This window comes from Centruroides sculpturatus, unplaced genomic scaffold, assembly GCF_000671375.1.
Source record: "Centruroides sculpturatus isolate CEXI.00-Female unplaced genomic scaffold, Cexi_2.0 scaffold534, whole genome shotgun sequence".
NCBI lineage: Eukaryota > Metazoa > Arthropoda > Arachnida > Scorpiones > Buthidae > Centruroides > Centruroides sculpturatus.
Window position 1 is genome coordinate 406,907 of NW_019384895.1, and position 72,089 is coordinate 478,995.

At 24.5% G+C, this 72,089-nt stretch overlaps 1 protein-coding gene across 1 annotated transcript; it reads right to left on the minus strand.

The window, feature by feature from the left end:
- Nucleotides 1–4,898: 4,898 nt before the first annotated feature.
- On the minus strand, nt 4,899–60,272 carry LOC111631373 (putative nickel insertion protein). The gene is made up of 2 exons (XM_023375603.1): nt 59,355–60,272; nt 4,899–6,050 (listed from the first exon to the last, which is right to left on the minus strand). The coding sequence occupies exons 1-2, from the start codon at nt 60,055–60,057 to the stop codon at nt 5,941–5,943; spliced, it is 813 nt and encodes a 270-aa protein (XP_023231371.1). The 5' UTR covers nt 60,058–60,272; the 3' UTR covers nt 4,899–5,940.
- Between the last annotated feature and the right edge of the window lie 11,817 nt (nt 60,273–72,089).

Below are 72,089 nucleotides of genomic sequence, written 5' to 3' on the forward strand. Positions count from 1 at the left end.
TGTATCGATTACTTTCCATTTTCTTGAAAACTTTTTATTGGAAGTTAAAAAAAATTCTTTTATTCTTTCAAAATCCATTAGGATGGAAGAGATAATGTAGTTTTTTTTTCCTATTTATAATGAATGCTGAAAAAGAATATAACCATAAATTCTTGTCTTATATTTTTACATTTAAGATCAAATTATTAGAAAGTATATTTATAGGACCAAAGTTACTTTTGTAAATAAAATTTTGTTAGTAAATAACATTGTTAATGTATCTTTTATAAATTATAAAAATATAAAACTTCATAAAGAAAATGTAAGATAAGAACCATGTTTGAAGTATTCTAGAAATGTTACTTATGAAATTAATATTAAATACATAATGGTTTTAATGCTAAAAATTGTTACATCTTTTTATTATTTTTATTTCATTATGTATTCCACTCTTCTCATAGAAATTTTAGCAATTATTATCGTTATTGCTGTTAATGAATTTTTTGTTAACATTAGGTTATTAATATTACTTAATCTAAGTTTGTTAATGACAATTTTGCGTTAATTAAATATTACATAATTTAATTTAACAACACGATATTTCAATTTTTTTCTACAATAATTTCTTTCATTTTTTATATTGATAAAAAATTAAAAAATAATTATTTTCAGAGAAATTTTACGCTGTAAGTAGTAATTCCTCCCTTAATTCCATTACTTTCCAGCTATAAATACTAGAAATTTTAACGTAGTAAAATATTAATTTTTATTATATAAAGTTTCGAAGAATCGAAAATGAATAATAAAAATATCTTTTTTAAAAACGTAATACATTTTGTTAAAGAATGATGGAAAATTTTCACGAAAAAAAGAAAACTTTTATGGATGTTCTGCTTTTTCAAGACGAATTGCGGTTAAGTGGAAATTTTGGGTGATGAATCATCTCTCTAAAACAAACCTTCTGTAGCATCTAGCAAGAATACATCTACACAAGACTATAGGAAAGAAGAAAAATCCTGGAGTATCTCTTCTCTTTGTTGTTGTACTTCTCTATGTGTTTGTTCCGCTCGATCCAGTTTAGCAGGATTTCCGCCAAGAGGATTCTTTCCACTACAATATAAAAGACCACTAACTACTTCAGCTTCACTACGGCACGAGAAACCTCTTCCATTATTGATACTCTTTAATTCCTTAACTACATACAGCACGTTAATAGCAACATCATAAATCTGCTTAATTTATCAGTGGAGTTCTTCGTCTATTACCGAAATAAATAGTTTCTTTTTTATTACTAGCATTTTCCTAATTATTTTTATTGTTTTAAACAGGAAAGTTACTTCACTAAAATCGTTATGGCTGAGTGAATATTTATATTTATTTAATTCAAAATTAATGACAAAAACATATTCAACTCTTAAAGTATTACCAAGCCGTAGATGGAACTTGTTTCTTGTACTGTATAATGAAAATATGTTTCTTATATACAATATATAAATGACAAAAAATACTGTTTTTATTGCTGGGTTTCAATAAATGAAACATTTAATCATTCTATTCAATTATGAATACATATTTCTGTAAACAACGTCAGAATAACGTTTATTATTAGCATTATTATAATGCTCTGTAAATTACATTTACAGAACAATTTTTTTTCTTTTTTTTATTCAGACAAAGAAGAAAATATTTTAAAACTTTTTTATATTCTAATAAATTTAATTTTTAGTAAATTCAACTCGTCACCAAAGTATATTTTTAAGCAAAGAATAAATAATTTTGGAATGTAGTAAATTCATACAATAGTAAATTTCATTCAGGAAAAATTAATAATCTATCACATATATATTTATTATTGTTATTGTTATTATTATTATTATTATTAGAAAAGGAGAAGTTTTTAAAGATTAGTCTATTAGTTTTTTTGATAAATGTTTATAATTATATTTACATAATTTTTAAAAAAATCTAAACTCTTCAGCATCATTAACATTTAAAAAAAAAGAAAAAAATTTACAACATTTAATTATTTCTACTTACTATTTTAGAAACGATATTTCAATAGGAATTTCAACAATTTCTTCCAACAATCTAACTTTTAACGGGAGAAAAATAATATAAAATGTTGCTAAAATTAAAGAATCTTGTTTTTTATATTACAAAACAAATCGAATCGATTACCTTACGAAAGGTGAAATTAGTAAAATAACACCTCAGGATATTTAAATACGAGTAAAAATTATAAGTCGTCCGTGAACAATATTTTTTTTTGCAGCAATTATTAATTATTGAATCATACCAGATTAGATAGGGAATTTTTATATTAATACACGTCATTGCTTCCTTTCTATGTTTATACAAGTGAATTTAATTATTCCAGTGTCAGGTTAAGTTTCTTCTCGGAATTAAAAATTCTTTTCTACATGAATAATTTCATGATAAGATTTTGAAAAATCTAACAATAAATATATATATTCTTTTTAAAAAAGACTGCAGAGTCAGAATTAACTACAAAAGATGCATGCATTCAAAAGAGATCACATATAAACTGTATTGGTTTTAGTGCTTATATTAAATGTCATCACTGACATTTTTAGTAAATATCACATAGATAATTTAAAATCGGTAATGATTTCTCTTACATTAATTATTAATAATTTATATACCGTATATCTGAAATGTACAAAGCTCCAATTATAATGAGCATTGGCTCCAATTAATATCACTTTATCGAATAAAATAACACAGATATATCAGAAAGATTTAAAGATTAATTTTTAAATTCTAAAATTTTAAACAGATTCTTCTTTCTTTCTTTTTTTTTATAATTTTAAAAAGGTTTGTCACGATTAAATTTAACAAAATTCTTTTATATTTAAGGGGATTAACTGTTCTTTTGATATTCACTTAAAATATCGTTTAAAAAGGTAAACGGTGTGACAAATGAACAATTATTTTAAAGGATTGTCTAATTGAGATATGCTTATTTTTATATATATATATTTAAACTAATATAAAATTTTAAGAATGTAACAAGATTCGAATCTAAATTTTTGTTTAGATTTCGTTTAAAAATTGATATCTAAACATGATTTAAATTTGGAAAGTAATTGTTCATTTGTCTTATATTTTTTCCTCTCCTGAATTATACTAAAGATAAATATCTCTAAAGAACAAACAGTCGGTGAAGTGTATTATTTAATAGCGTTATTGCTATCTGATCACTCCTGAATTATTAATAAGAAGCATTATTCGATGTCCAAATTATCCGTTGAAAATCAACCTGGTTTGACAGTTGTAGCAGTAGTTTCGTTATTAGATCTACCTTCTGGTGATATTGTAATTGATGATGTCAGAGCTCCGATTATTTTATCAGTCTCCTTGCGTACTGAAAATATATAAAAATGATAATCATTAATAATATTTTTTTAATAAATAAATACGAGAAGTTTATTTATTAAAAATAATATGTATAAAATCAATATTAAAAANAGTTTCGAGTTGTGTATTAAATAAAATCAATATTAAAAAGATTTAATTTCAATGATAAATTTCAGACAAGCAAATCATATAACTTACGAGTGCAAATTTAATTAAAAACAGCAAATAGTTTATAGAATGAAAAGCTGTAAAATGTAAAAAAAAGGGTTGGATTACATATAAATAACTTATTTGAAATGCAAAATAATTCATGCACTGATGGAACTGTGAGAAAATACAACTGGCATCATTCTTAATCATACAAAATGGAAAAAAATCAACGAGGTAATGAACACTTTACTCCTTTGAGAGTTTATTTAAGATAACTGGCAATTTAGAAATGTTTCTTTCCAGCTTCATATTTTAGATCATTTCTTTCTCTGTAATAAACAAAATTAAGGCAGGAAATATAACTCAATGTAAATTGATATCTTGCGTAAGAAATTCCATCCAAATGTGTGCAGCATCAACTTGTAAATATATATTAATGTTTCCCAATCTTTTATGAATCATGAAACACAATAAATACTGAATTTTTAATGGGATGTTAGGTATTATTTTTTCATCATGATTGCCAGCTTATATTTTAGATTGTGGTTACAAAAAAAAAAAAAACAAAATGTTGTTCAAATCTTTTATGCAATAACACATGTTTCTTCTATGCATTTTTTATTCGCTTTCATATAGGCCAGAAGTTACCTTATGAGGTAAGGTGGCATCTATCATGATGGAGTGCATTCAAATCGAATCAAAACTGTCGTGATTTTTCATGAAGTTTGGATCTGGGATCTCCATTGTTTTACCCACTTTCTGGCCTTCTGTGCTAACGAGCAGACTTTGAAACCTGTCCTCTAACTTTTGTTTGTTGAAATCACACGTTACGAAACCCAAACCAAATATGTCTTACTTATTATTAACTTACTAATTTGATGCATTGATGGCAGATAAAAAGATTAAAATATACAATATATACGAGATAATATTACCAGATTTCTTAAAACATTTGTTTACTAAATAAATTATCAGAGTTTAATAAATGAAATACACTAAGCTCATTATTGTTAATAAATTTATATTTTAAATAAATTCATTTTCTTTTTGTTAAAAATTGAAGTAAAATTCTAATTTCAGCAATATGCAGGATTTCAGAAATTAACATTTATGTGAATTTCTGAAATCTAGTATTTGCATTATATTTAATTAATGATTACACTGTAGGCTTTTTGTGAAATACTGTCTTACAATACCATTTCTTATTTTATTACATATTGAAATCTGTTAATAAACCATTATTCCTCAAATAATCGATCAATAAAGCTTATTGCTAAATACAGTTTGTTTTTTAATCATATTATAGATGAAAATTTATTTTAAAAACTCATAAGTTTTCGGTTTAATACATTACAGCATTGTCATGTAATAATACCTTTCTACAATACGAGTAAAAATTATAAGTCCGTGAACAATATTTTTTTTTGCAGCAATTATTAATTATTGAATCATACCAGATTAGATAGGGAATTTTTATATTAATACACGTCATTGCTTCCTTTCTATGTTTATACAAGTGAATTTAATTATTCCAGTGTCAGGTTAAGTTTCTTCTCGGAATTAAAAATTCTTTTCTACATGAATAATTTCATGATAAGATTTTGAAAAATCTAACAATAAATATATATATTCTTTTTAAAAAAGACTGCAGAGTCAGAATTAACTACAAAAGATGCATGCATTCAAAAGAGATCACATATAAACTGTATTGGTTTTAGTGCTTATATTAAATGTCATCACTGACATTTTTAGTAAATATCACATAGATAATTTAAAATCGGTAATGATTTCTCTTACATTAATTATTAATAATTTATATACCGTATATCTGAAATGTACAAAGCTCCAATTATAATGAGCATTGGCTCCAATTAATATCACTTTATCGAATAAAATAACACAGATATATCAGAAAGATTTAAAGATTAATTTTTAAATTCTAAAATTTTAAACAGATTCTTCTTTCTTTCTTTTTTTTTATAATTTTAAAAAGGTTTGTCACGATTAAATTTAACAAAATTCTTTTATATTTAAGGGGATTAACTGTTCTTTTGATATTCACTTAAAATATCGTTTAAAAAGGTAAACGGTGTGACAAATGAACAATTATTTTAAAGGATTGTCTAATTGAGATATGCTTATTTTTATATATATATATTTAAACTAATATAAAATTTTAAGAATGTAACAAGATTCGAATCTAAATTTTTGTTTAGATTTCGTTTAAAAATTGATATCTAAACATGATTTAAATTTGGAAAGTAATTGTTCATTTGTCTTATATTTTTTCCTCTCCTGAATTATACTAAAGATAAATATCTCTAAAGAACAAACAGTCGGTGAAGTGTATTATTTAATAGCGTTATTGCTATCTGATCACTCCTGAATTATTAATAAGAAGCATTATTCGATGTCCAAATTATCCGTTGAAAATCAACCTGGTTTGACAGTTGTAGCAGTAGTTTCGTTATTAGATCTACCTTCTGGTGATATTGTAATTGATGATGTCAGAGCTCCGATTATTTTATCAGTCTCCTTGCGTACTGAAAATATATAAAAATGATAATCATTAATAATATTTTTTTAATAAATAAATACGAGAAGTTTATTTATTAAAAATAATATGTATAAAATCAATATTAAAAAGATTTAATTTCAATGATAAATTTCAGACAAGCAAATCATATAACTTACGAGTGCAAATTTAATTAAAAACAGCAAATAGTTTATAGAATGAAAAGCTGTAAAATATAAAAAAAAGGGTTGGATTACATATAAATAACTTATTTGAAATGCAAAATAATTCATGCACTGATGGAACTGTGAGAAAATACAACTGGCATCATTCTTAATCATACAAAATGGAAAAAAATCAACGAGGTAATGAACACTTTACTCCTTTGAGAGTTTATTTAAGATAACTGGCAATTTAGAAATGTTTCTTTCCAGCTTCATATTTTAGATCATTTCTTTCTCTGTAATAAACAAAATTAAGGCAGGAAATATAACTCAATGTAAATTGATATCTTGCGTAAGAAATTCCATCCAAATGTGTGCAGCATCAACTTGTAAATATATATTAATGTTTCCCAATCTTTTATGAATCATGAAACACAATAAATACTGAATTTTTAATGGGATGTTAGGTATTATTTTTTCATCATGATTGCCAGCTTATATTTTAGATTGTGGTTATAAAAAAAAAAACAAAATGTTGTTCAAATCTTTTATGCAATAACACATGTTTCTTCTATGCATTTTTTATTCGCTTTCATATAGGCCAGAAGTTACCTTATGAGGTAAGGTGGCATCTATCATGATGGAGTGCATTCAAATCGAATCAAAACTGTCGTGATTTTTCATGAAGTTTGGATCTGGGATCTCCATTGTTTTACCCACTTTCTGGCCTTCTGTGCTAACGAGCAGACTTTGAAACCTGTCCTCTAACTTTTGTTTGTTGAAATCACACGTTACGAAACCCAAACCAAATATGTCTTACTTATTATTAACTTACTAATTTGATGCATTGATGGCAGATAAAAAGATTAAAATATACAATATATACGAGATAATATTACCAGATTTCTTAAAACATTTGTTTACTAAATAAATTATCAGAGTTTAATAAATGAAATACACTAAGCTCATTATTGTTAATAAATTTATATTTTAAATAAATTCATTTTCTTTTTGTTAAAAATTGAAGTAAAATTCTAATTTCAGCAATATGCAGGATTTCAGAAATTAACATTTATGTGAATTTCTGAAATCTAGTATTTGCATTATATTTAATTAATGATTACACTGTAGGCTTTTTGTGAAATACTGTCTTACAATACCATTTCTTATTTTATTACATATTGAAATCTGTTAATAAACCATTATTCCTCAAATAATCGATCAATAAAGCTTATTGCTAAATACAGTTTGTTTTTTAATCATATTATAGATGAAAATTTATTTTAAAAACTCATAAGTTTTCGGTTTAATACATTACAGCATTGTCATGTAATAATACCTTTCTACATAACAATCTTTATCTAATTAGTAACAGTAGACCATATACATACTTTAGTACAATACTGTACTTGTGCTTTATTTAATTAGTTAATAAATAAGTTTTATTTATTTATTTTGAATTTCTGAAGTGAATTAAATTTACATTCAATAAAAATAAGGAATTGGCATTATCTAACAAATAACAGCGACAAAGNGTAATTAAGTGGAGAAAATTGGATTCAGAAGAAATGAATTCTGCCAGCAAAACAACATAAATTTTTATTATCTTCAGTAATTCCAATGTATTGGGAATACGTCTACATGCAACAGTATTCGATTTACTAATATTTCTATGGTCTAAATCGCTATATTCTATGTATTATTTTTAAAATTTTCATAAAATTTTACTTTAAAAATGAGAAAAATTACTTAATTATTTAAAATAAAAGCGTGAGCGATCAACCATTCTAATTAACTCATTTGGAAAGTATTAAATATAACCTAAAAACTTTTACTTGGATTTTTCTGAAAAGAGATGAATACTTTGATCGATAGCGTGATGGAAAATAAATTTATCACAATCTACTACATCAATATATAATGCGGATTTCACCGATGTAAAGAGAATTGGATAGTGTAAAACGATGTAAAATGCTAAACAACGAATGGAAACAGTAAATCTGAAATGACATTTTTATTGAAAATCAGTTCTATTCTATTAAAGTAAAGAAAAATGTCTAATGGAAAGCCTCTAATTGATTTAAAGTATTCAACATTGTTGTCAATGTCCGGTTGAAAGAATACATTTTCTATAAACTACGAAAAAGCGTAACGTCAAATGCATTACAATTGTAAAAGTGAATTCTTTTTCTTTTTTCTTAAATAGATCTTCTACAAAAGATAGTCGCATCGATCTGGAAAAATGGAAAAAATAGGAACTATTGCTTAAATTTTTTTCTATTGAAAATCGATTTGTATTGAGTTTTTGATATCATGTTATCAAGCGTTCAATAAAATTTAGTTTCGGAGTCATAAAGTCATCTTCTTCTGGAATTTTTCTTATTCTACAAGAAGATAGCTTCTTTGGAAATGCTTTTAAGCTCTGTAAAGATTGAGAAGATTTGTAAAATAGAAAAAAATGTTATTATTATATCGAAAGCTTTGGAATTGCGATTAAATCGAAGTCAATTTCAATATATTTTTAAAGAAATTTAAACAAAACAAAATGTAGAATAATTTTGAACAATCGATGAAATAGTCAATTAATCATTCTATATTTTCTCAAATTTTCAAATGGTTGGCTATTTTAATTATAATATATTATTTATTATTAATATTTTTAAAACGTGGAGTGACGAATTGATCGTTACTCTCCTATTTTTCTTTTTTTTAAAGCAATTACTTTAAAATAATCTATATAAATTATTCTTAGAACAATATACTTCTATGCGTTTTCAAAACATAAAATATAAATGTTTTAAGTCCAGTTTGTTTTAAATTTTAAAAATAAAATGCAAGCTACAAAAATAGATACGTTCACAAAATATATTTTTTACAATTTACAATTTTTAACACATTCGCGTCAACTGAATGCAGCGATCAATATTACCACATTATCAGAACTGTAACGTTCAAATCTCGATTGTTAAATATTTAAAAACATAAACATGCAAACAACCTAACAAATTAATTTAAACATTTTATGCATTTATAATTATATATACGAAAAAAAAATTAGAGACAGAAAACAAAAGGATTTTAAAAATAGTATGTCAAATAGATGAAGATGTGTAAATAACTGTTTTTAAAAAAAATATTAACACTAAAATCCATTTTGAATAATCAATTGTAGCATTGTCTTGAGATCTTTTATATCATTCGGAGTGAATTTTCCCCCTGAGACTTTCTAGAGAACATTTACTTCAATTTCTTTATCTTACCGCATTTTTTCCTTTAAGTTAGCAATTAATTTCAAATTTAGTAAAATGCACACATAGATAAAATGCAATAAAATATAATATTCGAGATAATTTATATTTTCCGAATGTAAAATATGAAAAAAAATAATTTTATCTTCTTTATACCATTTTAATTTCATTGCCAAAAATTTATTCCAATCCATATTGTGATCGCTTACACTAAATCATAATTTAAAATTTTCATTTTCATAATTATAATAGGTTGTCAAATGTGCAAAAGAAGACTCCATTACTAAAAATTGCAAGCTATTGTCAAGCGTATTGACTCTGTTTGCATCATCTTTACTACATAATCGCATCATTATCTATTCTATCGAATAATTTACTTTTTCCTTTTCATATTTTTATTAAAATATTAATTTAAAATTTTTTTTTGAATATTATACTTAGAGCAAAATTCATATAAAAGAATTTCAAGAAGGTAAATTGAATGTCTAGCAAGAATTATGGCGTGCTAAAATTCAAAATTACGAGAAAGTACGTGTAGTTTTAGGTATATATTTGCGTAATAAACTGAGAGAAGTTATTATTCCGAAGGCGATATACTAGAATTTGATATAATATTCTTTAAAATTATCGTCTCTAAGGTGTATTTTCAAAACTAAAGTTTTGAAAAAGCTTATATTATGACGAATAAGAAGGCAAAGTACCAAATTTTTAAAAAGCCATTTTCAATGAAAAATTCGAAATTGAGCTTCTACAGAAAATAAAAAATATTTTATTACAGAAAATAAAGACTCTTTTATTGTGTATGTGTATGTGTATATATATATATATATATCCTCGAATACTTACTATTAGAAATAATTATCTAAGAAGAAAGAATCAGAATAGATGCAAGAGAAATTCTAAATTACTTTTGTCCATACGAAAACAAACTATTGAGAATATGTTAATTCCGTATATTGAACGAATCTAATGAAATCAATGATTTGTAAGACAAATTCTATTAAATTTAATTGAGTTGAAATGTTATATGCAAATGAACTATCCTTGATGTTTGTTTGCTTCGAAGATATTTTAAGAAATTGAGGATACCGGAGAACAATCAATGCTGGGAGCAATTGGTAAAATGATTTAGATAAGGATTTTGCTTTTATGTCATTAATTTATAATGCATTATTAAATTTCTGATAGATTTACACATGAATTCATATTAATTATTTATTTAACTAGTTGTAAATTATATTTAANTTCGTCATTCATATCGCTTTCAAGCTTTATAATTTCAAATAAAATTCTGTTTATTTAATAATTTCAATTATATTTGTGTCTTTTCTTTTTAGTAATTGTTTAAATGCATAAAACATGAAAATGTACCAAATATTTATTTAAATGAGAAAACTGAATACAGTACTTTACAAAGATAAAACATATTGATTTTTGTGCGATGAAATTGAAAAATAAAATATTTAAAAATAGCAAAGAGTCTTTTTGACTTCTTTTCTCAACATTTTTTCCAATGTTTAATAGTCTACATCACAAAATATTAATTCTAAGTCATTGGAATATGACTCCATTCTACTATACTGTACGTCTTGTATCAATCATCCCAGGAGAAGATACCTATAACTAGAGTTATATCATTTTTCTCGACAAGTTGTCATAGAAAGCTAAAAATATAACAAAAACCAAGAAAAAATAGCAGAAATTTTTCATTTTTCTTGTAATAGATGAGAATATTTGTTCATGGTTATAAAGTATTTATTTCATGAAAATAACAATACTATAGAATACAATGTATAAAAATTTTTCCTATTTAAAAAGTAGGCCTATTAAGGAGTCTGCTATGAGTTTTTTTTTATTTTATTTTTTATGATATTTATTCTGTTTATGACTACAATAAAATTTTATGTCTCGAAAAGAGAGCGTGATTATCTATAAAGCATTTTGAATTGTCAATCCTTAATTTTATGTCATTTTTGACAACAGTTTAAGAAAATGAATTACTAACTTGAAAAAAATTTTAGTAGCGTTATTTGTTCTTAATCTCGAGTTCTTTTAAAAAAATTTATTTGTAAACTTTTTTAAACTCCTTATTAAAATAAAAAATAAAATATTACTATATATAAAAATTTTGGTAAGTACAGTATATATTTTTGACTGATAATTTATATTTTTAATGGCATCTCTTATAAAAATCTAGTTCAAAAGTATTTATATTGTGGAAAAATTCTATGGAAACTTAAGAAATTTAGCTATCCACTCTATAAATTAAAATAATATTTATAAAATATATAAATTAATTTAAATACATTAATCAAAATAAAAACACTGTATGTAACTACATAACGTAGCCTGCCAATAATGATAAATAGATTCCTTAAAGTAAGGCTTGCCCAAGTGTTTTGGAGCCTAAGAAACAACCTGGTGTGTCTATAGTTCGGGTCGGTCCTGCTTAAAGTATTATTACATGTATCATCGTACTATATAACCAGGGCCGGATGCAATAGGTGTGAGGCCCGATTGAATTTTTTTTGCGGGGCCCCTCAAAACTTTAAATAACAAAATTAATTAACAGTCAATTTACATATTGAAATATAGATTTTAAATATTTATTTAAAACAAAATCCAAAATCTAATTATAAAAATCAAAAGTCGTGAACCATAAGATAGACAAATTTCTACATTAAAAAACCTGTACCAAATATAAATACAACTACATTTTATTGAATATAAACATATATAGATATGTTTTAGTATTTCTATATTTTTAAATGAATATAACTACATAAATTTTTGTCATGAAAAATCTTCTAATGTGTTGATGAATGAATATAACTGAATTTTATTGAATATAAACATATAAAGAGATGTTTTATGTTCCGAAGTTTTTATTCTGTAAAATCTTCTAAAATAGTATCAAAATCTAGCTGGCTTGCTTCCTGACTCTCAATTGACATGATCGCTAAACTGTTTAATCTATTCTGTCTATTCTGTAATTTAAACTATTTTTAAATATATAAATTTTGATGTCCTGCGGGGCCCCTTCAAGCGCGGGGCCCGATTGGCGCAAATCGCTCCAATCGCCTCAAATCCGGCCCTGACTATAACCACGTCTCTTTATATTATATCATTCTTTTTTGTTCATCACTTTTATATTTTATCCTTTCAATTCATCTTAATTTATTGTTATTTTTAATACAAACATGTAAATTGTCAAAGTTAAAACAAAAATATCTATTGTCAAAGTGTAAATCAAATCTTAGACAATATAGGCCTATATCTTTATAGATCTATTTATATGTGAAATTATTTCGATATAAAATATTGTATGGGAGAAAATGTACTAAATTTAAACAGTACTAAAAAGATATATGATGTACTGTACACATGCTATTGCAAATTTTTAGTTAAGAATGTTAAGTAAATGTTAAATCTTAAATAAACTTTATTGTTTGTATCCTTGTCTACTTGGACCTTGTTTATTAATAGATCCAAGTAGACAAGAATACAAACAAATTGATAACATTAAGGAAATAGAGATAAAAAGATTTATTTATTAAATTATTTAATATAGCAAATCTATAAATTACTATATCAGTTTAAAAATGAATAATGCGTTCTTCAATTTATATAAAAGCAACAATGTTAATGTGTATTTAAATATTAATGTTGTTAGTTATGTTATTACTATAGTAGAACCTCGATTATATGAGTTCATGTAGGCCGATGCTACCTCGGATAATCGAAAACTAGGATAAAACATACGGCCATTTCGGATTAAAAGTTACGAATATAAGGGATTTTATATGGTATCACTTTTAACTTTGTTTTCATGCATTCGTCAATTTAATTATTTATAAGAACAGCTAATACGTACAATACAGTATAAGAATTTTAAGAATAAAAATGTGTATTACTGTAGTTACATTTTAATATGAATAGTTTGTATCACATTGAAGTTAAATGATAAAAGATAACTGAAACAAATCCCTTTTAATACGTGTTATCGCTTTAAACTTTCTTTTATGAAAAACTATATAAGAAAAATTGTGTATTCACTTACGGGTTCTTTGGAATAATGAGGAACCTCTGTTAATAGGAGTTCTACCGTAATTGTTACTTTAAATTTTAATTATCTGTATATTGTAGATAACTATCATAAAATATGTTTTAATATAATGTTCTTTGCATCATGTTTGTAAAAGGGGAGATATAAAAAGTTCGTCATTTTCCTCTAACTGATAAGTAAATTTAAAGAATTTAAAGAAAAAAACATCAATTAGTTCGTTAGTTTTTATTTTTTGGTACAGAAAACAATTAGCTTAAATTATAGCAGACGTCGGAAGAGTGAAAAAAAGAGTAATTTTTATACAATATTTTTTTAAATTGTGTAAAAAATTATACTTTTCAATTGGTAATTATGGAATCGTCAAATATTTGAATTTATATTTATAATTTTAATATAATTCGAAGAATTATCTTTTAAATTTTTATATTTTTAAATAACAGGATTTCAAATAATCATCTTTATAATATCCTAATATTAATACCTTTGAAGCTTTAATTCTCCAACTTCTTATATTCGTGAAAAATATGTAAATAACAATATGTGCAATATAGATATTAGGAAAATCCTCTAATTATTTTGTCTCTATAAAATTACTATTAAATTAAAACAAAAACTATAAACAACCTTATATTATCCATAAAAGATATAAAATCATTGATACCTTTATATAGATACCCGTTAATAAAATATATAATTTGTGAATAATTTCCTGTTAAAAGAAACTTCAGACAACAATTCTAAATAATAGCAAGTTTCCAATTTAAAAAAAAAATACTATTATTTTCACCTCACGAAAGAATTATATCTTTAATTCATTTCTAAAACAATCGATAGAAGGTAAAATCAATTATAAAGCGTGTTCAAATGAAAGAATTTGTTAGCGGAAACAGTAATATTAATCAAAAATTGCTATTCTGGCAATTTTTTCAAGTGTTTCCAATTGATGATTCTGCAATATCCACGGTTATAATAATGCCGTAATCGATCCGAAATTATTATTTGTCTAGATATTTCCGTTTTACTGATAGTTCAATTTATGATTAGAAGCAGTGAAAAATCTCTCTTGTATAATTCATGAAAAATCTTCTAATGTGTTGATGAATGAATATAACTGAATTTTATTGAATATAAACATATAAAGAGATGTTTTATGTTCCGAAGTTTTTATTCTGTAAAATCTTCTAAAATAGTATCAAAATCTAGCTGGCTTGCTTCCTGACTCTCAATTGACATGATCGCTAAACTGTTTAATCTATTCTGTCTATTCTGTAATTTAAACTATTTTTAAATATATAAATTTTGATGTCCTGCGGGGCCCCTTCAAGCGCGGGGCCCGATTGGCGCAAATCGCTCCAATCGCCTCAAATCCGGCCCTGACTATAACCACGTCTCTTTATATTATATCATTCTTTTTTGTTCATCACTTTTATATTTTATCCTTTCAATTCATCTTAATTTATTGTTATTTTTAATACAAACATGTAAATTGTCAAAGTTAAAACAAAAATATCTATTGTCAAAGTGCAAATCAAATCTTAGACAATATAGTCTAGGCCTATATATTTATAGATCTATTTATATGTGAAATTATTTCGATATAAAATATTGTATGGGAGAAAATGTACTAAATTTAAACAGTACTAAAAAGATATATGATGTACTGTACACATGCTATTGCAAATTTTTAGTTAAGAATGTTAAGTAAATGTTAAATCTTAAATAAACTTTATTGTTTGTATCCTTGTCTACTTGGACCTTGTTTATTAATAGATCCAAGTAGACAAGAATACAAACAAATTGATAACATTAAGGAAATAGAGATAAAAAGATTTATTTATTAAATTATTTAATATAGCAAATCTATAAATTACTATATCAGTTTAAAAATGAATAATGCGTTCTTCAATTTATATAAAAGCAACAATGTTAATGTGTATTTAAATATTAATGTTGTTAGTTATGTTATTACTATAGTAGAACCTCGATTATATGAGTTCATGTAGGCCGATGCTACCTCGGATAATCGAAAACTAGGATAAAACATACGGCCATTTCGGATTAAAAGTTACGAATATAAGGGATTTTATATGGTATCACTTTTAACTTTGTTTTCATGCATTCGTCAATTTAATTATTTATAAGAACAGCTAATACATACAATACAGTATAAGAATTTTAAGAATAAAAATGTGTATTACTGTAGTTACATTTTAATATGAATAGTTTGTATCACATTGAAGTTAAATGATAAAAGATAACTGAAACAAATCCCTTTTAATACGTGTTATCGCTTTAAACTTTCTTTTATGAAAAACTATATAAGAAAAATTGTGTATTCACTTACGGGTTCTTTGGAATAATGAGGAACCTCTGTTAATAGGAGTTCTACCGTAATTGTTACTTTAAATTTTAATTATCTGTATATTGTAGATAACTATCATAAAATATGTTTTAATATAATGTTCTTTGCATCATGTTTGTAAAAGGGGAGATATAAAAAGTTCGTCATTTTCCTCTAACTGATAAGTAAATTTAAAGAATTTAAAGAAAAAAACATCAATTAGTTCGTTAGTTTTTATTTTTTGGTACAGAAAACAATTAGCTTAAATTATAGCAGACGTCGGAAGAGTGAAAAAAAGAGTAATTTTTATACAATATTTTTTTAAATTGTGTAAAAAATTATACTTTTCAATTGGTAATTATGGAATCGTCAAATATTTGAATTTATATTTATAATTTTAATATAATTCGAAGAATTATCTTTTAAATTTTTATATTTTTAAATAACAGGATTTCAAATAATCATCTTTATAATATCCTAATATTAATACCTTTGAAGCTTTAATTCTCCAACTTCTTATATTCGTGAAAAATATGTAAATAACAATATGTGCAATATAGATATTAGGAAAATCCTCTAATTATTTTGTCTCTATAAAATTACTATTAAATTAAAACAAAAACTATAAACAACCTTATATTATCCATAAAAGATATAAAATCATTGATACCTTTATATAGATACCCGTTAATAAAATATATAATTTGTGAATAATTTCCTGTTAAAAGAAACTTCAGACAACAATTCTAAATAATAGCAAGTTTCCAATTTAAAAAAAAAATACTATTATTTTCACCTCACGAAAGAATTATATCTTTAATTCATTTCTAAAACAATCGATAGAAGGTAAAATCAATTATAAAGCGTGTTCAAATGAAAGAATTTGTTAGCGGAAACAGTAATATTAATCAAAAATTGCTATTCTGGCAATTTTTTCAAGTGTTTCCAATTGATGATTCTGCAATATCCACGGTTATAATAATGCCGTAATCGATCCGAAATTATTATTTGTCTAGATATTTCCGTTTTACTGATAGTTCAATTTATGATTAGAAGCAGTGAAAAATCTCTCTTGTATAATATATAATTATTATTATTATTTTCATCTGACAACGTAAATTTATTTTTAACTGTCATATACAACTCGAAACAACGATTTTATTCGAAAAGATGATGTTTTATCGCTGCTATAGCTATGAAAAGAAATTGATACCCCTTGCAATTTTGGAAAAACAAAGTATACAATGTAACTATCCGGTAACATAATAATATATATCAAAAATGAACAATCTCATAAAATATTAAATTTATGATAGAATTTTGAATAAAAAAATAATATTTGTTTTCTATTTTATTTCAGATCTACAGAAACTAATAGATGATTTCTAAAACAAATTGATGGAATGAAAGTTACACGTCATAAAGAAGCTACATAATTACTAATTAATGGAACTGTACAGTGTAGAATGAATGAGCTAATCACTCTAAGAATTGAGATGTAAAGATTTATTATTGACATATTTTTGTAGTAATGCTTACCTATGATAAGAAATTTAATTTACATATTGAACATACTTCTTAATATTTAATAAATTCAAAAATATTCAAGTAATAATTCAAAATACTCGGCAGGATTTACAAGTTTAATGTATAGTTTAACTACCATTAATAACTAGAACTGTTTTCAAATTTAATGTAGGTTATTTATTTCTTAAAAAGTGTTCATATGTATGCTACATACACATATAACTTATATATATTACTTACCTAGATCATCAATAACAGGAGCTAGGCGTAAGGTTATACCGACTAACAACATACTCATAAATACAAGTAATAATGTAGTAGTAATAATTATCCACCTTGCTTTACGTGAAATGACGTCTTCGCTTGTTGTATTTTGTTCTAAATTTCGGAAATTTTTACCTCGATTTAAAGGTTCATATTTTCCATTATGTCTGGATCCTAAAACTGATTTATTTTCGGCAGAATTCGAGTTGTACATTAAATTGTCGTCGATGGCTTGGGTAGCACACGTGACCGGAGGTATACCGACCCTAATCCAAATTTCATCATCAAAATCTCTAGCATCTGTGGGACTACTGAGACAAAACGAACTGTGACTTTTAAACGTTCTGGGTTTTGCCGTTTCCGTTAAATGCAACGTGTCCATTAAAAATTCTGTATCGTGATGAGGTTCATTCGACATAATTGCTATTATTGTTTTAAAAAATTTCTATATATATTTATATATTTGCAAAGAGAATGTAACGATCTCTTCACTTAATTTTATACATAAAAAAACATTTTTTCTAACTATTATAAAGAGATACCTTCCTTTTCTCAAATGCAAATTCTATGAATAATAAAAATTCTATCATGTAAACATCCGTGAACTGATTGTCGTTATCTTCATTCTATGTAAACATCCAAAGAAACCTTGCATCTGCTTCAGCATTCTTCCGTACGAAGTAAGAGTATCTGTTTAAAAATTGTTCAATGGCTGACAGCTGACACATACCAGATGATATAATTCGCACTTCCGACACACTTATGATTATCACACGTTAGGTAATACTCTCAGATTACAAGACAACATCGTAAAATACCTCAGCAACGAAGATCTGTTGAGGTACGTGTAAATCTGCGTCCCAAGCAGCACACGACTGAGGTTACAAGCAGCTTTCAGTTCTCCTTGTGCAGTATCGATTGATGCAGTTTTCTAAATGTCCTTCGAAAGGATCCACAAATATTATCGCTTCGATATTAAATAAGGAAATTAAATTATTAACTTGTCCACGTCATAAATATCTTAACTACGAGTTCATTTTATTTTACATTAAATTTTATTTTTTCTCATTTTTTGCAATAGCACGTTCTATGCATCAAATAAGATTGAAACATACCACACATGCGAAGTTAGGATAAAAATTATTCTTTTAAGTGACAAGATAAAAGCATTATCATTATCAATTCAGGCGTAAATTATCTTTATAACATAGTGCCTTCAATTTTTATTAATTTCTCGCTTCTTGATATATAACAACTATAAAAATTTGAGAACTATATAAATTAAAAATAATATACGCTGAATAAAAAAGATTACATATTTTTTATGCATATATTTTTTAATTTAAGACAAATTCTATTTTATAATAATTAGATATTTTTACAATTAAATCGTATTCATTCGTCTATATACAGATACTTGCATAAATTTTAAAAGGAAAATGTCAGAGTGGTTTGTAAATCATACACATTAGGTTAATGAAACGTGCGATTCATTTTATGAGATATTTTGATATACCACAACAATATAACTAAAACATTACTGTAGACGAAATAATTTTGCTAATATTAAAACTTACATTTAATATTTGCTTTCTGTAAATTAAAACTGATTATATTTAAAATTTTCCACTCTGGAACATTTATAGGGCGTAATTTATTATTAAGTTTCTGAAATATTTAAATAAATTTGATAATTTTTTTGCAATAATATCTATTTTTTAGCTAATTTTTAGCAACTAATAAAATTTTATATTGTTTAAAGTCATATTTTATATGAATTTTAATTGTTTTTATTTTGATTTATCATGTTTTAGTTTGGATTTGCAAAATTTTAACGCAAACTAAAACATGATAAATGTAAGTTTTCAATTGTTTCTAATATTAAAGCAAAGTCAAAAAAATAATAATGCCGAAAATAAGCCCATTTTGATCAAATTTTTCCATAAAAACAAATTTAATTAAAGATATTTTTTAAAAAATTCAAAGAAAATACGAAAACATCGAAAAAATGGAAAATAAATAATTTATTAATAAATATAAATAAAAAGCAAAGTTTTCAATTTTTCTCAGAGAAAATCCATATTAAATTTGAATATATTTTATAGATGAATGTTTTTAAACAAATAAAAAGAAAAAAATCTATTGTTTGTATATATAATAAATCTGAAATTTCATTTTTTTTTTTATATATATATCTCAAATATATTGGCAAATTTCCTTTATGGAGGACTAACTGGAATTTCAACTTCGATAAAACATTTTTTATATAATCATTTTCGTGTTGCTCTTCTGCGACATTCCGAAAAATCGATTAAAAACTGAAAAAGTAAACAATCCCGGCCAGCTTCCATTAATTTTGAATTAACTTAAAGGTTGGAGAAAACATTATTTTATATTGGATTATTTCTTATAAGTTTAGGCCTAAGGCTATAATACGAAATTGTGTAAACAATTTATATAAAGCAATGATCAATTTCCGTTCAAGATAAAAAAATGATAATAACCATTGATCAACACCGAAAAATATAAATTAAATAATATTAAAAATAAAATTAAGCTGATCAAACTCAAGCTTAACATCGCTCAATATGTCGAAAATTCATTTCTGTTTTTAAAAATAGTGTAAATATAAATTTTCCATTATTTTACAACTATATTTTAAATACGTTTCAACGTCAATGTTGAAAATATATATTTGCGTGGGTCGAGCATTCGACTGGTTTATCTATCTGCAAAAACAACATTAACTGCTTAAACAGGTTTTGATGGAATTTAGTGCAGGAATTGTTAATAGAGAAATTATTCCATAATTTTGAAGTTCGTTCTTCAACTTCAACAATTACAAATCATAAAAAAAAAAAAAGATTCAAAATAGCGTAAAGATAAATGCTTCAATCTGTTAAAGCTTAATTAAGTATCAGTTCTTAATATATCATACTAATTTCGAAAAAGATTACGATTTACATTAGAATTCCTAAATTTTTATCCTAAATTTATTTTAATTTTTAAAAAATAACTTTCCAAGCAACTGATTTAAGAACATTTTACTGAAATTTTTCATAGTAATTCCCAGACTAATGTGTTCAATTGTTATTAAGAACCATTAGAGTTTGTATTTCGTTGTCGTTAAATATTATATTAATTTAAAAGCATTTTTTAAATTTTTCTGCTTTTCCAATTATATTCTAATGTAAAATAATTAAGAAACTCAAAACCTGCATGCATGGAGGGTATCCAAATTAGTATTAAACATAAATTGTATGATTTTCATATTGTAATAGCTTTTTTTTTAACAAAAAATTAATATATATATAATAAAATCTAGTTAAAATACATTTTAAAATCATTATAAAAGAATGTTTTTTAGTTCTTACAAATCAAACCCCTGGGCGAATGAGATTGAATATTTATAATGCAATTAATTCAGAATAAATTGAAATTTGCTTACTCAATGAGTAACTTTACAAATATATTTTGTTTTTCATTTTTTGTACCTTTTTCTCCTCTCTTGTTTATTATACGGGTGAATTTGTAATAAAGAGATCTTGAAAATGCAATGGGAAGTGTTAAAGTTTAACGCCTCTAACTATTTTATTGAGACAATTGCATTATTTAAACCCTTTAAGAAAGACAGGCGATAGAAGGAATACCATTAACATTAATGAATTTGTGATGAAGCTGATTCGCTAAATTCCTAATTCCACATTAACTCAATATATCCGAATTACACCCAGAGGTTCTTTTAATTTTTTCTTCCTCAGGTCAAGCTTCTTAAAGAATTATTTCATCAAATCTTTACCAAGTCAGCTTAAAAATTTTAGCATTGTTATTAGTTTACATTCATGAATTTTAATTTTAAAAAACTTTTTTCTGTATTATATTAATTACATTTTTAAAATGACATAATATAATTCTGAAAGAAAATTAAAACGTAAATAAAATTAAAATCCTTTCATTCCGTGAAGTTAAGGGAAAAGTTTTTAAATTTATACTTTATGATCAGATTTTAACATTTTACTTTGGAAAATTGGATGTTATATAATGCCTTTTGGGAAATTATACTAATGTTTTCTATATCAATGAAACGAGAAGAAAACAAAATCTTTCTACTTTAATGAAGATATATCATTTATTTCCTTCTCGGTTATATCAGTTATTATTAATCCTAGTTTATATGTATTTGATATATCGTTACAAACAAACACACACACAATAAAATTCATAAATTATAATATACAATATATATTTATAAATAGATATATTTCTATATTTATCATCAGACAGAGCTAATTAAGAACTTTACTTATATATAAAGTCTATAATTTACTATTATTAGTTCTGGTCAGTGTCTAAATAAAGATATTATCTTTATTTATTTAGGAATTAAAGATATAAGAACTTTGATATAGACTGCATTCTTTAATGGTTTATGCAATAGCAATGCATATAAAGTACGAAATGTGTTAAAACTTTATCAAAATACTTTCAAAATAAACGTAATAAATGCACTTATTAATAAAATTTTACACTAATATATACAGGAAAATTACCAAAAATTTATTACTTCTGATTTAAACTTATAATAATATAAAGTACAATTTAACGTGTAAACAATATTCGAATATCTATTAAAATATATGTTTTATTTGCAATTATTTCAAATAGGAATTAATTATAAATTTTTAAAAAATGGTAATAATTGCAAAAAATATATAATGCAATAAAATATTACATTTTATTAATATTTTCGAAATATAATAAATGTAATACTTTCGTTTTTCCCTCACCAGATGGCCCAATTATAGCATTATTCTCTGTTATATACATATGAAATATGTAAATGTATTATCACTTAAGAACAAAACAATTTTTAAAGTAATATTTAATATAAATATCAATTTTAAAAATTTAATAATTGATTAAATTAATTACTGAAATTTTAATATATTCTAAACATACGATATATTGTTTTTAAAGTGTTTTAAAATATTAATTTAAATAAAAGCTCATTAAAATATTTATATACATTCTTAATTACAAATTTGCATACATTAATAAGTTATTGAATACGGCTGCATTAGATTAATACATTAAAAATTTTTATGTATTTAATTAATTAAATCTCGTTTATTGAATTTATATTATTAAAAATTTTAATAAAAATCGATAAATTTATTCATTTCAATTTAAAAAAAAACAATAAAATTGAATAAATTAAAAGGAAAAAAATCCATTTAATTTTAAAAATTAGAAACATAAAATTAATCATTCTGATTAAAGATAAGTATATACAGGAAATCAATACATTTAATGGAAACTCATTTACTTTAAGTACTTTCAATGTTTCAAAAACTTTACAGGGGAAAAAAATTAAGAGCAACAATTTCAAAACATTTAAATACTTAAAATTCAATAATTTAAATTATATATATAAATATATAATATTAAATAATAAATATTGCATAATTTAATTTATAAATTTGCTATAAAAATTCAAAAAGGATGACTTAGCGCATCAATAAATAATTCCTTTAAGATAAATAAAAGATACGTATTTTTATATTAAATAAATAAATTTTTTTATAATTTACATGTATATTTTTGGAAATCTTAATTGAATATAATACATTATCGATAATAACTTATTAGAAAAGAAATTAATTCAAAAATATTGGTATATTTAAAGCTTCTTAAATTTGAAATTTATATTTTTTCCTCTTGACAAAATCGAAAATTTTTACAAAAAAGTAATTTTTTCCAAAAATATATTTATTAATATTAAATTTCCTTCATAACAAAATTCACATTTTAATGAATTTAACAATAAAATATAGATTTTGTTAAATTCAGTGTTTTAACATACTGACAGAATTTAATAATTTATACATAAATATATAGTTAGTACTTCTATTACACAGTTTTGGTTGTTTTACACTTTTGATATTTCATATATTACGAGTAATAAAGGTATTAAAACATTTAGCATAATAAGTATGTTTATAAAAATGAAATTCTATCTCATCTATCAAGTAACACAATAAATTATGAAGTCACCTACGAGTAAAAAACATTAGTAGCATCGAATAACAAAACAATTTTGTAAGTTGATGCCAAACTGTTTATTTTGCTAATTTATCATTTTAACTAGGTATAATTTTTTTCTAACACCAATTTTTTTCTTTAGATACCTAATACCCTTCTGTTACGATGTAATGACATTCTAGATAAGGTAAAATATTTATTAATTTATTAAGAACAGAATTAAATAAACGTTTTAAATCAATTGGTTACTTATTAAAATATATCCCGTACAGTTCTTTAAATAATTAGTAATTCATCGATTTATTAATTCAAAAATAAGAAAAGATCAAATTCGACATATTAATACTTGAATACTTCGTACACTGTATATATATATATATATATACTGTATACTGCATTTCCTAAAGTGTATAGCATGAAACCCACACTTCTATTTAAAGTGTCAACTTGTATTTAACCTAGGTCATCAATTATTGAAAGACAAATAGACTTACGGATTGAATATAACTTTATCTAAAAAATAAATCTAGCTAGCGACGAACAATTTATTTATATTTGATAAATGTAACAATTTATGTAACCAATTAATTTTTATTTCCGATATTATATATATATACACTGTATATATACAACCTATTTGTCCTAAATGATGCAAGTTAAAACATACATTTAAATGTTTTATTTTTTAAATTGAAATTATATAATTTAAAAAAGAAATTATTTTCTTTAATCTTTATTCGATATATAATAACAAACAATACATTTGTTATAATTCTGAAAATAATCTATCTATTATATATATTAGGTTACGTACGTAATTTTATATTTTTGTTTTTGCTATATTATATATACGTATATATATAAAGAATAAAAGAAAATTGTAATTTGTTTCTTTCTGTTCTGCAAAAAATTTCAATCTATAAGATGAGGAAAAAAAACAGAAAAAATAAAATTTCAAATTAGGAAAGTAATATAACAAATGGAATAAAATAAAACTAAAAACATATTTGTATAAAAAAAAAATAAAACTATATGTAATCATGCTATTTTGAACAATATTTTCTCAGAGATAACAATATCCTAATATGATCAACATGTCAGTAATTGCTATATAAAACAAATGATTCTAATAATGTTCATTTTCCAATCAACGTGTAATAATTTTAGAGAGAAAAAAGTTAAATTGGAAATTTCCTCGAATCTTTAAAGAAAACTTACAGCTGTTTTAATCTTTATTTATTTTGTTTTTTATACGCAATTATACATTATTCTAAGAAGAGAAAGTCTAGAAAATTGCGTATATCGTTTATAAAATATTAAACAAAAAAGGAAGAAGAAGAAAACTCTTATTATTTTCTTATCTAATTCATTCTTTATATTATAACAGTAATTTAATTTTAGAAATATCATTATCAAAATTATTTATTTCTACTTATTTATGCTGACTTTTTGCATCTCTAGCTTATTTAAAATTCAATATTTTAATAATTATTTCCGTATAATATTATTTAAAATACTTTTCTATACATCTCGAGATAACAGAATTTCCTTCAAAGATTTTAATTTTAAATTACTGATAAATCTAAATATATTGAAGTAAAAAAACATTTAGGTAGCTGAATGAATTAACAAAATAACTAAACATTTTTCTAGTAAAGCAGTAAGAAAAGAAAGAATTGATTTTTTTTTTCCATTGAAGATTCTAAACAGATAAGGTGGTTTAAAAAATAATGAGAATCATTTCTATAGATTCCGTTATAATGATTTACATCACGCAACTTAGAAAATTATTCTTAGAATATAATAATACAATAGTCCCTAACATGTATTTGCCGCTTCTAGATTAATTGACTGCTCACTACTAAAGCTTAAAAAAAAAAAAAGAAAAACAGACATTCACTTCCTATATGATATAAGTTGATAAAGATAATGCATATATAAGTATATACAGTATATTTTACCATAAAATATATTACTCAATTAAAAATATATCTTGCAGCTACATAAATATTATTTAAATGGCATTTAAAAGTCTTTTACATGACTTACAGACGCATAATAACAAAATAAACTTTATATTGTTTTACGATCGGTACATAAAAATCACAAACTGTCATCTTTATTTGTTGATTTAATAAATTACAGCATTTATTATATTTTGGAAAGAATCGTATATGAATGCTTTTATTGTAGAAGTTTGGTCAATAATTTAATTAAATTATATTTATCAAAGAAACATTCTCAAAATAAAAACATAAAGTATTTTATGATGTATAAAATAATAATGAAAAATATAGTTTTTATTTCCTATTAAAACTAAAATAAAGAATATAAAGTTTTAACATGACAAAAGTCTGCGAATTACTTTAATTGCTTAAGAAACTAAAAATATAATTTTATCCAAGTATAGCTTCTAATATTCCTCTATCATAAAGGAGTATTACGTAAACTTTATAACGTTTTGAGACAGCATAAGCAGTGAAAATTAATTACATCATAGATTACGATTAAATAACAAGCGTTTGAAAGAGAGAATTAATGAAGCTACAATATAAATTTAAATAATTGATTTTAAACATCTTCTTTAATGAGCGTTTTCAATAATATGGCTTATGTACCGTAAAGGAATTCATTTCTAAATCAATTATTAAAATATATTAAGTCGTTGCCGTATATGGCGAGTCTGAAAATTATTTTTGTCTGACTGTTACTTACAAACTTTCATACAAATAAACAGAACATAAGTTATTTCAATATTACAGCGTGTCGAAGATATTACTGAAATATACTGAATAAAATTCTGTAAATGGGACAGTATATCATTTAGGTTAAGCTTTAACCAGATAAAATAAACATTTAAAAACATATATCAGTATTTCATAGTCATTTTCATAATTTCCTTTTGATTTTTTATTTAAAGATGTTTGGCAAATCGTATATATTTTAATATACGATTTGCCAAACATAGCAAAAATTAAGTATAAAATTTATAATAATAATAACTCAATTAATTTCCTATTTATAAACAGTAAGAGCTCTATTTGCTTATAATAAAGATTTTGCAATCTTATTTCCTTCAAGAATGTCATAAATCTTCATTTTTTGTTTTTACAAATACTGCTTTCGAATAAACTGACTAAACAATAAGGCATTTATCAAAGTTGTTAGAAGAAGTTTCGAGGACATTATCGAATTCTCAGAAATCACTAAACTTACACTTCACGATGAAGTAGTTAGGTTCGTTTCCTGAATGAAGACAGAGTTCACTAAATACTTGAACTGATAGTTGTTACATATAACATTTAATTGGCTGTTCTATTAACTCATTTACATGGCTCGTTCTGATCATATAATTAGTCTATTTATTCTCTTGCTATTGCTGCTGTTATCATATTATTCGATGGAGCAAAATGTGACGACATTCACACTTACTTTCAACTCTTATTTGTAAAGATTATTAAGCTTTTATTAAATAAATTTAAGCTTTTATCGTTAAGAAATGTATTAATGTAAACAATACTTTTATAACTTAAATGTCATGAAAATATAAATTGAAATTTATTGGAATATATTTATTTATTGAGAAATTAAAAAGTAATAACGTAATTTTGTAACACCTTCGCTGGTTTTTTTTTTTCAAAATTATGAATTAATATAGGCCTAAATAGGCTATTTCGTTTTACAACTGTATTCGATGCCTGATAAATTATAAAATTCATAAAAGTTTACTTATTACTTTGGATTATACTTTAAATAGTAGTCTATAATATAATATAATTCAAAGTAAAAGAAAAGAATTTTGATTAATTATTTTTTTGAACCAAAATACCAAGCAGAATTTTTTCTAAAAAAAAGCTTTGCATTAGAGGTATGTAGAAAAAAACAATCAAGTTATTTTTTAAAAATATTTAATGAATAGTTCAATGCTAAAAAAAAGGTTAGCTTCATTTATATTTATGAGAACTTCGTCTTATACTTCTAGAATACCAGCGGTAAAAAAACTCAGAAAAAAAGATAATTTAGTGAGTTTCTTACATCATAAATTCAAAAACATAAAACCATATTTAATTATTTCATTATGAACATTAAATTTATTTTTATTTGTTTTATAACAAATTAGCTTTTATGAATAAAAATAGACTAAAGATAATTGCATGAGATGTATAAAAATAAAAGAAATAGGGGTTAGAATGAATGAGATATAAACAATAAAATTTACAGTTAATATATGTGTTTTTCTTAAAATTTCTTAAGCCATTTTCATCATAAAAAAATGTTTATAAACTATATTATTTTAAGCTTTTAATGGAGATATAAACAATATTTATGGTAAGATTAATATAACTTTATATTATAAAATATTTTAAATGTCTTTATATTCATCTAATTTTATTTAAAAGTCGATATTTCAAATAGCTTCCATTTTTGTTTTTCTCCAAAAATTTAATTTCCTTTTCGAGATTTCAACGGAAATTATGAGTTTAACTTCAAACAAGTAAAATTATAACATTTACAAAATTAAAAAAATAATAAAAAAATTGCATTATTTTCAAAATAAAATAATTATATTCTTATCATTTTTCAATATAAATTATAATAAAACTTATACATTTTAATCTATCAAATAATTTTATTTTCAAAACTCTACTATATATATATATGCCTATATATATATTTATAAATTTAAATTTTACTAAACTGAATATTAAAATTATCCATGAAATTTTTTTTTAAAAAAAGTAAGAAATTTAAATTATTTGATCAATTGTTTAAAAGTCAAAAGAATATTTTTAAAAAATTGTAATTTATTAACATTTTCTTCTTTGTTTCTTTAGAAATTTTCTACCATTTTCCAAAGTGACATGACAAACTGACAAAATAACTTAAAAAAGTCGGTGACTGGTGATGTCGTTAAAATTAAATTATGATTACTTTACAAGAATTGAAATTTTTATGATTATTACAATATTTTAATTTCTTTTATGGAAAAATTTTACGTTTTATTGAAATATTCCGATCGATTATCATATTTTCAGTATCGATTCGACAGTATGCATTTTAAAAAGTAATTTATTAATATATTTTTATATCAAGCTATCGCGTTATTATTTTTCTTTCTCGGCTTTCATTTTATATTTACATTTTATTATCGAATATATATCGCAAATTTATATTTATCTGGTTGTAAATGATAATAATTAATGCAAATTTATCAAATTTTGAATTCTGTTACAGCTTTATGAGTCCATTTGCTTAACTATAAAAACCAAAGAAACACAACTAGAAAATAAATCATAATTTAATGTGACATAAATTTTTAAAGAATAATTTATTTCTGGGAAAATATATATATATATATATTAGATCCTATCAGTAAACTCTAGAATAAATTACATAACAAAAATTGAATCCATTCAATCAAATCTTTCTTTTCAACTGTGCCATTTAAACGTGAATAGAATATTAAACTTTGTTTAAAAGAATTTGAATATGTCTTTTATTTAAATAATTATTTTTAGAAAGTTTTAAAATTAAATATTTGTGTGTGTGTGTAGAAATACATAATTTAATTAAAATTTTGAAAATATTATTTAACGAATATTATGTACATAAGTTAAAAGCTTAAAATAAAATTTATGTTTTTTGATAAAAATAATTTATAGTTTATAAATTCTAAGAGATAACAACATATTTACGAACGGAACGACGTAGCCAAGATTCTAACTGTAAGACAAAAATTAATGTAGAATCAGAATAGTAGTATAATGCGTGCGATTTTTTGTTTATTGATTAGATGATAATATCTTTTCCTCTCAAAATTTGATAGCATCGTGTAACTGTAAAAAAAAAAATAAAAGAAAAACTACTATACATTGGAGTCACTAATGGTTCGGAAATCGATTAGAAGAGGCCTCATTATTAGAAAAGTTAATTGACCTTATCCTTTCAGAAAATCTTCTATTTTAGGCACTATCTTAAACTCACATTGTATATTATAATCGATTTAGAGGAAGTCAAAAAGTATTAAAAGATAAATGGAACTCCATAAAAAAAGAAATAATAATAATAAATATAAGAGATCATTTACGAAATTGAATGGAGTCTTAATAAAATGGGAAAAAAATGTCAAGATAAAACACTTCTTTTTTGACAGAGAGGCTTTATTTAGGTAAACCGTTCTTTCTAAAACATTCCTTGCTCAAGACTGAAAAACAAGCAAGAAGCTTGGTAGAATATAAAGTAGAAAAGTTTGCCTTATTTAGGATTCAAGAAGATTAACTCGTGAATTTCGTTCTGAATTCAAATTCCTTTCCCATAAATAAGAACAAGCAGCTAATCACGTTGCAAAGATAAACTTATAATTTTAATAGATAATCGTCAATTATTAAATTCTTAATCTTTGAATATTAATGTTTCGTTACCTAACAAAATTAACTATATCTAAAATAAATTAAGGTATTCATTTTCATCAATATTTTTCATCATTCAGAATTCTTAAATGTTAAAATTCAAATAATGTCGTCTGCGAGTCTAACATCACGCAATTAAATTTACGTCATTAATTTAGGAACAAAATTATGTAAAATTTACCCCTAAGCTTTAATTAAATTCGTCCTTTGTACTGAAATCACCACTGGTTAAATTATTTTTCTCTAATCTTATTTTAATTTTTTTTTTCTTTTTTTAATGCAAAAGCTGCGAGATAATTTGTAAAATATGAAAGAAATATTTACAATTTTCAATCTACTTTTGCTACTTTTATTATTCAATGTTAATTTATTAAAGTTTATTTTCATTTTTTAATTTTTCAGAGAATTGTTTATAATTATTATTAATTTTTTTAAAATTTAATTTAGAAACTTTTTGAAAAGAAGAATAATGAATAATTTATTATCAATTATCCTACAGCTAAATGAAAGTAAGTCGTAAATCTTTTGAACCAAAAGAAATTCAGAAATATGTAAACAAGAAGTAATAAAAGATTGAAAAACAAAGGAAGACATGGATATCAACAAAGTTGTTAATACCAAAAATTTATGTGTTGTTATAAGTTTAAGTACTAATGTGAAATACAGCTTAAACGTTTTATTGCAAGCCATAAAATATTAAAAGAGTATCAAAATCAATCATATAAGCAATAACCAAGGAAAGAAAAAAAAAGAAGAGATATTTTGATGGATGACCGATTTGCAAATTTTTCATTACAATTTAATCAATGACCGAAATTTATTAATGGACAAAATTCATTATTTAAAGTAATTTTAATGGAAATTTAAAATTTTCCTGTTTAATATTCTTGATTATTAACTCTCTACGGGCAAATGGGACATTTAAAAACAGTAATAAATTATTTAAATGGACGAAAAAAAAAAAACTTTAAATAACCTATGATTGTGCAAAACACGAAAACTGACGACAAAATCGTTCAAACGTTACAAAAATTGATTTTTTCGGCGTATTTTCAAAAAGTTACTCTGTGAATTATACATGTGAGATTGGTATATTTAAAGCTTCTTAAATTTGAAATTTATATTTTTTCCTCTTGACAAAATCGAAAATTTTTACAAAAAAGTAATTTTTTCCAAAAATATATTTATTAATATTAAATTTCCTTCATAACAAAATTCACATTTTAATGAATTTAACAATAAAATATAGATTTTGTTAAATTCAGTGTTTTAACATACTGACAGAATTTAATAATTTATACATAAATATATAGTTAGTACTTCTATTACACAGTTTTGGTTGTTTTACACTTTTGATATTTCATATATTACGAGTAATAAAGGTATTAAAACATTTAGCATAATAAGTATGTTTATAAAAATGAAATTCTATCTCATCTATCAAGTAACACAATAAATTATGAAGTCACCTACGAGTAAAAAACATTAGTAGCATCGAATAACAAAACAATTTTGTAAGTTGATGCCAAACTGTTTATTTTGCTAATTTATCATTTTAACTAGGTATAATTTTTTTCTAACACCAATTTTTTTCTTTAGATACCTAATACCCTTCTGTTACGATGTAATGACATTCTAGATAAGGTAAAATATTTATTAATTTATTAAGAACAGAATTAAATAAACGTTTTAAATCAATTGGTTACTTATTAAAATATATCCCGTACAGTTCTTTANTGAGCATTTATAACTGATAGATTCTTTCTAGAATCGATTATTATTCTGTGTTTATGGTTATGTGAAACACCTGTTATAAAGATACATAGAGGTAATTTAACACGTTCTTTAACACTATTATTAAAATTCACCGCCAGAAATGCGATTTCATTCATGAAACAATATTCTCCGGAATTAATCTACATGTTATTCTGGTTGAAAAAAAAATTAAAACTTCACAAAATTCTATTTTCAAACAATAATCAACGGCGATTTCTCTAGTAATAGCACGATCCTTTTGTAAAATCGATAAATGTAAAGAATTATCGAACAAAAAACAAAAAGACAATAAAAGTTACCTAAGTTGTTATTATGGTCGATATTATGGCTCCAGTAAACTTTTGAAAAAGTTTATAATAGATTCTTCGAAGACACTAATAGAAAAATACTGCCTACAATAAATTTCATTTACAATAAATTAAGAAAAACATCTTTAAAGATAACAAACTTCAGATATAAATTTTTAAGATTAAGATTTTCAACTTAAAAAATTATACCTTTGAAGATTTTAGTAAGATATTATATTTGTATTTCGTGTGAGCTTGTACATATGACTATATATATATATAAACTAGTATTTATATAATGAGAAACAAAATAAATACGACTAAAAATTTCTTTATTAATTATTATAGAAAAAATATTTTTATCTATTCTAGAATTTTTATTTTATAATTAATAGAAAAAATTTATTCAATTAGTTTTACTTACAAACTTTTCTATATAACGTTAATAAACTATTAAATAATTAAAATATTGCGAAGACAACAAACTATGTACTATAAAAATATAAAATAATATTTAAAAATCGTACGGTTAGACATGATACAAAAGTATAAAAACTGCTACAAATGCCGACATAATTAAACTTTAAAACTAGAAAATTAAAATGGAAAATATTATTTAGGAAACAAAATGAAAATCGTTGTTCATAATTCGTGGATTACACATCGTGGTCACTATTGTTAAATAAGAAGAATTGTGAGATTACTGTAAACTTGAAACGATTTCTGAGCATCTATACAAACATTCAACTATTCTTGGCTCTTTCCTGCATGATATTCACACCAATAGAATTTAATGTAACGTCGTTTCCGATTCCTCAATAAAATCCAGATTTTGATTCTCGGTTGGAATTTGATATCGCTTTTCTCCTCTGTTAAACTGTATTGTAGTTGCAGATTGAAAAGAGTTTATTTTTTCTCTTTTTTTTTCGTTCTGAAAATCTTTCTTGGTAATGGAAATAGCGTGATTTACGTAGTACGTAAAGAACTGAAACAGTCATTTTCAGTCGAAATTTATAATATGAAAATGTAGAATTAAATTTAAGAAACATCATCACTTTACTTATACTGTATTAATACAGCACTTTTTATAACTGAAATAATAGCATGATTTAAAAGAAAGATAAAGAAATATGACTTTCGTTTAATTTAAGTTGGTGTATAGAAAAATGAGAGCTTTTATAAAAAGAAAGAAATAATAATATTAAAAATAATTCAAACTGCTAAACAATAAGTTCATTATTTAATCTCTGATAGTTCATCTAAGTCGTGAGAATTGGCAAAATAAAAACACATTAGTAAATGTTCTAGAGAGTTATTATTATAGAAATCGTTGACCTGTTTGTTAAATTATAATTTTATTTTTTTTATTTAAAGAATAAAGAAATAAATATTTGTATATTTTTTACCTGCAGTTACTTTTAATTATGTTAGCATAAATGTAAATTATGTATTACGATAAAGCAGATTTAATCTAAACCTATAAATCATCGTAAATTATGTTATGCAATTTATAAATCCGTTAGATTACATCATTTCATTAAAACAATATCAAATTGAATTAATAAGTTTAAATGTTCTAAAAATATTGATTTTTTTCTACGAAATATACTACAAGATCAATTTTAAGTAGCGATAAAATCGCCATAAACAATATAGTAAACATAATAGGAAGTAGCTGTAAAGAGTTAGACACATATTACTTGAAAATAATATGATAAGAGAAATCGTATTTTATTTTAATTTTTATTGTTTATTATATGTTAATTGATTTAAATATTAAAATATTCTACGTTTACTTAAGATAACATACTGATAAAATAATGATAATTAAATATGACTACAGCAGCTGCTAATATCACAACGCTCTAGTATCTATAATTTTTTTTCATTAAAAATGAAAATAATATATCAATAGAGAGTAAGTAGATGATTTTATGCTATTTATTCTATCTGATAACAATTGATATTTTTTTAGATATGAACGTCAAACTTACTGCAACTTACTATTTCCATAATGCACAAACAGCAAACGTCAAGAAATTTTGCTTCATAATAGCTAACTCTATTTGGTTAATTTTGTATACAATACAAGTTCCTGGCTACGTTTATTTTATCTTAGACTTACGCTTTATTCAAAATCATTCTAGGAGAAAAATCGTTTTTTGCTTTTGTTCGCTGATGCATACTTCAAAGCAAAGTGTTTCTTGTGCGATCGCTTAAGATTTCCGGGTTTAATAATAATTTTTAAAACATTGAATATTACTTACTTGGCATTTAAGTCATGCAAATTAAAACGAAAAATATTGTACGTAAATTATTCTTAAGTAAAACACGTACTTAAAACGTTAAAAGTGCAATTTTATTGTATTGATACTCGAGAACTTTCAAAGATATTAAAACATTTAACAAGCACTTAGAATAAATTAGCATCAAAATGATATTAAAATTCACTCGATCGCTCGATAATATGAAGCTTAAACATAATAATTATATTTAATAACTACCTCTTTTAAATTCGAAATGTTATTTAAAGATTTTAAAATTTTGATAGAAGTTACAGCTTCTACATAATAAATATACTTACAGTTAATATACGAAATAGAAGACATTGAACCAAAAAATCGTAGAACTCCTCTAAAGGCTTTGCTCCAAATTTCATATAGGACTTGGCGTTATGAGATATTTAACGATGGTTCTCGTTTTATTCAAAACTGTTCTTATAGCTTCAACGATAAATCAACTGCGTGACATCATCGTAAATTTTGAAAAAGCATTTTGCATTTTGAAAGGAAGTATAAAATATAATGGAATCGTCTGAAATAAACATTGTGAATTTTGAAAATATGGAAAAGATATAATGGAAGAAACCATGACAAAATATTATTTTTCTCGCTCTTCGAATTATTGATCCCATTCGAAAAATGAGTAGCTTTAACGTAAATTTTGTTAAAGATAAACTTGTGAATATTCACTTTAATGATTCGCCATCAAAATTGATATACTGTATACATTTAGACAAAATATAAATTATCCTTATGTAAAATTTATGATATATTTAATATGGAGACATTCACTGTAATAATGTACAAAGGATTAGTGTCTTAATTGTACGAAGATTTAAATGCTTTATTGTTCGTATAATAATGAGCAATTAGTTTGACTAATAAAGAAGTAGCATATAAAATTTTAAATTCTAATGTACAGAATCAAAGTCCATCAATGAGATGGTAATAAAGACCCAAAAGAGAAAAACGTGTTCGACTTCCTGAGGAAACCGAATGAATGTTGTAATTTCCTAAAAGCAATTAGAACACTTATTCTATTATCGAAAAACATATGTTCAGTTCCTCAAATTGAATAAATTATTATTTTTTAAAGGGTCTTGTATTACTTTATTTCGTTTCAATTCGTAAATAACTTCGATAACAATAATGATTAAATAATTAGAATAAAAATTTATTCTAAATGTTTCATTTATGATTCAAACATTGTATTCAAAATATAATGTTTTTTTGGTCTAGTTTATTCTGAATAAATGCTATTCGCTTGCGTGACTTTTTATTAATACTTTCGACTTTTCTTTCAATAATAATAATTCTTGTCTTCAATTTCTCTATTTACAATATAAACAAATGGAATCGATCTGCCAAAGCTTACTGAAAAGAATTTTGTGATTTACGATGCTTTTTTTGACTGAATAGGACTTCTATTATAACTGGTGATAAACAAACAACTTAATTTCTTTTCTTATTATTGAAAGAATATTTTATTAAGAGAAAAACAAATTCTTTACATCTAAAATTACTATTTTAAAAAAAAAATTCAACATTTAAATAAACACCGTTTACATTAAAACGGAAGCTATTGTTTTGAATTGTTTATGTATGATACAGAGCCACACATTGCATCTATTTTAAAAACCCTGTGTAATCAATCATCTTTACGATCACACAAATATAGATCCACATAAAAATTGACCATCTCAATATTTTAACAAATAAAATATAATAATCATCATTCGAAAATGATAAAATTTCAGAAATCTTCATTCCAATCCTTGAAATGAACAGAAAATTTTATAATAATCACAATATATATTACACCTTAATGTAATATATAACCAGATAATGGTTTGTATTTGATAAACCGAATAAATCAAGCTAATTTAATAAACTATCGAAATTGAAAGCAAATATTAGTCACTCGATCGATCCTAGTGAAGGAAATTCATATAAACTAATGCTTCATATATAGTAAACCTAATTCAAGAGACTGAATCGAAATTTAGTCTTTCACATCTTTACCAAACTCAGATTTCACTTTAACGACAATATCGATCGATGTCGTTTTGGCATGGTCCGGGAGATATTGAACTTTGTCCAAAATCTTGTTAAAGGTGTTTATTTTAGTGATGTATTTCTTCAATATGATTTTGGATAGAATTTTATATGTTGACCTCGCTCGAAAAGGCTTCATCTTTTTTCTGTAAAAGAGCATCGTCGGTGTGAAAGAATGAATACTAAACGCCGAGGACGTCATGGAAAAATCTCAAGTATTTACGATATGTAAAGCATGAATTTTATTTAAAAAGTATACATCAATACAATATGGTTTTTACTTATAACAACGTAAAATCCGTCCCAGCAGCAATATACACAAATATTTAGAACAATTTTTATATTGAGTATAAAAACTGTTGTAAAGAATGCATAAAAATTTTTTTACCTTGTCACTTCTGCTTAGAAAAATTATTTATCTTTTGGAATTATATATATATAAAACTCGTAACAATTTTTAAATCTTTATATTTATTTGTTGATTATTGATTTCTANACTAAGATTTATTAATTCAAATATTGCAGTTATTTAAATAAATTTTCGAAATCATAGACTATTTTTGTACGCCTTATAATTTGCACAAAAATTAATTTACAGATAGTATCACAATTTAAAAAAATGAAGCCGTATAATATAACTTTTAGAGACATTTCTAATTTCTGCAGTCAGCTTATAGAAAATGGCTGTTAAAACGAAGCAGGCCATCAAAAAACCTGCAGTAAGTTATACCGCAACTTATTGATAACCTATTTCATTTTGAGAAAAACTTCTTTCTTTCATTTATACATTTACTGTTGCCATCGGTTTCGGTTAAAATGAGCAATATAATTATGATCATTATTCTTCACACGTCTTTATTCCTAACATTTTTTCCTTAAAAATCCTATTTTAACCAAGGTTAAAGAGAAATTTTTTTTTTTATAAATTTTAAAATAATTTTGTTTTGCAGAATATTAAATATCTTTTTCATTCGTAGTCCAGCAATTCATTGATATTCCAACTAAAATGATAAGGACTGATCTCAATTCTTATCATTTTAGCCTTTGGATATCATAAATTAAAACTATTTTTATTCCATGTTGAATATCAAGTAATTAAAAATAAAAATAAAAACATATTTCTTATGATATTAATTATTATTCCGCTTCAATTGTAATTTTTTGCGTTACTTATAAACATATGCATAATAAGCGAAAAGAATGCAAATTTTCAATTCATTTTATGCTACTGCCTACACAATTTTATGATATTCATAATCTTTCACAGCCTATAAAAACCTCCTTGTGTTCAATAGAAAAAATGTGAGTATGGCATATTTAAAACAGACATCATTTTATCATTAATTGATGTATGACTTTTATTATTGCTTTATATCGATATTTTCATCATCTCAAGTAGAATAGAAAAAATGTAGACAAATATTTCGCCTAGTCTACATCGCACAGTTGTAACTTTGATTAGTTTCGTCGAACAAATTTGATATATCAACTCAATTTTCGATAACTTAATATACTCAACTCACAATTTCAGAAATCCATGTAAAATTTTTTCAATTTGTTATAATCTTTTCCAGCTAAAAACATATTTTCCTAACAATCTACAATAAGAAAAACAATCGCTTACTATCAAATATTGTTTACTTAAGTATCGAAACTAGTTTGTTTTATCTCATTTATTCCTTTTATTGAAATATATATATATATAATAATCAAAAGAAATGTTATTGAATTTTGAAAATAAATTGTATTGAATTTTTTTATAAAAAGATATGTATTATTTATGGACGATATCATAAACAGTAACTGTTGTGGTTGCTTATAATTTTATAATTTTTATAATTTTTATAATTTTAACATTTTGTTTTTTTTCTTGTGAATTTCAGAATATCAGGATTTAATGATACAATAAACAATAAGCACGATCGACAAGATTAGTTTTCTAGAAGAATGAAATCCGACTGGACTAAGTAATCTGGTTAATAGAACTGAAAAAGTTTTCTTAATTGCTCATAAATAGCATCCAGAAAACACTGCTGATGCGTGGCATCTTGAACATAGAAAAAAACAGAGATGAGAACTAACTTTTCGATATTAATGACCATCCTTTGCTCCACTGTATTCTGGTTCTTCAGCAGGATGACATGGAATTGTTACAAATGAGTTTCTAAATCGCATTCTCAAGGCAGTAACTAGGCTGACGTACTTCTGCTGTTTATTTTCGGGAATTGATTAGGATCTGGCTGCTAGAACTCCCAATGCTGCAAACATAAAACAGTTTCCTCTATGGTAGTTCATTTCTGCGAAAATGCAATCGTCTAGAACTCTTCTTTACCAACAAACATGAGTTATAATGGGAATTTATTTTTCAAATAATGATCGAAGATACATTTCACGAAATTTTAAAATTATTTGTTTCATTATCATTTGAATTTTGCTAAATTTTAATTCTTCGCGATAACTTAATCTTTTTAAAATCATCTACCTCTTAGTTCAAAGTTTTCTATATTTTTTTTTTTTTAGTTTTGCCGTTATCACCTCCAGTAACGGTGGATTTACGATTGAGTACATCGAGATAGAGCCCGAGGCCCAAAATAGTGAAAGTTTACTTGGCAAGATATAACTTTAAAAAATAGCTTCAACTTTTTATAAATAGATTATAGTATATATCAATATTTAAAAAAATCAGAATAAAATATTAAGTTACTACATATTCACATATGGCATTTAGAAGCTTTTGAAATTAAATTAATCCATCTGAAATCTACTTTGATAAATCGTTAATTTTTGTTTATCCTCTTATATCAATATTTTACTTCAACCTACATTAACAGCCTTCATACAGTTCATTAATCTTGTCAACCGCAGCAAATTTATCCTGAAAAACAAGATAAATCTTCTCGGTGCCAATTAAAAGAAAATAAATCTGCTTCTTAATACAATTTCGTAATAATTAGAACCCAACTTAGTAGCTAAGAGTTTAATTAATTATGAGAAAACTGTTGAGTATTTCAAAAAACAAAAAGAAAAAAAAGGAAAAACTGAAGTGTATACGCTGTAATTGGGTATAGAAATCAAAACACAATTATCTAAATAGCAATCAAACAGCCGAAACAAGTAGCATCATCAAACATTAGAGTTAATTGCTGTTTTTTATCATTGTCAAAAGTATTTTCAAGTTATAAAAAAAGTTAATAAATCGCTGCAGTTACGCGATGCTTAAATAATTACATTTTTATAATAGTAATAAATTTAGAATTACAGTATTTTAAAATGAAAAAAATTGTATTTTAATCGCGTTTTTATTCTAAATGCTTGAAACGTTTGTAATATGATAATTCTACTTAAAGATTGCTGCAATGCGATCAAGCTTATATCCGCAATCTTTGTATCATATATTATAAAATCGATTAGAATTACTTTCAGAAATCGATCCGTAGACTGAAGTTTTCTTTGAGCAGATTTTATTTGTTGCAAGATAAATTTGATTTAATGAATAATTACGATGAAACATTCTAGTAGTTGCATGTAATGAGACGAACAAAGATCATTAAGCGACTGTTAATCATTAACAATAATCTAGCTAATGTTACAATTTAAGTTTCTTTAAATTAAACATGTATATTTGTCATTTATTATACAAATTCGTGGATATAAATATTTATTCAAAAAATTTTTGGCTTGTATTAAATTTTTAAAATATAAATTACATTTAACTAACTCTTANGATTAATAATCGATAAAGTTTATTGCAACTGTAGTATATGAAATAGAAAACATAACAATTCTAGTAAAAATTCCAAATTTTAAATTAATATTGATTCGTAAGTAGTAAATATTATTTGTAATGTATTAATATCACATAATAATCGTCTCAGAAATTCGCAAAATTTACGAATTTATAAATTTTGATTTGATTTTAAGTGTCATTTCTACAAAATGCAAAGTTGTCTGTTGTGAATAAAACAATATTTTGATTAAATGTAATAGAATTTATAATTTTAAAAATATTTTAAAATAAATACTGAAAAGTATGCTATATTTGAAATTTTTCAAAGTAAAGAATATTAAGAATTATAGAAGAGGTCAGTCTCTTCTGTAAAATAAAAAGAAATGGCAAAGCATGATAACGCTATTTATAAGTTTCATATAATTACTGTTTATATCCGTGAAAAATTTAAGAAAATAATTCGTATATAACGTGTATATTTTATATTATTCATGTGTTAAAAAAAAACCTTGTAAATTCTTCAAATTACTTTAATTTTTAAAACGAGAAACATTATTGAAAAATCACTTTTCATCATAAAAAAACAAATAAACAAGAAAATAAATTTAAGAAATATATCACATAGCGGATAGAAACGTAATCAATATCAATTTGCCAAATATACTGGAGATATAATCGGTTCTCTTACAAGGGAGTAAAGGATTTCTTTAAAATATTGCATTTTGGCAGATATTTTTGAGTTTATCTTAAATGCTTCAATTGTAAATGTAAACTAAAAGATGCTATTTACTTTATTTTATGCATTATTCTGATTATATATTCAATAACAAAAAGTTACTTACTCAGATAAAACTGTCCAATTACTGCAAAAACGGCTGTTTCAGATACGTAAATGATTACAGTTGTCCGTCTGATTGCACACCATGCAATACCATCAGAGTGCCTTGAATTATTACCAGAGTATCCAATAAAAAGGATCACTGCGTATCACAATTTTCAATGTATCTATTGTGTGGAGGTCTTCGAATGCCTGCATGACATATTCAAAAACATTATGCACAGCTGACAAAGATTGAGAAAAAACGCATCATAGGGCTGAGGGAATCAGAATGGCCGTTTCGCAAGCTGCCCGCCATCTGTTCAGTGCATACGTAGCACATATAGGCTACATGGCAGACAGACTCTGGACTACACAAACACGAACAGCTGCAATTACGTCTTTGTTCATACCATCCAAAGACAGCTGAAAATCTCACTACAGAATCCTGTCTCTTCCTGTACCACTAGCAGGTAAATTTGAATGCGTGGTGACCGCTATTCGTCCTGACATTAGCATCTCAACATCGTCAGCTTAGTTTGCAATGGTGTCGTGACAGAGGGCTACTATGAACTGGCAGCGTATTATCTTTAGCGACAAATTTCAGTTCTATTTATGAACGGATGACCATTGTGCTGGTGAGGACTTCAATCCCACTTTACTGTTTAGCAGCATACTGCCCCACTGTTGACGTGATAGTCTAGGAATCAGTGGCACACGCAGAGAGAGGCGAAGGGATCCTGGCACCCCCCAAAGAAGAGAGAGAGGAAAAACGCTAGAAAACTTTCCAAAAATATTTCTTAATTAAGATTAATTTTTTCTTTATATTCCGTTTTCTATTTCTATACTGTTTATGAATTAGCGGTCATATAAAGTAAAAATTTTATTGGATTCGCATTAATTAAAAAGTTTTTAAACAGTTCAACTAAGATCTCCAAAATTAAATTCTGAGTATACCACTGCTAGAAAGCCATCTCTTATGACAGTCAATCACCCTTAGTATTGCTCAAGGGACATTAAACGACACAGCAGTATGTTTGGGAAATCCTGAGCTCTGGGTTTGTTGCCTTTACGGCAGGGCTGTAAACAGCCATAGTCCTGCAGGATAATGTTCGACCACACAGAGCTAGGGTATCCTAGAAATGTTTCTGGTACGTTGCCACATTTCCTAAGTCTGCCTGGTCTCCATATTTGTCGTCCACAGGGCATTTACGAGAAAAGATGGAACGTCATCTTTGGCTATCTACGAATATATGGGATCTGGAATGGTAGTTGAAACAGTTATAGGCAAACTTGCCACAGGATAGCATACAGTTCCTGTATGCACCCATGCCCAACCGTATTGCCGCATGTATCCAGACAAAAGTAGATCCTATAAGGTGCTAAAAGGTTCCTTTAAATTGCATCATTTCTTCACAGGAAATTGTTTCTTTGCTATAATAGTGTAGTCACTTAGTACCATTGTCACTAATCATCTTCATTGAATTTCATTGCCTCCTTCTTGATGCATAACTTTTTTTTTATTAATAAGTGTACTGTATATGATTAAAGATTTTTAAATTTATTCATAGTTCCAAATTAATACTAAATACAATCTGCGGAATATTACACGATACATGACAATACAATTAATTTTAAGAGATTTTACACAATAAACTTCTTAATCCGTAAATAGCGTGCTAAAAAATTATATATAAGCTATAATTTTTAAGCCCATAAAATTTTCATTACTTTACCTAATTTAGCTTTAACTTTTTCAGGAAAGTTGTCATCCCTATACTTTCAATTTAAAGGCATTTCAATTCTCTAAGGATTAATTTTAAAAACAACGCGATTCAAAAGAAAAATTCATTCTTTCTTATTTACAAAAATAGCAAAATACATTTTGTGAAGCATAACAAAACTGAATAAATTGTTTATCGAATTTATTTTGCAAGTTCCAGCTAAAAGCAAATCTATAAAACAAAATACAAAAAGTTTATAAAATATTTTCAAAATTTATTATTAGACTTAGTTGAAAAAAGGACTGAAAATGCAAAACATAATGAAACTAAGTTACGTAAATTAATAAAATAATCCTCTGTTTTTAATATATTTTGAAAATAAGACTATAAAATAATTTTATAATTAATTAGAACATAATCTGACATAACCTATAATTAAAATGTTTACTTGATGTTATTTATAACTTATATATATTAAAAAATATTAAATTAAGAAAGAGAAATCTAGCTTAATATATGTTTACTGGAGATGTAAAAATTTAATAATTAAAAATCTCTTAGAGTCTATTTTCCTAGAGCATGCTTAAAGTAACAAACGAAATTTTTCAAATCTATAGGGAAATCTGTCCTAAAATGACACACTGGAGTGAAACGGTACACTGGTTATATTTGAAAAACACTACAAAATACATTTGAATTTACCACTCTATGATTATTACAAAGTTTTTCGATATCACAAAGAGTCTTTTGCTGAAGGAGAAAGAAAATCAAGCAAGTTCTCCTCAATATATTGTTTATGCAAGCTTTTGTCATCGTACACGCAATTCATAAATAATTGAAACGTAATGCTTTCAATTTTAAGTGATCTTCTTTATAAATTGTAACAAACTATCTTTTCATCTCTGTGGTTATGTTACATTACTGTATTACTTTTGTTATTATTATTCATTGAAGGTAAAATGAGATATCAGCTGCTTGACTGAATGTCGCAGGCTAACATAATAATTTAATAATTTATATAATTTATGCTTTAGATTTTGTCGGGAAAATACAAAGAGGAAGTCATGGAATGAAACACAGTTCCAACAGGGGAAACATGGTTTAAATGTAAGAAATGTTCTTTGTGAGTACATAATAAATGTGAGGCCTCACCAAGAGGAAAAAACAACTTTATATGCAATTTATGCAAAATCTAGTTTAAGTTATCGTTTTACCCTCGTGACTAGGGTAAAAGGATACATCTAAAACAGTATCATTATTTTTAAAACATCTATTACTTAGAAACAGTGAACTTTTCCGTTTTTGTAGTACTGCTTGTATTATTCAGAGTAATATGTCAATGGTATCTTATCATTAAGCATCTTGTCGAAGGAAACATTTAACATTTTTTTTTAACATTTTCTTTTGGATGTATCATTTTAGCCCATGTTTCCCTGTTATAAACGAAGAATAATGTAAAATAATAGCTTTAAAAATGTATGATTTTGTAGAAAATCACTTCAGTAATAGTTTAATGACTGTGGATAAAACAGACTGTGCAGCAATATTTTAATGATTTTTTTAAAGAAAATTATTAAAACATTACTGAACAGTTTGGTTGTTTTATTTATTAAGCTTCAAATAGTTTAAAATGTAGCTTTTTTATCTTCTTAAACCTATCATACACCAGAGAAAAACAAACATTGTTCGGGGACAGTACTCAATCAATGACCATCGAACGAATGTTTTGTAGAGATCAGAATATCCCAAGGCGCAAAGACAACTACTTGTCTCGAGAATAGAAGAAGATACACCTTTTATTATATCTTTCTTATCCAAGTTTGCACAGGACTATTTACAACGTGTTCGTTCAAGTAAAACTGATAACAAATGTTAAACTTTCACAAACAAAAGTTTTTTTTTTTTTCCTTACTTCTAATTTCATTCGATAAGATAGAAGTTTTTTAAGTTAAACAAAAATTCGTAGAAAGATATTGAGTGTATTAATGTTAAAAAAGTCTTTAACCTTGTTCTAACTTAAAAAAATACCTATTAATTGAAACGTTATTAAACTATAAAGCAAAAATTACAGTTGTGAGATAATTTTTGTGTTAAAAACGCTCAGCTAGTATTTAATTATAGAGTAATTTGTTCTTTCAATTATTATAATTATAAATGTTGTCCTTGGAAATGTTACATAGTACATAAAAGTGCTTTGTTAATTATGCAGCAACTTTATTATTCTAAACAAGATTATTCTATAAAAATTAATTACAGTGAGCTTTCTTTTCTTAACATAGGTTTCTAATCTGATAATGAGAATTTAACAGTTTTCAGAAGAAGTCCAAGTAAAATAACGTCACAGACTAATTTAAATAATTAAATAAAATTTAAATTTTATATGTACTTCGATTTTTTTTAAATATCTTCGAAAGTTAATATTGTTAAAAATTAAAAGTAGTCCTATTATTTGAATATAATTATAACTTACATTTCTGCATAATTCGATCGTATTAAAACTTTTAACGTTTGGAAAATTAATATTTTAATGATAATTATTTGAAGATGAAATGAAACAGTAAAAATAATTAAAAGTTGTTTCATCGAGTCGTAAAATGGTACTTTCGATAGATTAAAACCTGAAATGGTTTCCGCTTTTGCTGCATTAAAAAAAAAAATTATCTAGATTAGTTGAAATTCATATATTTGGAAATAAAATTATCATTCGAAATGGCATTGGCCTAGAAGTATATTAATTAAATAAAATTAAGTTTTGTGTTCGATAACTTTGAAAAGATAAATGAATAAAGAAAAAAAGTAAAATTAATTTTTCTACTTTCGGGAGAATATTTTTCATTTTTTGACAGATGAAACTAACACGAAAACAGAGCACGCAACGCATCAAATTTTCTGTTCAATAAATTCGTCGTTTGTAACATTTTATCGAATAAATTTCTGTGCGAGACAAAATAAAACATGCATTTATTGCAAGAGTGTAATAATATATATATTAATAATTTATAACTTAATTAAAATTTCTGATTAATATTTCACTCGTAAAATGCATTCGTGTCGCGATGAATACTCAAAATGACAAATAATGCATTTTTATGTCTGCTTTATACAGTATTTGAATGCTGTTATATTTTTCTGTTAAAGAAAACATTTAACGAGATGCAAACTGGTCGAGAAAAATGTAAAAATTACTTTATCGAATTTGCCATTTTAATGCTACACGACAGATAAATTATGCCTGTTCGTTAGAATATTCTAAGCGGATGGCATTTATGAAATTCAAATCCAATTATTCGATTTCAATTCAGTTATTCTGTGAATATAAAATAAATTCCGAGAAATTTCCAATGGCGCCTGTTTTCCTAGACTTATTCGAAAATGGACATTATAAATCATTAAATATTACACTTTAATGACTTAATAAAATTTGTTTGAATAGTCAAATTATAGTTATACCTGTGGCGCCAGATGGAGTTAAAAGGAGATCTATAATTTAATTTCTCTTAAAATTACCTGCTATAAGATTACTACTTTCAAATAGTTTCACTATAGTGTATTAGTGGCCATAAATTCCTGATAAAAATACGAAAAGCTCTCCTTACAGATTCGCCCTGTACGCATGATAAAAGGATATTACTGATATTTACTCTAAACATTAATAAATATGTTAATTACATTTAATTAGCTTAAGTAATACGAATAAACAACGATAGATATAAAACAGAATAATAACTGGTAGATAATATGTAAAAATATAGGTCAATTTAATTGTGGAAAAAATATACAATAATTAAGAAAACATGATATACGGTAATACCTCAAAGTACTTTTGGAATAAACTACGATTCCTAATTGAAAAAGAATGCTTGAAATTTCATTGTTAAGATTCTCTGAATAAGTTCTACTTTAACACGAAATATTTAAATAATTTCCATTTATTTATTGACCAAACAAGACAATTGTGGAGTTTTATTCTTTTACGATGAAGTATTGAAGATAAGGTATATTAAACGAGAAACGAGTCTAACCTTTGAATTCTTTGCTTCTATCATGTGTTATCGAAAGAATCTTTTGAGAAAATTCTTCAGAAAGCTGTACATTTTAAGATTATTTTTCAGATTATTTATTCCTTAAATTCTTATTTAAAAGATAGGTATAGTTTTTTTAATCGTTTAATCGATAATTCCTAACAACAAACTAACAAATGTGGAGATTAACGTTCAAAAAAAAGCTAATCTTACGTAGGCCTACAACTTAAGATAAACAAAACAAAATAATTCAAAGGCACTATAATTTTTCACAGTAAGAAATTTGAATCTGTTCTTATGTGAATTATTAATTAATTTTAAAAACTTTTTTTTAAGTAGCATCGATTTTACAATTTTAATATAAATTCTGATATGATTTCAATGATAAAGAAATTTTAAACTTTTTAGATTTTTTATCAGTTGAGCGTAAATGTTCTTTTTCTTTAAATTAGAAATTTAATAAATCTTTTGCGGAAATTTCTTTGTGATCATATTATTATTTTTTACAGAGATTATTTAATAATATATCCTAAAAACGTGCCATATATAAATAATCTAATTTCTATTAATAATTTAATTTTTTTATATAACAAATTTAAAAAATTAAATTATTAAAAGTGTTATATATAATATTAATGCGACATTTTAATACATCCTCTTCGTATAAATTGATTTACAGAAGTTCTTATTATGAATTTAAGTATACAAATTACGATAATTTACGTACATTATATTTAAATACATTTCTGAAAATATATTAGTGAATTATTTTAATATGGTAATATTATTATAAATAAAACAATAAAAACTTAATAAATGTTATTATTTTTAAAAAATATATTGAAAAATTTGAGAAATATAATTTTTCTCAAATATAATATAAACTTATTGTAGAATCTTCATATGAAAACCAACAGTTTAAATAAAAATTTAATATTATTATAAAATATTCATTAAAAATTATGATAATTTACTTTAGTAATCTAATTACAATTTTATGTACTTAAAATTATCTTATAACAATTTAAATTTATTACTTAAATTTTATAAAAATATTTTAAAAAAAAAACAACATTATGTAATGTATAGATTAAAAACTTAAAAAATTAATGTACTGAATGAAGAATAAAACACATATTGATGCACTGTTTATTATTTACTGCTATAAAATTTTATTAAATAGCATAAAAACTGTTTTTGCCAATTTATATGCTTATATAATATTTTCTTTAACAATATGTATTACAATATTACTAACACACAACTAAGGTAAAATAAATAACAAGAAGCTAGTAAAATTAACAAACTTAAGTGAGTTAATTCTATTAATTTTTTCATAAGAATGTAGATTATTTTTTTCTTAAACAAGCATTTCCATCAAGGCATTTTAAATTCTGGGCTGTATAGAAAAGTCAATAAAAATTCTATCTTTATCCTAGAAGTAATCTAATAAAAGGCAAAGATCCTGAAGGGTCGAAAACATTTCTGTGGTTTTATTATATTCTGAAAAAATAGACTTCGATTGAAATACTTTGTTAAGTTGCCCAATCGTTTGGTGAAGCAGCAAAAATTTCAACTGCTATCGATAAAAAAAAAAACAAGAAATTAAAGAAAACGCTTCGTTGTTATTGTTTGTATCATACATGGCAACGTGACTCGCAGGAGGACTTTCTATGTAAAACTGGACCCTATTTAGGTGTTATATACGGAAATTCACGTGGTCAGCCCGTTGGCAAGATGCGAACCCATGACCAAGTGCTCAGTGGTTTTATCCACTCAGCCATTAGATTTGTGAAAACGCTTCGTTTCCGTGCCGTTGAAATAGGAAAATAATAACTCAGTTGTTTCTAAACAACAAAATCGTGATATGCAAAAGAAATTACACTGTAGCAAATAGTCCAGAAAATAATAAGACGGAAGCGTGTTTGATTTAGACTATTGACAGAACAGCGAAACAAACGTATTAAATTGGACCTACAATCAAATCATTCAGTAAGAGGGAATGAAAACACAGTTTCGTCATTAAATAAGAAAAAAATAACACAAGACTAGCTGAGAGGCAAGTCAAAATATATAAGAGAAAATCAACATAAAACACATGACTGAGAATTAGAGAATGCTACCATATCCATATTAATGTGGGAGGAAATATAACTTTTTAGAGAAATTACAGATGAAAAACAAAAGCTTATATCAAATATTAAAAATGAAATCGTTCAAGAACAATGAATATTAATTTCAGGAAAATGCATTCACACTGACTCTAAATAATTTACATATCAAAAATCGACAATTTTTACACAAAGTAATTTATTCTTAAATATAAAAAATTTATTGGAAAAATCTTTGGAATTTTTTTCTTTTCTTGCTATAAAACAACCAAAGATTTTTTTTTCTACTTAAAAGAATTAAATAAAGTAAATTTAATTATAATAATAAATTAAAAATTTAAACTATTAAGTCTACTTATTTTCAATAAATATTCTTAGTATCCTCTTAAGCTTGTCTTTTTAATTTTAACATACTGAGATATAATACGGAATTAAATATTAAATGAAAATTTACTTAGTATCAAAATAAAAGGAAAATTACTCATTCTTTTAATCATAACAACCGATTTTACATGAATTTTTAAACAGACTTAAAGCATAATTAAAATTTAACTATTATGATACATTTACCTCTAAAAATATTGTTTTATTTATAGATCTTATCTTTAATATTTCTGATAATATCTGCAGCAAAATATTTCTTCGAGTCAATAATCCGTCATTAAAAGTTATCATAGATAAGTATATATATAAATATATAAAATTGAATTCATTATATAAAAAAAAATTGAAAACATTTACGATAAATTATTTAATTTATTTTTAAAAAATTTAATCTAAAACATAATTTTCATATCAGATTTAAAAATGTTATGGCAATTTTCTTTTACTGAATTTTTCTAAAATAAATTGAATTTATTGGAATTACAATTTACAGTCTGCATTTTAACATCACAAATTCACTTTCAACAGATTGGCGTGTCTTTTATTATATGATTTCACGTGTCTAATTCAGAATTCAATACGATTTATTTGGAACTGGCTGTAATATTTTAAATTAAAGCGAAACACTTGTATGATTATGCCTTAAAACTTTTGTTACTTTTAGGGAGTTGCATTGCCAAGAAAATTAGAACAGAAGATATGGATGAAATTTCTTCGATCTTCAAATTTATATTTAAAAAAACCAGAATTTTCTAATTTTCATAGAATAACTAAATTATAATCTAGTCTTGTCGGCGCTCATTTTGGTGCCAAAGAGTCTTGTCGATTATGCACACAAACTCGATTTCTGTCAATCTTGTTAATTTTAATCTTGCTACAAAGATAGCAAATCGCATTAAAAATGCTAAACCAACTCGAAACTTAATTCAATAAATTCAAATAATATAACTCACAAATAACAAAAACTAATATTACATTTGAAAAAACAAAAGAATAGTTAATCTTCTGTGTATTTCATTTTTACTGCCAATCGAATTTAAATAATTTTAAAAAATTATTCAGGGAAAAGATAAAGAAAATTATTAGTAAGAAAATATTTTTTTAAATAAAATTAAATGTTATTTTATTCTTAAATTAATTAAACTTTAAAATAAACGCATAAAATTAGGAACGAATGCAGAATTTATTTGGATTAAAATTATTCTTAATTAATTAATTTTAAACCGTTTGCTACCGTTGAAATTACATTTGAATTTTTTTCTTAAGAAAAATAACATGTAAAAAATGTGAAAAATTATAAATAAAGAAAAGAATAAATATATTTTATTGAAAGAATAGTTTTATTATCATTATCATTATTAAATTTTAAAAGACAAAATAAAGAGAAGTTTATTGCATATACGAATTATTCTACATTTATCAAACTCTCTTTAAAATATTCTCGTTTTATTTAATGTAATTACTTTAAATAAATGTTATGAATTTATGTTTAGTATAAATTAATAAACCTAAAACGAATTTTAATTGAACATAAATATAAGATCTGGATACAGTAAAGTTCCAATTATCCAGATGCTGATTATCCGGATTGTCCTTTGACTTTGTTAACTTAAAAAGTAAATAAGCATGCATGAACAGTAATTATTTTATTTGCATGTAATTATGTACACACATACAAAATGGAGTGTTTGGATAGGAAAAAAAAAAAAGACTATTTTAAGCAAAATCCAACTATCCGGACATTCCGCTTATCCAAACGGCCCAAGACCCTAATTAATTCGGATAATTGAAGTTTTATTGCAACACTATTCATTACAAGCTATAATGATTCTTTATTTAGAATCCATTACAAAAATAAAATCAAACATAAGAACAATAACCGTCTTTAACGCCGTGAAAATTAAAATTCAAAGAAACGACACCTTTAAATAGCAAGAAATATTTGAATCTAACGTTTTCGTTAGATTTTAATACAATAAACTAAGCATTAATAAATAATATTAAACACAATAAAATGTATAACATGCATATAATTTTACTGTATTTAAAATTTTCTTAATGCTTATTGTATTTAAATCTTAATTTTTTACTTACTGTATTTGATCATATCAAATATCACAGACTAGAATTCCACTATTACAATATGTGATTTGAACTTCTTAATTCGTTAATAAAGAATCCTGACCATGGTCAAAATTACACCGAAACATTACATCTAAATATTCTCGCTGTTTAAACGTTTAAATTGAAAAAAATACTTATTAAAAATGTATTAAAATCGAAGGTTAAAAATGTAAAAGTTTCATAATATTCTTTCAAAAGAGACGTGAAAGAATTATTTAAGGCTTCATTAAATTGTAATTCAAAAGAAAAGAACAAAAGAGCGACAAATTTTCAAGGTGTTTTCAACACTGTTAAAAACCGATTCGTACACTGAATAAAGACCGTTAATCACTACTTGCACAATTCAACATGCAACGAACGATTCAAAATCATTCGATGGGACATTTAAAGCACGAAACGAGATAACTAAAATTTATATCTGAATCAGTAAGTTACAGCTGATTACGTTCTGCGTGGAAGTCTTTAATTGATCATTTTTAAGTAACAAAAATGATAATGGAATAGTTAAAATTTATCTATAACTAAAAATAAAAATTCAAAATTAGCATTTAGCCATTCTTAAGTAAGTTAATTTTAGTATCAATTCGCATGTTTATATTACATTATAGCAAGTAAAATAGGAAGTAAGAATTAAGTTGTTTTGTTTTCATGCAGAATACAGATAAGATCTGTAATTTTTTATTTATTTATTACTAATGTTTTGTTTTATGTTTTTTAATTAATTTATTATCAGTGTCAATTAATAGTAATCTCTAACAAAATCTTAATGAGATTTATAGTTAAAAATAAACGAACATACAAAATGAATCGAAAATAACGAATGAGTGATTACGATTTCATTACAATAGTCTATTAAAATTTTCGATTTGAAATTATTTATGGTTATAGTTGTACTTAATGTTAACTATATCGTGAAATCGGCATTAAAACTAATTTACAAAGATAACACGCATGATATCATTTTTCGACATTCCTTAGGGTATTTCAAAATCTTCATCTAAAAATCGATATAAAATTAAATAATGAATGAAAGTGACCATAAATGTTGCTAAGCATAAAATCTTTATAGAAATGTTAACACTATAATTACAAAAACACTTCATTATTATTCGTATGAAAACTGATGGACTTAAATAATTTGAATAATTTAATAATGAAAAAAAGAAGTTTTCTATATCCATTAAAAATCACTTTCTTTAAAGATAAAATATTTTGAATTGACAGATTAACTAACTGTTAAGCTTTAAAGTAGTCAGTGAAAGATTAGCAACCAGAAAATTGTAACTAGATTGGATAATATCGTAATAATTAGAGATGGGCGAATATAACTTTTCTCAAATTCGAATATTCGAATACCTCGAATACTTAGTGAACTCAATTATCTTATATAACTTATTTAATTAATACTTTTATTTCATATTTATTATTTAGCTTGTTTTATTTATTTCTATATATTAATAAATTGATAAAGTAAAATAAAAAGTAGGAAAGAAAAACAATTTACTAAATTCTAAGAAATGAAACTTTTCAATTTTTAACTTTGAGTTGTACAGTGTTTTCTTAGGTACTGTCACCTCAACTATAATAGATTAATCAATAATTGTTCTCATTTCCACTAACTGCAGACTTTTACTTACGAAAAGAATCCGAACACACCAGAATCTAGTCTGTTTCTTTTCTTAAATTAAATCAAATCAGATGCTGAAGAAGCGTTGACGTACTGTACAGTACCATACGTACAGACAGCGCTTCTTCAGCGTCTGGTGTTAGAGATATTAGTAGTATTCGAATAAAAAAAAATAATAATAATAACTGAAATACTTTAATATAATGCTGTAAGTATAATGCCTACATAACAAACTATAAATTGTTAATTTATTATTACGTTTTACTTAAAAAAAAACTCATGTACGATACAGGATAAACACCAAACTTACAAGCTAGTTTCTGAATACAAAAAAAAAAAATTAATAATTTGCGGAATTTTGTTTGCACTTATGTTGAAATAGAAAAATCTGTAGTAAATAATATAATATAATAAAATTTTAGAATGATATATAAAGTTTATATCTATAATATATGATAGATAAATAATGATGTCATATAAAGTAATATAATAGTAAAAAAGTAATTTCCCAATTTCTACTAATTTTACGTCAAGCCTATTCATATTTGTATAGCAGAAAATAGTAATTAGATTAATGCAGATACATTAAAAACTATTAACTTGACTTAACATATCATACAGTTATCATTCTCGTACTATAATAATATGATATAAAAGATAGTAATTATAATTAAATAATATAAAATTACTCGTATGGTTTTAATAGAAATTACAATATAATTACATTCAGAATTATTTCAAATTAAATAAGCTTTTTATTACTTGTTTATCAATATTGTCGTATATGATCTACAGCCTCAAGAAATAGTAAACAATATAATCATTTTCTTCATTTGTAGATACAGTACATTTACATTAAAGTACGATATTTATCAATTCTGAATATCACAAAGATTACATGTAGTACAGGTTAATGCTGAAGGCCATTTGTTTTCGATGTTTTATCTTTCAGGGAAGTTGTTTTGCTTTTGAAACCAATGGGCTGAAAAAACAACGTATAAAGTTGAATCTGTAAAAAATTTTCTAGTATCTAGAAGTTAAAAAGTGGGCTGTCGAAAAAGTTAAATGGATAACAAAATTTGAAAATATAACAGATTACTGACAATATACCTGTGTTATAAAAAAAAATGTATATATATATATATATGTATGTATAAATGTATATATATATATACATTTTTTTATATGTATATGTTATTTTATTTTTTTATTTGTATATGTTAAATTACTGTATAGTTAACGATGCATAAACTGAATAGAATAACATTCAACAGATTAAACAGTTTACGAAATTTGATATGATAAAAACAGAATTAACTTTAAGATCTAAATATTATTAACTCAACAAGTGAAACGTGACAAGCCACCCCTAAATCTGTTAATAATGAATGTCTGTAATGCAGAGGTAATAGATTGAAACTTTTTCGAGATTAAGACAGGTATGCTTTAAAAAATCTTGGCAAATTTCCATCAATTGATTAGATGAAGTGACAATTACAACCTACGACATAATTTATTGAATACTTTTACTCGTAATGGTATTTGAAACTAAATATTATATAAATATTAGTGAATAATATAACATTGACTAGAAATTATGAAGTAAATCGTTATAATCATTTTAATTCTGATTATAACAGGATTTCCATTTTAAATAATTATGCAGAATTTAATTAAAATAGATGCTTTAAATATATAATATATAATCAGAACCTTTGGCACACGATATATATACGTGGTATGTGTGTATTTATATATGTATGTGGGTACTGAAAATTTAATTTTTAAAAGCATCTTTTATGGATGATTACACGTAGAAAAATATTTGAAAATATAATTCATTATTTTTTGAAAACTTTATATTTTAACAATAGTGCCTAGAGGTTTATAAAATTCAGCAGATTAACATAAATTTCGTTCTTAAAAAATAAGCAAATACTCATTTTTCCTCTTTTGAAGTAATCGTATCTATATTTATCTGAAGCTTCTATTCTAACAGAAAAAATACCATTTTACTTTTCAGAAATGTTTAGAAAAACTTTAAAACGGATGAATGAATATCTAAAAATTTATCACGAACACGTTTGACTATTTCAGAATATTTAAAATATCAAAGATAAAAAATAAAACTTAAGTTTATAATAAGTTTTATTATATTTATTTAAGTTAATAATAAGTTTTATTAAAACCAATATTATATTTTCATAGATCAAGTATTGTTTAACAAGTAAGGTTGTAAATTAAGTATGATTTAATAACAATTATTAGTTTGTAAAATTCTCAAGATAGAAAGCACTTGAATATACAAATTATATATCTGTAGTTTCTTAATATTTTGGAATTTTAATTAATTAAAAATTGTTACACAGGTTTCAAATTCGTGTAGGAATAAATGAATAAGGTATCATTTTTTAAAAATTTTATATTATAATAAAAAAACAACAGACTTAAAACTCAACAGTTCAGTTTGTTAGTAACAGATTGAACNTTCTTAACAAAAGTCTAGTAAAACTCGAAACTTTTACATATAATAAATATTATTATCATAAGCTTTCAATCGATTTATTCTGATTTTTTTTAAAAAAAAGGAAATTCAAGAATTCGCTTTTCTTTTATAAAATAATTCTTTCAGAAATAATTAACATAAATTTTACTTAGTAAATTTTAAAATGATGTCAGCGCTTAATTACCGCTGTAATATCTTTTCTGTAAGTTGTAAATATTCAACAGAAATTTTAAAATCTTGATTACTCTAACGTGTACTGCTCGGAAGATTAATATACTATAACATGTGTTTAACATTTTTCTGATATATTTTAAGTTTATGTAATATATTCAGCTTAATATTTATGATCCCGCGGAGGTCGCATAAAAGGTTCGAAACTTTCATTTTATGGAAACTTTTAGGAATTAGAATTGCCTTAAGATATTTATGAGGGCTAAAACTCTATATCTCATGGTCACCTGTGGCAGAACCTGTATTTTACGGGAATCTATGGGTCTAGAAGCTTATTTGACGACACTTAGGGGACCGAAAACTACTATTCTGAAGAAAATTGGGACTTTGAATTTACCTTAAAAGTCTATTTATGTAGAAATAGCCTTTTTTTATTTTTGTAATTTTCTTTTGAAAATACTAATTTTGAGATAATTGAATAGGAATATTTAAAATAATACCCCGAAAATTGCGTCGTTTTATATTTTACCACGTTAATCAATTGTTACGATTATTATCAATAATTTTGAATTTTTAAGATAAAAAATATCGGTAAAAACTATATTAATTGAATGATTAGGTAAAAAAAATTATCTGTTTACAGTATGTCAAATATCTATAATTTCAATCATATTTTTCATAGGAAAAAAATTACGTCACGATAACAAATCGAAGAGATTATAATTAATAAATAAAATATATTTATGTGGTAAATTATTACACATTTTATTATAATTTGTAATAATTAAATATATATAAATTAAAATTCGCATTTACGTCATTATTACATTTTTAACCAATCAAGATTCTTGTAAGAACCAATTTGGACATGTTATTAAAATTTATTTATCTTAAACATTTTTAATTTTTAAAAAAATAATTTAAAAATTAAAATATCGAAATAAAATATTTACTTTTCTAATTTTGCTTTGATGATAAAAAATACAATTTTTATTTAGTTTTAATAAACTACTACATTATCTAATATGAAAATATTTAAGCTTTTATATAATTATTAATTTACGTATTAGAAGAATGTGAAAAAATATATAAAATTACGGCTTAATATATTTATTAATATTATTTTCCTTAATTTTCAATAAATTTTGTTGTAATTAATTATTAAAAGAATTATAAAATGTTCAATAATTATACCAGTTTACGTTTCATCAAATATTAACTAATCGAGCAAATTTTATTTAAAATAAAAACGTTTAATAATAAATTTATATGCGAAATAATTTTAAATTAATTTAGTTAGGTATGAAATCGATTTGATTGATATTTATAATTAAATAAAATATTAATATATTTTGAAATTTTAACCAATCAGCTAATAGAATTTGAATAAATTTTACGATTATTGATCAAGCTAATTGCATAAATTTCATAATAAAAATTCTATTTATTAAATAATTATGATTAAATTTCAATAAATTATCATCATTTTAACATAGTATCCGTTTCTTCAATATTAATTTGTTTATATCCGATCCAATTATTTACTGTTTATGCACCTAATTTTAGACTGTAAAATATTTATAAATATAAAATTCAAGAAAGATTTTTTAAAATAATATTTTCATAGTTCACTTAATAAACTAATTTTAAACGATTCGTTAACTTTTGAATTTTAACCAATGGGNATATGTATTAACATAATCAGATATTCAATTGCAACAGTTACGTCTGCTACTGAAAGGTTATTTAACTAATTGTTAATTATTATTGATTTATTTACGTGGAAATTTCTTCTAAATTTTTAAATTAAATTTTGTTAATAATATTGATTATAATTGCGTCACTATGTCGGAGTGTTTCTACAACAGTGTAGCCGATTGGAAAATATTGTGAAGGACACTCCATCACAACTGTCATGATGTCAGATTTTATCACCGGCAGCTGTACATTCTCGGAAATTCTTTCATATATGTATATAATCCGTATTAAAACAGAAGAATTAACCTTAATTTGAATTATTTGCGCTTCCGTTAAGATAAAAATTACTACTAAAATAAGCATTTATCTGGTGTAAACTTCGGAAGTTTTTAAGTACTGACGTAACTCTGATAGCCATTATCATGATTGATTTTACTCTGTACATCCCGGTACAAGTGATTTATAATATGTGGATTTGATTAATGATTATGCATGGATTTTTACTGTATTAAAAACTGTAATAAAGCTACTGAAACTTTTAGTTTTTTCTTTTTTCTTTACAAAAATCTATTTATTCGAGATTTTTAAATATGTAGTTCAGTTTTTGATGAAGAAAAAAATTGATCAAGATGCGCGCTTTAATAAAACTGTTATTATTTCTTAACAAAAGTCTAGTAAAACTCGAAACTTTTTACTTTTTCTCAACGTAAAAAATTCCTATTTTTTATATTTTCATTAAGTTTTCTTTAGAAATAAAATGCTTTAACATTATCAAAATGCAAATGTTTATTCAAATTCTCTTAACTAAAAATGATAAAAAATTAATTATTAAAATATTACTTTAATATTTAAAATAATTATTAATAAATCAAAAATATTGGAAAATTATTCATCTTATTATGTATTTTTTAAAGATATTTAGATACACAATAAATATTTTTATTGTTTATGGATAAATTTTGGCTGTCTCCCAATTTCCCGCATTGCTGCTGTTCCTGAATAAAAAATATTTTCGGGTTTTTTATTCTTTATTATTATTAAATAAATCAACCTTACAGCTGCAATCAACGAATGAATTCAAAATTACACAGGAACATCCATTTTTGATTTATTTTATATTCTGTACAGCCCATCCTAGATTTATATAGTACACTACACAAGTGTACAAGACAAAACTTCTGGATGAATATATGCAATGTATCATGGATCTCTTCTGGTATCTCTGTTATTGGATTTATATACATCAGATTTTTGTATGAATATATATGATGTATGTATAAAATATCTAAACGTTTAGATATTTTTCATTTATTTATTTATAAAATTTTATTAATTAATATATTGTTTTAAAGTTTATTGGCTTTTATTTTGATTCGTTTTATTAAATTTTTTAATTAATATTTTAAAATAGGCATATTTTATTCATGGAAGAAAGGAAATGATGCTGGATTCTGTGTATTTGAATAAATATGCATTTATTTACATGTATAAATATATTAATTGCAGATGATTTTTAAAATTTTTTTAATACTTTTTTCTCATAATAATTTAGTTATTATATTTTATTTTCTTGTCGAAGTTACGTGTTTTGATTTTTATTATATAATATAAATAATAATAATTAATAATTTTTCTCCAAGTTTTATTATATATAAAGGCATTTTCTCGTGTTCTTGTTCCATTTTATAGTGTCTTTTGTTATAAAAAAATTTTGTATTTCGTATATTCCTGTTACAGAAAATCGAAACGGTTTTTATAATTTTTTAACTTCATTTTTTCAAAATAAAAAAGGAGATAGGTTATTTGAAATCTTTTTAAAAGTGTAATTAAATAAGAAAATTTATAAACAGTATTTGGACAGTATTCAAAAATTCACCGCAAAGATGCGGGTTGTTTTTTTAAAGCATAAATTATGCAAATTGTTCGAGTAATAATATTTTTATAAGATGTTAAACTCACCCAGTTCGTCAATCGCCGGAGTCAACGATAAAGTGGCTCCAACTAAGAACACACAAGTCATCATGATGAATACAGCCACAGCACCGATTACTGCGACCACCAACCGTCGTCTACCGCTTCCTTCTGCCGCATTCCGATCTTTTCCGTACGTTCCTGCAGATCCTAATGAATATCGAAGATACAGCGGCGTGTTCGTGTAAGTTTTATTGCTAATTGTTCTAGATGCAAACAGTGTAGCATTCGGGGGCTTCTTTCTGCAATGATGATGATGCCTGTGATAATGACGACGATGATGGTGATGATGATGATGATGGTGATGGTGGTGATGATGATGATGATGCCTCCTGCGACCCTCCGTTCTACCACTTCCGTTGCTCTTGCTCCCGCATTCCGGCCGTATGCACATTTTTCTTCTTTTCGTTGCGATTCTTAATTTCTCGTCCGGATAAGAACAGACTCTCCAGATTCTATTTTTCTTCAATGAGGTGTTTAGTTCTTCTGTAAAGCCGATGCTATCTGGAAGAGATAGGTAATGTGCACCTCTGCACCAGGAGCCAGGTGGATTGCTTTCCTCTTGCCATTGATCTACCTTTAATAAAATACCGGAATCTACTTTTCTTACTTCGAAATATTCTGGGCTACTAGGACGGACTCTTGTCGGGCTCACTAGATGGCTCTGATGATTCGCTAGTTCACTTGACATTCCCGCACTCTTCTCTCATCTCGCGAGTTTCATGTCCACCTTTTACAAGAGCGCCTACGCTTCGTTGTGAGAATGAAACACATGGCGCCTGCGCACTATTTCATATTTTCGCCTGGTCCTACCAAAGTTTTCTTTATGAATTTTAGATTTTAAACAGAAATTTTTCGCTATTTTCATTTTTTTTAAATATATAATCCGATACCGATCTAAAGTACAGTGAAATATTCTATTTTACTATTCTTCTCCGATCGCGTTTCGCAAAACTAAAAAATAAAAAAATAAAAAAATTTTTACTTTTATATAAATTTTGAAAATATTAAAAAATATATCGAAATAATTTGATTCCATTTTCTTCAATAAATTATCATATTTTAGAAGGAAGAAACGAACATTTTTCTTCGTTTGGACGCTTTGAATTTAATTTTTAAATACACAAAAATCAATTTTTCATATTTTATTTAATTTTTATTAAAATGAATTTTAGTTATAATTAAAATTGATGAAGATAAGTGATTTACGATTTGATAAAATTTACAATTTATTATTAAAAGTTGCATTTAATGAATACTAATTTTACATTAATTTTAAACTTTCTAACTTATTAAATTATACATAATTAGATTAATTGTTTGATGATGATATTTAATTTATTATAACATCGAATTTTTTATTTTTAGTAGCAATTTTATTCCTCTTCGTCTACACGAATTTGAGAAAATACTGGAAAAAAATACAGCTTAATTTTCTCATGTTAATAAATAAAAATTTAATTAATTCTTATAAATATTAATTTTTTGAATTTATATATTTATTAAACATCCCGTTTTGAAGAAAATTAAATGAATAATTAAATAAAACAGCCATTTTAATTATGCAAAATCTTATATAGTAATTAATTAATTAAAACAGGAATAAATTTAACTGCCAGAAAAAATAAATTGATCTCTTATAAGATTATATTAAGAGAATTTCCTTCATAATTTATATATTAAATTCAGTATTAAGTAAATTATAATACTCTTTTACATTTTCTTGGAGAATATTTACCGACTTCTTAATGATATTTACATAAATTTGTACACAATTCACAATACTTCTTAAGCGTTAGAAGCCAGTTACAAAGCTAGAAAATTTATAAATCAAGAGTTTTCCGTAATGAATACAATGTCTAAACCGTTGTAATTTTATTAATTTTACCACAATCCATATAGATTGTAACATGTAGAGTATGACCTGGAGGAATATAGTTTATATGTGATATCAATTAAGAACCAATGCGTCGACAAATTTTACAGATTTTTACACACAACTCTTATAATATTAAAGATAAAATGTATATAAATATTTTTTATATTGAATTTATACAATTTATCAACTGTTTTCTTTAAATTTAACGGAATACGTAGTAAGTGGGGCGCATTACGCCAACGTTTTTTGCTCCTTTCAACGTTTTAAAAAGTTCAAAACTGTACTAGATCAATATAAATCAAATTTTATATAGAGATGTAGTTCTTATCTGTTCCAAAACTATTTCCTGTGGGGTAGAATGTTATGTATTTTAATGGTATAAGTTTATTTCCGCTCAAGTCGGAAATTTTTCAAAATTTTTTAAGCATTAAGGAAGCGGAGTTTAGTCGAATGAAAACATAAAAATATCAACAAAAATATAAATAATATTTTCTAAATATAGAAAAAGTAATAAATAAAATGAAATCATAAATAAATATTTTATAAAATTACAAATAAATTGATATAAAAGATCCATCTATCAATTTTTTTAGCGATAACATTTTTTGAAATATACAAAATGTATTGAAATCGTTAACTTTGTAGCAAAGAAGAATATTTTAAATAGAATCATATTTATTCATTTAAGCATTGCGATGAAAATAAATATTTAAATATCAATAACAAACAATATATATATATATGTAATTATAATGCGAACTCGAGATGTTTATTATATTCGTTACGTCATAATTGGGTAGTTTTCCAGAGCGAATTTCGATCGTTTCGAGCTTCAGTATATAATACTTAAGCTAAAAATAATATATTTCTCTTAGAATATTCTTCAAAATATTATTTTTTGAGATTAAACATGATAGAAGAAGAGTAATGCAACTGTATTTCGTCTTCTCTAATCTTTAGCATATATGATTGATATGCGCTAACAGAACCAAAGTGCATATCTTCAAATAGTCACACGAATTTTTCTATTTTTTTTTTTTTTTTTAAATGGTTAAAATTTGGAAGAGTATTCAAATCGATTTTGGATCCTATAATCAAGCTTTCGACTATCGATCTCTAGAAAAGTTTATTCTAATGTATACAGTATATCAAGGAACATCTGTAACTCAGAATCATCTTCTATCTGAGATGGATGATTTATTCTTTGCACTATAAATCTTATAAATTAGTAAAGAATCATCTGCAATAATACTTCATAAATGCTTCAGCAGCTGCTATTTCTTAAAAATAGGGTAAATTCATCATGATCTAACGAGTAATTTTTATTCTTTTGTACGAAAAATAAGTTTTCAACAGCATAAAACACGATTAAAACTTTCACTAATTCGCATAAAATAATTAATATATGTATATAATAACAATTTTCATAATTATTCTAACATTAATTAACTTTAATAATTTACATTAATTAACTTTCAACTGCTGCTATATAATCCAGTGCTTGTCAGAAACNAAACAGTATAATGCAGTTTCTTATTATACTGCAGTATAGTAAATGTATCATTTACTGTACATATGTAAGCGTTTTCTAATCTTTAAACCTGCATCTTTTTTTCGACCGTGATCTTTATTCAGAAAGTAATTTTATCTTCCAAATTTAAAATATTTGAACACAGTTCCTTATTTTTTTTTAAAATAGTGAAACTTAAATTCCACACAAACTTTTCCTAATTATAAAATCGATAGAGGATTTTGTTTTCTATATATATACGTACATATCATTATATTCAAAATGCTAAAGTCCAGAAATTTATTTTTTATTCTGCACTTCATTATCTATTGGATTTTAACCGTTGGATAATTTTCACTACAGAAAAGTTGGATATATGTATATAATAACAATTTTCATAATTATTCTAACATTAATTAACTTTAATAATTTACATTAATTAACTTTCAACTGCTGCTATATAATCCAGTGCTTGTCAGAAACCACATCAGAGAAATTTAACTTCTACTAATGCGGTATAACAACTTAATATCGACAATTATTTTAATGTTTATTTACGATAATTGGGCACGATTATTTTTATAAGTTGAATACAGTATAATTATATAATTTTAACGAATAAATTCAAAATTTAGCATTTATCTTAACGACGAAAGAGCTGCAGTTCACTATAACAAATTGTATAATTCACGTAGTCTTTTAATAGTTGTACAGATTACATGATGATTAACGATGTAATACACGAAATAATATTGCATTTAATGATATATGTTTTGTAGTAGTAACATATAAACTTCTTGATTTAAACTGATATCCCCTGCAGAAAATTTATCACCTGTTGCAAAACATCCCATATTGATTTCCTGTCTTTTCATCACAATATTATTTTTTATTCTATCATCATACTATAGAAGTACAGTACATCGCTCGTTACAAACGTATTAATTGAATTACATTACATTTTATATAATTAAAATTTACAAAAATAATTATTTTATATTTCAATATACACATTTTAATACAGTTAAAATGTAATTAATTAATGTATTTGCTTTGAAATTACTATAATTAAAAGAGATAAAAACAAACATATTCTCTTTGTTTTGACTGTTAAATCTCTATAAAATTACGAGTTATATAAATAATAATATTAAAAAAATTATATTTATTATATAAAAATAATTTTGGAATATGACTAATTTATGTGGATTTTAATTAAAATACTGTCAAACCCGATATAGCGCTCTTCTAAATAACAACACCTTCGTAAAGCGTTAATGAATACTTGTTAATGGTCCTTCCCCAATACGATTTTGCATTGAAATGACTTCATAACAAGTCGTGTAATTTTAAATTTTCAAACTCAAATCATTGTGGATCTCATTACCATATATATTTCTCATTGTCTGAGGTAGCTTAGAATCACCCTCGGTTTAATGCTAATTTTATAGATGAACGAATGGCGCGCTAAATTGAGATTTGATTGTATTTTTAATTTAGTTTATTTAATCTATAAACATGTATATAGATAACAACATTTTGTATAAACATTTAAACATACATTTTTCATTATAAAAAGATTATTTTACAAAAATAAAACTTCTCAGTGATAAATATTAACACACAGTTTTATGATTAACAAGTAAGACAAAAATATTTTATTTTGGTTAATTTTTGCATATATATCACAACATAATAAGAAAATATATTTATATTTTTTGTAGAAATTTTATATTATGAAACGAACAATAATTTTGCTGTCTATATATCCGGCTTAAACAGGTTAACTAAGCATGTTTGTGATATGTATTAACATAATCAGATATTCAATTGCAACAGTTACGTCTGCTACTGAAAGGTTATTTAACTAATTGTTAATTATTATTGATTTATTTACGTGGAAATTTCTTCTAAATTTTTAAATTAAAAATATAAATATACACATATATTTATATACAAAAATTTAATTACTGATAAAATATGATTAACATTTTTTATATATTTCCTTATTTCATAAATTTTAAAAATTAAGGAGTAAATTATCTCCTCCTAGGAATATTTTTAAAAAGATAACGTGGAAAACAACAGTAAAGTATATGCAGTACAGTAAGGAAAACCAGAATACAATATTGTACTGTTGTTTTCCTGATACATCTTTATAAAAATGAGGCTCTTTCCAAGAAGAAGACAATTTCTTGCCCTTGTGACTATTACTTTTTAAAATTTATGTAAAATAAATAAATATTTATAACGATTTTCGAAAAAAATATATAAGAAAGCTAATAAAGAAACAGTACAATAAATTATATATTTACTATAGTGTACTGTTTATTATTGTTGTTTCCTCGTAATTTTTTTAATGGGGCTTCATTCTAGAGATAGCTAACTTCTCACACTTTATATATAGCTTTATAATAGCTTTCTCAGCATTACATTTTAAAATTTATACAATAAACGAATAATTTTCTTTTTAATTTTTTCAAAAATATAAAGAAAACCACAGTTTACAAGATATAAACAGTATAATGCAGTTTCTTATTATACTGCAGTATAGTAAATGTATCATTTACTGTACATATGTAAGCGTTTTCTAATCTTTAAACCTGCATCTTTTTTTCGACCGTGATCTTTATTCAGAAAGTAATTTTATCTTCCAAATTTAAAATATTTGAACACAGTTCCTTATTTTTTTTTAAAATAGTGAAACTTAAATTCCACACAAACTTTTCCTAATTATAAAATCGATAGAGGATTTTGTTTTCTATATATATACGTACATATCATTATATTCAAAATGCTAGAGTCCAGAAATTTATTTTTTATTCTGCACTTCATTATCTATTGGATTTTAACCGTTGGATAATTTTCACTACAGAAAAGTTGGAAATCAGTTAAACTAAAACGATTAACGTTTAGAATATTTTATATATTTTTTTTTAAATAAGAATAAATAAAGTTTTTTTTTCTTTTGTTTTAAACTCGATCATTTTCTATTTTTAAAAAATATAAAAGAGAAACGAAAATAGAAAATGAAAATTTACGTAATGCTCTTTTTGAATCTAAAATATTTAAAAAAAAAATAGAAAATCAATTTTTATATTGAATTATAAACCCATTATTTTTATATTTTACAATATAATAATTTAGCGACGGATTGAGGTAATTTCGGGCTTTAGGCAAACATGCGATTCGAAGCCTCCCGAAAAGGCTTAATAATATTTTTTAATATATCTACTATTGGTTTTTTTATAGTGGTTCCATAGTTCACAGGGTTCAGTGAAAAATATAAATGTGGGTTTTATCAAGATGCTGAGGGCAATAGCGTAACCATAGGGCCGGAAGTCCTGGTCCCTCTATCTTTTGCAAACATACTTTCATTTCTGTACCACTTGCAATGTGGATGAAGAATAAACTAAAATATTGTATACATGTGTATAAGTACAGTACATTCAACACATTCAAATCTTTTTCTTCGTTTGTTTATTTGCATCAATGGCGCATATATATATAGTGGTTTCTATTTCTATTTCTATACTACTTATGAATTAGCGGTCACATAAGATGAAAATTTTATTGAATTTGCATTAATAATTTGTTTTATCCGTTCAACTCGGGCCCCCAAGAATAAATCCCGAGTGCGTCACTGGTTTGTATGTTTTAATTCGGGCCTCTCTAATATCAGTTATAGCTACTGGCTGACAATCGAGCATTAACAAAGTACCAGGACCTGACAGGTTTCTTTAAGTGCGTAGCCCTATGCGAATGTGTACAAGTAGCATACGCATGATGCTTGCTCTGCTGTACCCCCTTGAAAAGATTGTTAATATTACTACGTTCATATTGTTCATTATAAGTTATACTTAAAATTTTATTTATTTACATGTAAATTTACAAATTGATTTAAGGGTTTCTATCAGATCAGGGACTTTGACAATTATCTAATTTGACTAAATCCTAAATTAATTAATGTGCTCTTAAACGAATCCATAGTTTTTAAACGACTTGAACTAGTTAGACAATTATTATTAATGTAATTTTTTAAAGTATATTTAAAATATGAGCATGAAAAATGACACTATTTTGTAAAGAAATGAAAGCATTTAAAATGTATTTTTATTAATTTTATTTTTTGTCTTACTTAAAAAAATTTATTAAAAATTAAATATACCGGAAGGAAAATTTTCAAAAAGAACATTTCAAAAATACGAGTTGAAAATATTGTAAAAGAAAAAAGAAAATAAAAGAAAGGTTTAATAATAACGCGTTATTTAAAAATGTTAAAGTAAAAGTTAAAATATCCTGCTATAATAGAAAATAATGTAGACGTAGCAGAAAATGAATCTGTCTCTCTCATTTTTGTTGCAGTTAAAACTTTCTATTTTAATCTATGAATAGATTTTTATCCAAGATAATATTTTAAAAATCATTAACAGGTTTCTACAAGACTAAATTAAACATTTTGATCACATAAATGCAGAAACAATAACAAAAAACAAAATTATCATTAATATATGTTTACATTTTGAACATTCTAAAAATAAATAATTATTATTATTAATTTTTAAATGGATAATTATAAATTAGAAGATTCAATCTTACAGGAAATAATTAATTATTTTAAACAAGATGAATAACAAGTTAACGACATCAGAAAGTACTCGGAGAATTTATGGAAAAAAATTAAAATAAAAGAATACTGATACAAAAGAATAATGATAATTAAAATTTGCTATTATTCTTTCATCATTAAATTTGGTATTTTTAGTTTTTTTTAAAAAAAAAGATTAAGAAGTAAACAGACTTTTGTAAAATAATCAAGAATTATAGCGTGATGTCACATTAGAAAAAACGAAAATGTAATAGAAAGATTATTGTGCATGCAAGTAAATTTAATAATAAAAATGTTTAGTAATAAATATATTTGTTTGCAAAATAAATATAACATTTGAAAGTTATTAGATGTATTATTACTCACACATTTCGTCGATTTGAGGCGATAAAGATAGCGAGATACCAACAAGTAGAAATGCTACCAGGAAGATAAATATCGTAACTGTAGCAACGACAAGAGCCGCTTTTTTGTTACTTTCTTCGCTTTCTTCTCTTGTATTTCTTATAGGGACCTCCGTCTTCTGATTTCCATCTTCTGAGAAATCTTCGATATCCAATGAAGTACTCTTCAAGTCGTGAAAAGATGCTGACTTTGGCATTCCATTTCTCGAAATCAATGGAGAAGGACTTAACGAACGACATTTATTCGATGGAGCTAGCAAATTATAATTTTGCAGTTCACCAGCTGATAAAGGAATTTCTAACATCATTCTCTTCTTTCTGGCATACCGAGTTCCATGTTCATGTTCGGTCAACACACGTGTGGAAGTCTGGCGTCACTAGACTTGCGATCGTCACGTCTAGCCAATGGCGGATGATTTTTGGTGATCGATAAAATACGGTAGCTCAGGTAGAACGGCTTACTTTTCTACAAGGTACTGGCTCAAAACTACGCTAAAAATTAAAGCGCGCCTATCGTAACAAACACCTTACTAAAAACACCCGTGGGTGTATCAATCTCTTCAGAAACTGGTCATAAAAAATATATGAAAATCTTACAATTTTTACTGTCTTTTTTAATACTTGAAAAATTTACAATCATTACTGATTAAAACACAAATAATTTTATTACATAGTTATTTAAATGTGTACCAAATAAATCCGTACCAGTCAGCATTATTATACATTCTAATTGATTTCAATAGTTGAATACAAGATAAATATAATTGCATGGATAAACCCAATGCAATTTAAAATATATTTTGCATGAATCTTAAATACGTTCACTCTATATTATTAAATTAATAATTATCCTATTAATAGTTCATTAACAGGCTCGTAAAATATCAAGGAATGCTTAATTGCCAATATAAAAATAAACTTATCAAATTTACTTTTTTCTTGTATTACGTCTATAATAGTAAATTACCTAAACACGTGTCTGTTGTTGTAACTGCCATTCGTGCATTCTTATTCAATTACAGAGATCTTACTTTAGTGATTTTTGTCAAGTAGCCTAAACTTTTCTATTTTGGATCTAACTCGGAAAAGTAATTTTACTTCAATAAAAAAACAACTTTGTATAAATAAATAAACCGTATATCGCATCTTAATTTCCTAAGTAAATTCTTATTCTTTAAATTGTCTTGTTTCCTTTTCGAATAAGTTCTAAAATGTAATAAAATGCTATTTTAAGCTAAGTAATTAAAGAATTATCTATGTTTGCTGTTTCTATTTGTTAATATATAGATAAAATTTAATTATAAAGTACATCTATAGCAACCGTAACTTAGTCGTAAGCACATTTCTAAATTGGCTTTCGCTTTCAAATAAATCTCCTGTTAATCTTGTAGTTGACAAGTTGAAGATGATCCTATCAACTCTTATTACACAGTGCAAAATTGCTGCTACAGTTCGATTGTATGACGAGAATTGCGCTTATGTTCGATGCGTAAACCTCCAGCAACCATTCGATTTGTATTTTTGAAGGGTTGCCTGATGTTTCCGCTTGTGTATATTTTTAAAAATGCAAATTAAAAAATCCTTTAATATCCAGAAGAGGTAATCAGGAAAAAATGCATTGTGTTCTTTTCAAACTAAACATAGTTATTTTTAGATACGATTAAATAAAGATAGCGTACCTTAAATTAGTATACATCTCTCTTATACGGTATTGACAAATGAAAGTAATGAACTTTACTGGATAAACTCCAAAACGTAAAAGTTCAATGTTTGCTCTGCACGAATTCATCTTTAAAATTACTTTTCAGACTGGATATATTTTTATTATTACTTCTTCTTTCGAGTTATTGTTTAGTTTTCTTTAAAAAATAATATTAAAAATATCAACAGAATGAAATTAATCAAGTCCAAATATTTTTTTAAATAATATAAAAAGGGAATTAACTAAAGGAAGCAATATTACTTCACGTGAAAAACCAATCTTGTACACCTGTCTTTATATACAAAACAGCGTGACTAAAAAATAATTGGATAATGATACCCTATGACAGAATATGTTATTGCATACATTTCAGTAACGCCTTTTAATAAAAGTTAAAATAAATAACAATTTTTCTTTAATTTATTTTACATAATTTCCTTATATATATATATATATAATTTCTTATATTTTAACGATATTATAACATTATCAAAGAAGATATTGTAGGATAAATTGTGAGTTGCGTGCCAATAAAGATACTTTTTGCACGAATTATTTAAAGTAAAATAACCTATGTGACGTATCGTTTAAAATATATAACGTTTTTCTAAGTTTATAACCATAATTTATATTCTCAATATCGAAAAAAAGTCAATATTTTCTTAATATAAAATTTTATATACTATAAATATATAGGTGCGCAGAATTATATACATGTACTAATACTTATACATGTTATTGGTTATTTAAATGGCGTTTTACATAAAATTAAGCATTTTAAGACAGATAAAATATATTTACAGTTGCTTACTTAGAATTATTAAATATCTAGTCCTACATAAATTACATTATAAAGACCCATATGCATATGTAGGCCTATAATTATGTAGGCTACTTGCATGATAGGCCTATAAATTATATGTTTATCCTAAATATTCTCATAAAATATTTCCAATTATTTAAATATGATAATAAAATTAATATAATTAAATTATTACTGTAATTTAATAAATAATAAGAATATTTTTAATGTTGGTGCTAATTTAAATATTTTTATATTAAGCGTATTTTTTATTCATTTATATCAACAAAAATTTATAAATTTATATTTTAAAAAAGTATATTAATTATTATGTTTATTTTCTTAATTAAATTAAGAAAATTTTAAACATTTTCTAGGGTATTTCTTCATTTTAGCCTGCAGCAATAGTTACATAATCTCATGTTGTTTGTCACTTAACGCTGTCAGTGACAGATGTTGTTTGTTGTACTTTTTTTATTTATTTATTTCCGCATCATTTTGCATAGATAGTGCCAACGAGTTTATTATAAAAATACAAAAAAAAGATTTTAAAAAATAAAATTCTAAAGTTATTTTTCCTGTTTGGAATATCGTCAGTCATTTATTTGGCAAAATGATAGCTAAATTTCTAACGTTAAACGTCACTTTTAAAGCTGTTTTAGTGCGAAAATATATACATTTTAACGTTTTCTAACAGCAATCCTACATAAAATAATCAAGCAGAATACGTATTAACAAGATTGACGCAAGAATTTCTTTCTTTTTTGTTTTTTTACTTTACAAATATCTGACGTCGAACATATTTAAGTGTAGGTTTTCTATACATTTACATCCATTCCGTTGACATCACGTTGATAATTAAATTATAACTATTAAAAAATTATAATTTATAATTACGACTTTCGTTTCTAAATTATATAATTAACGCATTAACGAGGATTTACATAAATGAATACTCCTTAATTCTAGATTGCTTTCGGAGAAAACTAATTAACTACAAATAAAATTAGAAGGCAAAAAAAAACTGGAGGTTAAAATATTTTAAAATATTAAGAACTTAATTCATATTAAATAATTTTAAATTAATTAAATAACGTTAGAATATATTAATTTATTAATGATATAGGAACATTTTTTTAAAGAAAAAAACTAAACATATTATTTTTCAAAATGGCATTGAAGGCTGCCAAAGCGTTACTTTCTCCAGCGTGAAATTTTAGGTCACGATTTTTTTTTCTATGTCAAAACTGTTACAGTAAAATAACCTCAGGGCTTCCTATTTCCATGCAAACATTCGCATACTTTCGTCAACTTAAAATATACACAAAATATTTATATATATAAATAAAGGAAAAAAAGTTTTAAAATTGAAAAATAAACAAAAATCTTTGTCAAACTAAATTATAATTAAGAAAACCTCAAGAATTTTCTTAACGAAATTGATATGACATGTTATCTGAACGATCCATTATCGAGACATTAAAAAGGTATTTAATGTCTTGTAGAGAGAGGGGCTGTCTATTGACAAAACTGTCACACAAAACAGAAATGCTAGGGGGCAAAGATAAACGATGGTATCTTTTCATTCCATAAATTATAACTAAAGTAAGCGCCTTAATTAAGTCTGATTACGTCTATTAAGCCGATACAATATGTCAAATGCATGGATATACGCAGCTTGACAGGTAGAATGGTATTTTTAGATGTTTTCGCAAACAATTTTGTATAACAGTTTTCGTCTAATTTGTCTATACTTGGTGATTTAATATAAATGCTGTTGTAAGGAAACCGGTATACACTTGATCCTTTTCTAGCTT

Coding starts and splice junctions, on each gene's coding strand:
- LOC111631373 (XM_023375603.1), bottom strand. CDS start 60,057: ATGTCAAGTGAACTAGCGAATCATCAGAGCCATCTAGTGAGCCCGACA. Junction 6,051..59,354: donor TCCGGCGATTGACGAACTGG/GTGAGTTTAACA, acceptor ATATATTTTCAG/TACGCAAGGAGACTGATAAA.